Source organism: Hordeum vulgare, chromosome 3H (genome assembly GCF_904849725.1).
Source record: "Hordeum vulgare subsp. vulgare chromosome 3H, MorexV3_pseudomolecules_assembly, whole genome shotgun sequence".
In the NCBI taxonomy this organism is placed as follows: domain Eukaryota; kingdom Viridiplantae; phylum Streptophyta; class Magnoliopsida; order Poales; family Poaceae; genus Hordeum; species Hordeum vulgare.
The window spans coordinates 249112217-249184305 of record NC_058520.1 but is presented as its reverse complement, the minus strand read 5'-3'; the positions used below and the strand labels follow the sequence as shown (position 1 = coordinate 249184305).

At 46.7% G+C, this 72089-nt stretch overlaps 1 protein-coding gene across 1 annotated transcript; it reads right to left on the bottom strand.

Annotated features, from left to right (window-relative positions):
• Window positions 1-14499: 14499 nt before the first annotated feature.
• LOC123443612 (nodal modulator 1) lies at window positions 14500-43061 on the bottom strand. Its single transcript, XM_045120076.1, has 27 exons — window positions 42913-43061; window positions 42761-42826; window positions 40888-40974; window positions 40623-40679; window positions 40443-40507; window positions 40188-40354; window positions 36757-36818; window positions 36582-36665; window positions 36286-36442; window positions 35429-35544; window positions 33172-33300; window positions 25915-25986; window positions 25720-25815; window positions 25563-25640; window positions 25013-25141; window positions 24719-24895; window positions 24434-24634; window positions 24235-24348; window positions 23886-24136; window positions 23698-23740; window positions 23377-23625; window positions 22738-22965; window positions 16813-16904; window positions 16065-16293; window positions 15622-15978; window positions 15270-15343; window positions 14500-15015 (listed from the first exon to the last, which is right to left on the bottom strand). The coding sequence occupies exons 1-27, from the start codon at window positions 43003-43005 to the stop codon at window positions 14910-14912; spliced, it is 3579 nt and encodes a 1192-aa protein (XP_044976011.1). The 5' UTR covers window positions 43006-43061; the 3' UTR covers window positions 14500-14909.
• Window positions 43062-72089: the final 29028 nt, after the last annotated feature.

Genomic DNA, 72089 nt, shown 5'->3' with positions numbered 1-72089 from the left:
CGCCTGCGACAACGGCGATCACCGTGCGCTCACTGATGCGTACTACATTCCTCGCCTCCGCAGCAACATCGTGAGCCTGGGACAGCTCGACGAGAATGGCTGCCACGTCGACATCCGCAACGGCACCCTGAAGCTGTTCGACCATCAGCAACGGCTCCTCGCAAGGGTGCCGCGGGCGCGCAATCGCCTGTACGTCATCGCCCTCGACATCGCCAAGCCAGTGTGCCTCGCAGCGGTGCACACTAACGACTCCTGGAGGTGGCACGCACGATACGGCCACCTGAACTTCGACGCGCTCAGGAAGCTTGCGCGTCTCGGCATGGTACGAGGGCTGCCCCGGATCGAGCACGTCGAGCAACTTTGCGACGGTTGTCTGGTCGGGAAGCAGCGCCGTGCATCGTTCCCGTTGCAAGCGAAGCGGCGGGCGGAGGGACTGCTCGACCTGGTACACGGCGACCTGTGCGGCCCCATATCGCCGGCGACACCCGCCGGGAAGCGTTAGTTCTTGCTGTTGGTCGACGACAAGAGCCGGTACATGTAGCTCACTCTGCTTCATTCCAAGGATCAGGCAGCGGAGGCGATCAAGAGGTTCAAGGCAGGAGCAGAAGTGGAGACCGGGCGCAAGTTGCGCCTGCTCCGGACGGACCGCGGTGGGGAGTTCACCGTGGCCACCTTCGCCGCGTATTGCGCCGATGAGGGGATCGGGCGCCAACTGACGGCACCATATTCGCCACAACAGAAGGGCGTTGTGGAACGGAGAAATGAGACAATTGTCTCCACCGCGCGCAGCTTGATGAAGGCGATGGCGGTGCCTGCAAAATTCTGGGGAGAAGCAGTGTCCACCGCGGTGTACTTGCTGAACCGATCGCCCACGAAAAGTGTTGACGGGCAGACCCCTTTCGAGGTATGGCACGGCTACAAGCCTGACGTGAATCACCTGCGTGTGTTTGGTTGTGTAGCTCATGTCAAGATCACAAAGCCAAACCTGGCAAAGCTAGAGGATCGCAGCATACCCATGGTACTCTTCGGGTACGAGCCGGGCTCGGCGGCGTACCGCGTCTACGACCCTGTCAAGAACCGCGTGCATGTCTCGCGGGACGTCGTGTTCGACGAATGCGCCCGGTGGGACTGGGACAAGACCAGGGAGACGGTAGAAGCTGTGTCGTTCCACGTCGAGGTCTTCACGCACCCGGCAGCCACGGCAGCTGATCTCTCCGTCGGGCAGAGTACGCCAGCCCAAATCTCTGTCGGGTGGGAAACCGCGGCACGAAGCAGCTGCACGCCGCCACCAAGTCCTGCCGCGGACTGGACTACGCCATGGAACGGAACTGCATCCTCGTCAGCATCTGCTGAAACGGGGACGAGGGTGGCTTCACCGACCCCACCAAGGCCGCAGCACCCGATGATCACGAGAGCACGTGACGGCATCCTCAAGCCCAACCCCATCTACAACGACTACGTCATGAAAGTCGATGCTGAGGAATTCGACCTCGACTTGTGCCTGGTCGCCGCGGAGGAGCCTGCATCTGTGGATGTGGCTCTGAACGAGGCAAGCTGGAAGGAGGCCATGGACGCGGAGCTCTCTTCCATCCACAGCAATGAAACATGGGAGCTCGCCACGCTCCCTTCCGGCCACAAGGCCATTGGGCTGAAGTGGGTGTTCAAGATAAAAAAGGATCCTGCAGGTCATGTGCTCAAGCACAAGGCGCGACTTGTCGCCAAAGGCTAGGCGCAACGCCAAGGAGTGGACTTCAACGAGGTCTTTGCGCCGGTGGCGCGCATGGAAACTGTGTGTTTGCTGCTCGCGCTCGCCGCTCACTGCAGGTGGCAAGTGCACCACATGGATGTCAAATCGGCGTTTCTCAGCGGCGATCTCAAGGAGGAGGTCTACCTGCACCAACCGCCCGGCTACATCGTCCCCGGCGAGGAGCACGAAGTGCTCCGACTACGCAAGGCCCTGTACGGACTCCATCAAGCTCCATGGGCCTGGTACGCCAAGCTGGATGCCTCCCTGGCATCGCTCAGGTTCGAGCAAAGCCCCCTGGAGCATGCCGTGTTCAGGAGGACCACGGGCAACTCGACGCTGCTTGTCGGCGTCTATGTAAACGACTTGATCATCACGGGCAAGGACGACAACGACATCACCACGTTTAAGCAACAGATGCACAGTCTGTTTGCGATGAGAGATCTCGACCTCCTGAGCTACTACCTGGGCGTCGAAGTCAAGCAAGAGGCGGGCACGATCTCCATCTGCCAGAGCGCATATGCTCGCAAGATTCTGGAAGCGACAGGAATGACGGACTGCAACTCCTGCCACACGCCGATGGAGAACCGGCTCAAGCTGTGCAAGGGAGGAGACGGAGACGCAGTGAACGCAATAGACTACCGGAGCATCGTGGGCAGTCTGCGTTACTTGTGCAATACCCGTCCTGACATCACTCATGCTGTCAGGATGGTGAGCAGGTACATGCAGGCACCCACGACATCGCACTGGGCAGCGGTGAAACAGATCCTGCGCTACGTCAAAGGCACAATTGGGTATGGCTGCAGGTACAAGGAGAGCTCCGGTGACAAACCCAAACTAGTGGCATTCAGTGATAGCGATCTCGCTGCGGATGTCGACGACAGGAAGAGCACAACTGGGGTGGTTTTCTTCCTCGACTCCAGCATCATCACATGGACTTGTGCTGCGTTAAGGTATGCAGCGTTTTCTCTCGTTCGTTGCTTAATAATCAAAACTGAAGAATAACAGAAAGAGGATCATGGCCGAGCTATGCGGCCACGCCATCCCACGCCCAGCTCGCCAGGCCCTTGATGCCGCCATGCACGCCTGATTCGCACCATCCCACGAAACGTGCAAGGCTACCTAGTCTACCTAGCTGCTAAGGATTCGGTCAAGACACGAACAGCCTCGTGCTCTCGCCGTTTTATTCTCTGAACCTGAACAGAAACGATAACGAACAGAAGCGATAACAGCGAGAGGATTATAATGTCAACAATTCTCCTCTTAATCCTGGCGCCGAGAAGAAACCTCCATGACACCGAGCTTCAGCCGCATCTCCAGGAACTTGACGCGGCCTAGTGCCTTGGTTAGAATGTCAGCAAGTTGTCCATCCGTGCTGACGTGCTCGATGTCCACCTTGCCTTCCTCAATGCATTCACGAATGAAGTGAAATCGAAGATCAATATGCTTGCTTCGTTCGTGGTGCACTGGGTTCTTTGCCAGTTCAATCGCAGACCTGTTGTCTACCAACAGTTTCACTGTCTCAGGTGGCTGTCCAAGCAGCTTGCCCAGAAGCCTGCTCAGCCAAACAGCCTGACATGCCGCTTTGGAAGCTGCAATGTACTCAGCTTCGCAAGATGAGAGGGCAACCACAGCTTGTTTCTGAGAAGTCCATGTGATGATGCTGGAATCGAGGAAGAAAACCACCCCAGTTGTGCTCTTCCTGTCGTTGACATCCCCAGCGAGATCGCTATCACTGAATGCCACCAGTTTGGGTTTGTCACCAGAGCTCTCCTTGTACCTGCAGCCATACCCAATTGTGCCTTTGACGTAGCGCAGGATCTGTTTCACCGCTGCCCAGTGCGACGCCGTGGGTGCCTACATGTACCTGCTCACCATCCCGACGGCATGAGTGATATCAGGACGGGTATTGCACAAGTAACGCAGACTGCCCACGATGCTCCAGTAGTCTGTTGTGTTCACTGCGTCTCCGTCTCCTCCCTTGCACAGCTTGAGCCGATTCTCCATCGGCGTGTGGTAGGAGTTGCAGTCCGTCATTCCTGTCGCTTCCAGAATCTTGCGAGCATATGCGCTATGGCAGATGGAGATTGTGCCCGCCTCTTGCTTGACTTCGACGCCCAGGTAGTAGCTCAGGAGGCCGAGATCGCTCATCGCAAACAGACTGTGCATCTATTGCTTAAACGTGGTGATGTCGTTGTCGTCCGTGCCCGTGATGATCAGGTCGTCTACATAGACGCCGACAAGCAGCGTCGACTTTCCCGTGGTCCTCCTGAACACGGCATGCTCCAGGGGGCTTTGCTCGAACCTGAGCGATGCCAGGGAGGCATCCAGCTTGGCGTACCAGGCCCGTGGAGCTTGATGGAGTCCGTACAGGGCCTTGCGTAGTCGGAGCACCTTGTGCTCCTCGCCGGGGACGATGTAGCCGGGCGGTTGGTTCACGTAGACCTCCTCCTTGAGATCGCCGCTGAGAAACGCCGATTTGACGTCCATGTGGTGCACTTGCCACCTGCAGTGAGCGGCGAGCGCGAGCAGCAAACGCACAGTTTCCATGTGTGCCACCGGCGCAAAGACCTCGTCGAAGTCCACTCCTTGGCCTTGCGCGTAGCCTTTGGCGACAAGTCGCGCCTTGTGCTTGAGCACATGACCTGCAGGATCCTTTTTTACCTTGAACACCCACTTCAGCCCAATGGCCTTGTGGCCAGAAGGGAGCGTGGCGAGCTCCCATGTTTCATTGTTGTGGATGGAAGAGAGCTCCGCGTTCATGGCCTCCTTCCAGCTTGCCTCATTCAAAGCCACATCCACAAATGCAGGCTCCTCCGCGGCGACCAGGCACAACTCGAGGTCGAATTCCTCTGCATCAGCTTTCTTGACGTAGTCATTGTAGATGGGGTTGGGCTTGAGGATGCCGTCACGCGCTCTCGTGATCATCGGGTGTTGCGGCCTTGGTGGGGTCGGTGAAGCCGCCCTCGTCCCCGTTTCAGCAGATGCTGACGAGGATGCAGTTCCGTTCCATGGCGTAGTCCAGTCAGCGGCAGGACCTTGTGGCGGCGCGCAGCTACTTCGTGCCATGGTTTCCCGCCCGACGGAGATTTGGGTTGGCGTACTCTGCCCGGCGGAGAGATCAGTTGCCGTAGTTGTCGTGGCTGCCGTGGGCCCCGGGTGAGTGAAGACCTCGACGTGGAACGGCACAGCTTCTACCGTCTCCCCGGTCTTGTCCCAGTCCCACCGGGCGCCTTCGTCGAACACGACGTCCCGCGAGACATGCACGCGGTTCTTGACAGGGTCGTAGACGCGGTACGCCGCCGAGCCCGGCTCGTACCCGAAGAGTACCATGGGTATGCTGCGATCCTCCAGCTTAGCCAGGTTTGGCTTTGTGATCTTGACATGAGCTACACAGCCAAACACACACAAATGATTCACATCAGGCTTGTAGCCGTGCCATACCTCGAAAGGGGTCTGCCCGTGAACACTTTTCGTGGGAGATCGGTTCAGCAAGTACACCGCGGTGGACACTACTTCTCCCCAGAATTTTGCAGGCACCGCCATCGCCTTCATCAAGCTGCGCGTGGTGGAGACAATCGTCTGATTTCGCCATTCCACAACGCCGTTCTGTTGTGGCGAATATGGTGCCATCAGTTGGCGCCCGATCCCCTCATCGGCGTAGTACGCGGCGAAGGTGGCCACGGTGAACTCCCCACCGCGGTCCGTCCGGAGCAGGCGCAACTTGCGCCCGGTCTCCACTTCTGCTCCTACCTTGAACCTCCTGATCGCCTCCGCTGCCTGATCCTTGGACTGAAGCACAGTGAGCCACTTGTACTGGCTCTTGTCGTCGACCAGCAGCAAGAAGTAACGCTTCCCTGTGGGTGTCGCCGGCGATATGGGGCCGCACGGGTCGCCGTGTACTAGGTCGAGCAGTCCCTCCGCCCGTCGCTTTGCTTGCAATGGGAAGGATGCGCGGCGCTGCTTCCCGACCAGACAGTCGTCGCAAAGTTGCTCGACATGCTCGATCCGGGGCATCCCCCGTACCATGCCGAGACGCGCAAGCTTCCTGAGGACCCTTGCGAGGAGCCGTTGTTGTTGGTCGAACAGCTTCAGGGTGCCGTTGCAGATGTCGACGTGGCAGCCGTTCTCGTCGAGTTGTCCCAGGCTCACGATGTTGCTGCGGAGGCGAGGAATGTAGTACGCATCAGTGAGCACACGGTGGTCGCCGTTCTCGCAGGCGAACAGGATCATTCCTCTCCCCTTGATCTCGATGACCGACCCGTCGCCAAACTTCACCGTGCCGCCAATCCTGGTGTCCAGATCGGCGAAGACGTCGCGCCGCCCGGTCATATGGTTGCTGGCGCCGGAGTCAAGGTACCAGATGTCGTCGTTGTGGTCTGCAGCGTTGAGGAGGACGTGTTCCTCCACAAGAACTACGCGCGTGCCCACGTACTCGCCAGGGCCGGCGATGGTGGCCATCATGAGTGTCGGCCCGTCGTCGTCGCTGAGATTGCACGCACGCGCCAGGTGAAGTGCGGGCTTGTCTTCCTCCGCCGCGGCCAGGTGTGCCTGTGGCTGCTATTGCTTTCCTTCGCGACGAGGCTCCGGACAGTCCCGAGATATGTGTCCTGCAAATTTGTTGCAGTTGTAAAACTTAATCCCGGACATGTCTCGCTTGCCGTTTTCGCCATTGGAGCCGCGTCGCTCGTTGGCACGATTCTCCTGCTTGCCGCGGCCACTTCCCTTTCCGCTGCCACCGTTTTATTCCCTGTCCCTGCTCCTTCTTTTTCCCACGCGCCAACCACTGCTCCTCAGTGAGCAGTAGCTGGGAACCCGTTGTGTCCGCAGTGCCGATCGAGCACCTCTCAGCCGACGAGCGGAGCCGGCCGATCAACTCCTCGATGGACATGTCGTTGAGATCGAGGAGAGTTTCGATCGAACAGGCGATCTGCGCATACTGAGCAGGAACTTCACACAGAAACTTCTAAACGAGTTTTACCTCTTCCACCGCGTCCCCGAGAGATCGCAGGTTGTTGGCGAGGTTGCTGATGCGCATCCCGAATGCGTCCAGCGTCTCGCCCTCCTTGAAGGCGATCTGCTCGAACTCCTTTCGTAGCCGTTGCGCCGTGGCTTCCCGTGCACGGCGCACGCCCATGCGCATCATCTTGATCGCCTCCCACGCGTCCGCCGCCGTCTCCTTCACCGCGAGGACCGGTACCATCTCCGGAGGCACCGCACGTAGCAGCGCTGAGAGCGCCACCATGTCCTCGCGGTCGCCCAGCTCTCCCATGCCGGACACCGCCTCCCACAGGCCTAGGGCGCGCAGGTTGATTTTCATCACCAATGCCCACTCAATGTAGTTCGTGGCCGTGAGGGTGGGGTAGACTATGTTGCTGCCGAAGTTGGTGTGTTCCTGCACGACGCGCTCGTGGACGACGACCTCGTTGGCGCCCCGCCGGATGACGCTCCGCCCACGGCTGCGCTCCCATGGCGGTGACCTCCTCGTCGCTGCTTCCCCTCTTGCGCCGCCTCCCGCCGTCTCGAGGGGTGTCGCCGGCGTACGTCTGTCGTCGCCGTTGGACATGGCCGGCAGGATCGAAGGAAGGCTCTGATGCCACTGTTAGACAGAGAGCGACAGAGAGCGACACAAGACTGTTAGACAGAGAGCGACGGGAATGACGGATTGCAACTCCTGCCACACGCTGATGGAGAACCGGCTCAAGCTGTGCAAGGGAGGAGACGGAGACGCAGTGAATGCAACAGACTACTGGAGCATCGTGGGCAGTCTACGTTACTTGTGCAATACACGTCCTGACATCACTCATGTCGTCGGGATGGTGAGAAGGTACATGCAGGCACCCACGGCGTCGCACTGGGCAGCAGTGAAACAGATCATGCGCTACGTCAAAGGCACAATTGGGTATGGCTGCAGGTACAAGGAGAGCTCCGGTGACAAACCCAAACTGGTGGCATTCAGTGATAGCGATCTCACTGGGGATGTCGACGACAGGAAGAGCACAACTGGGGTGGTTTTCTTCCTCGACTCCAGCATCATCACATGGACTTCTCAGAAACAAGCTGTGGTTGCCCTCTCATCTTGCGAAGCTGAGTACATTGCAGCTTCCAAAGCGGCATGTCAGGCTGTTTGGCTGAGCAGGCTTCTGGGCAAGCTGCTTGGACAGCCACCAGAGACAGTGAAACTGTTAGTAGACAACAGGTCTGCGATTGAACTGGCAAAGAACCCAGTGCACCACGGACGAAGCAAGCATATTGATCTTCGATTTCACTTCATTCGTGAATGCATTGAGGAAGGCAAGGTGGACATCGAGCACGTCAGCACGGATGGACAACTTGCTGACATTCTAACCAAGGCACTAGGCCGCGTCAAGTTCCTGGAGATGCGGCTGAAGCTCGGTGTCATGGAGGTTTCTTCTGGGCGCCAGGATTAAGGGGAGAATTGTTGACATTATAATCCTGTCGCTGTTATCGCTTATGTTAGTTATCGTTTCTGTTCAGGTTCAGAGAATAAAACGGCGAGAGCACGAGGCTGTTCGTGTCTTGACCGAATCCTTAGCAGCTAGGTAGACTAGGTAGCCTTGCACGTTTCGTGGGATGGCGCGAATCAGGCGTGCATGGCGGCATCAAGGGCGTGGCGAGCTGGAAGTGGGATGGCGCGGCCGCATAGCTCGGGCATGACCCTCTTTCTGTTATTCTTCAGTTTTGATTATTAAGCAACGAACGAGAGAAAACGCTGCATAGCTTAACGCAGCACAAAATACTTGTGTCCCTCTCTGTCGCTCTCTGTCTAACATTGTGCCTCACCCCGGCCATCCCCGGCGGCAAGACCACCTCCCATGGGCGCGGGATGCAGCCGCAGACCCGTCCCCGTTGCTGCCCGAGGTCGTCGGACCTCCATTCGCCGGCATCGAGCCCAGCCGGGCGCCCCTGCTTCTCCTCTGTTCGACGTCGGGAGGAAGGAGATGAGTGACCGGGAGGAGAGGGAGGATAAGGCGGGGCCCGCATGTCTGTTAGAGAGAGAGAAGTCAACCGGTCCCGCGATCAGGTTTTGTGGAAATGTATTTTCGACAATACGTTTTCCTATTTTGAAAGCGTACTCTGCTTCGGCCTCGAGCCCTAATATGTTTTCTTTAAAGTGAAAACGTACTTCAGGAAATGCGCTTTCAGTTTTAACCAGCCGGCCGAATCTGCTATAGTATAAACGTTCGCTGGTTAAGAGCTGAAATGGATAAGTTTTTATTCGATTTCTGCCTAACAAACGAACGGCCATAACTTTGCGACCGTAACTCCGATTGAGGTAAAACCATCGCCCACGCTTGCGTCTCGTCGAGCCCGTTTCGATCGTACCATTTTCACTATGCATCCTCATAGTATGAATGACTATTTTGCCCTTGCCCTTTGATCGAGCCCTTCGAGAGAGAACGCTTCCGGTAAACCCTTCCGTGAGATGGTCGCGCTTCTTCCCGGTGTATTCATCGACCCTAGGCAAGCCAACCTCTTATCATTAGCTCCAGACTTGCGTGATGACTTTGCTTGCAGCCTGTGTGTTTATCTGTATCACCTGTTAGCCTGCAGTTGCATACACATGTGATGATATCAGTAGTAACTACTAGCATCACTTTCCATCTAATACCATGACTTGTTTGCATATTAACATACTAATAATTATGTTGACATGCAGTACTAGGGTGTGATATCATACCATGCTTATGCGCACTATTGTGTTTCTATGCTTGTCGAGATAATGATACGGTGATGGATAGGTTGAGTTGAGTTAACAAATGCAACCTAGTTGGTTGACCTTGAGTCACATGTCCGGGCTTACCCGTGCAACCACATTTGTCGGATGGGACGGCCTTGACTTGGTCTGATCGCATGCTCTTTCACTGGTACCTCCAAATAGGGAGGGTTATGCACGCACGCTACCCTGATCAGGTAGGCGGTGATAACCCTGTGAGCCAGTTTGTTGTTTTGTGACGACGTCCCCGTTTGGGACAGTTTAGTTTGGCCACGACGGTGGCAGGTGTCATGAGGACACAGGGCCACCCAGGGCAGGACTCCGGGGGAGGATGAATGCTGGTGGTACAATGGAAGAGTCACGGGTCAGGCAAGTTTCGTTGGAGCAACACTGGTCCACCCGAATGGGATTACGAAGTCAGTGCTCCATGGTGTGGCTAAAGTGTGCAACCTCTGCACTCCATGGTGTGTGTGAAGTGTGCAACCTCTGCACTCCATGGTGTGTGTGAAGTGTGCAACCTCTGCAGAGTGTAAGAATCTATTCGAATAGCCGAGTCCGCGGTATTGGACAGCTCGTCCAGACCTCACTAGGTGGTGAACCATAACAATGATAACACCGATGGAAGAACTCATCTTGTGTGGACATCAGAGGATGTCGGGAACATGATATGTTAGCCAAGAGATGGCTATATGATTAGTGGCCGGATGACCATATGATTTGGATGAGGTTTGGAACCGTTCAGGTTGGATTATGAGTATATCGAAGGTTGTGGGACAACCCAGAAGAGAGTAAGTTGGCATGCGATAATAGTAAGTAATTTAAGCACTTGTTGTGATCTTTGCCATGCTAGTTATGTAGATTACATGCTTGATCTATGTTATGCTACGCTTGATCCCTATTTTCCTGTTAATTTCATAGCAATTTCATGCTATGCTTAGAATAAACATTATATAATTATAGAGCTAGCTTTATCATCTGCTTGTTTGGATGCTATGTATTTGGTTGTCTTGCGAGTACATTCAAAGTACTCACCTGGCCTTGCACGTGGCCAGTTGCAGGAGAAGATTCGTCGTGCTAGATCGTAACCCTGCCAGTCCTGCAAGTTATGGAGCCCAGCCAGAGACAACGTTGTCGCTGAATCAAGACCTCTACTGTCATTTAGTTAACCTTGGAGTTATGTAATATTGTTGTAAGCAACAGTATTGTAATAATCCATTATATTAATAAAGCCATTTTTTCCTAGAATTGTTGTATCATGTCTTTGGCGTGCGCCCGGTCTTATCCTGGGAACTGGCGTGCGTCGGCCCTCTATCGGGGTGCCACACTCGTGGGTCGCGGGGACCGCGTGTCGCGGCAATACGGCCCAAAGGGGCGACATAGTGGCAACACAAGAGTCAGTGCAGCTGTGAGGAGAACCATGCAGCGGCGACATTGTGGCTCGACAGGGCGACACATCAGTACCCTGATTATCGACCGGTGGAGGGCGTGTTGTACTCAGGACAGTCTTCACAGGACCTGCAGTGTCGTGCGCAACAGGCTGGCCAGGTCGGTCTCACGGCACAAATGGGATGGATCGCGAGCGGGCGGGTGATCAAATCGATCACACGCAAGAACATTGCTGCTTGACAGACGATGAAGTTGGCGTAGCTAGCATGGCCGGGTGTAGTAGGGCGACACGACGTGCTAATGGAGAAACGTGCGAGCAAAGAAGCGCCAAGGCCAACGGAGCAGTCACGTACATGTGACACGAAAGTTCCATGCACCCAACGCATGCACGTACATGACCTCGGGCGGTCGGGCCATATTCTCACAGCGTGGATGAGCTAGCGACGCCCACGCCCGAGCGTCAGCCGACACACGAGCACACCATTTGTGATGCGTGCAACCTGGGATCCATGAGGCAGCTGATCCGAATGGAGATGGGAGTGTTGGTTCACGATCCCGATTGAAGCAAGGCATCGACGGCCAGCGCACAGCGAATGACGGACGAATGCACGGGCGGCGGCCATTCGAGGTAGCTATGTAGCGCATGAGGCCGCCAACTCGAATAAGGCGCAGGTGTAGGCAATGCCGAAGTCGGAGTAGAGACACATGAAAGTCGACGACGGCGGCGCGTGACTCAAACTGATCTTATATTTTTGAAAATTTGAAAAGAAAACGCTAATCAAAAAGACCGACGGAAGAGAGAAAAAATCAGATAAAACTCTCTAGGACAGTCGATCAACACGGTCGATGGATGAACCCTAGGTACGGACGACGTGACGCCCGACGACGATCATGGAGGCTGACCACTCCAAGGACGGCACGAAGCACAAGCTGCACGCGACGGTTAGGGTTGGATCAATTGCTCTAATACCATGTTAGAGCATCTTCAATAGATGGTCTAAATTTTAATAACGGTCCAAACCGGTGATGGTCCAAATTTGGAGCACCAAAAAGTGTTTTTTACATCTCCGAAAAAGGCTCAACTCCAACAGATGGTCCAAAACGGAGATGTAAAAAAAGCATCTCCAACACATGGTCCAAAACGAAGATGCAAAACGAGTCGGCGCCCGCACGGGTGCTATTCAGCCACTGTACAGTCGCACATATTGCAAAGAACATCTAAAAACAACATAAAAAATTATACATGTCCACAATATCAACTTATTACATAGTTGTTCAAAACCACGAGATCAAATGCAACACAAATACAACGTAGTTTTGCACAATACAACATAGTTTTTCACAAACAAATAATGAATCTATGCAGCTCTTTCGCCATGCCATTTCCAATGCTCTTCCATCAAATCTTTCTGGAGTTGATCTTGCACATCGGTGTCTCTAGTCTCGTTGTACACCTTCATGAAACGTCTGATGCGTTGTTCTTTTCGCATGGGGTTAACGTGAATGCCCATCAAGTGATAGAAGTTGTAATCTAAATATTTTCCACGCTCGTTCTCAATGATCATATTATGCATAATCACGCAAGCAGTCATGATGTACCAAAGGATCTTTTGATCCCAGAATCTAGATGGTCCTCGCACAATAGCAAATTGAGATTGCAAAATCCCGAAAGCACTCTCAACATCTTTTCTAGCGGTCGCTTGTGCATTGTGAAAGATGAGTTCTTTCTTACCTTTAGGTTTTGCAACCAGCTTGGCAAATGTACTCCATCTTGGGTAGATCCCATCTGCAAGATAGTACCCATAGTGTTGTATGTGCGGCCATTTGCTTCGACGGTCACTGGTAGTGCTTCTTCATTTGCTAACTTGGCAAATAGAGGTGACCGGTCGAGCACATTGATGTCATTGCAAGATCCAGGCATCCCAAAATATGCATGCCAAATCCATTTTTAATGATCAGCAACTGCCTCAAGAATGATAGTGGCATCCTTCCCACGACCCTTGAATTGTCCATGCCATGCTTTTGGGCAGTTCTTCCATTTCTAATGCATGCAATCCACGGACCTGAGCATACCTGAAAACCCTCGAGCTTTGTTCATCTCCAAAAGCCTGTGAGTGTCCTGAGCATTGGGTGCTCTCAAGTACTATGGACCAAACACTTCTACAGTAGTCATTGCAAATTGCTTGACATAGAAGATAGCAGTGCTCTCTGCCATCGCCAAGTTGTCATCAATGTAATCTGCCGGAACACCATATGCCATCATGCGCAAAGCGGCAGTGACTTTGTGTTCAATGCTATGGCCAAGCAACCCAGCACAGTTCCTTCTCTGCTCGAAGGCTGGATTGTGCTGCTTCACGGAATTGCAAATGTGGATGAACGCACGACCATAGACGGAACCATCGTGCTTTGCCTTCTTCTCCTTGTGCATGGCCACAAGCATAGCAATGTCCTCTTCTTCATGCAAATCAAATTCCTCATCCCATGATGAATGCTCCATGAATGAGGAGTCAACTGAGGTCATCTACGATGTAGACAACCACCGTCAAACATACTATCCAATCCCAATTAAAACCATCAAGTTTCGTCGTTTTTTCCCTTGGGAAATTTCGTCGAACAACTTTTACTTGGGGTGGAAGAAGATGGTCGGCGGTTTGATTGGTTGTTGCCGTGGACGAAGGCGCAGAGCAGAACTGTTGTGGACGGCGACGCACAGGGGAAGGGAGCACAGCGGCGCAGAGGAGAAGGGAGCACGGCGGACCGCCAGAGTTGACGAATCCAGCTACTTCCCGAAACTGCGGCACTGGGGCGTTGCTTGACGCCCTCCGACGGGGCAATCGATGAGGGCTAGGGCGGCGAAGGGCGACGGCGGCGCAGAGGAGAAGGGAGCACGGCAGACCGCCAGAGTCGACGAATCCAGCTGCGACTGCTTCCCAAAACGGCGGCGCCAGGGCGGCTGCGAGACGCCCTCCGACGAGGGAGGCGAGGAGGGCTAGGGCGACGGCGGCGATGTCAGGCGGTGACAGCGACGACGAGGGCGACTATGCCGCACGTTATATGTTGGGATACGCGCATGTGTGTGTGCATGTGAGAGAGAGAACCTTATCTATAAGAAAGTGCAAATTTCAATGCAAACAAATAGCAACCACCCCAGCTAGTGTTGATAGCAAATCCATGCCCTATATATATACACGCAAACTTAGGAGACAAAGAGCCTCTCCTAGAAATAAGGTAGAAAACAAATTATAAATCTTAGACTATCAAATACATGTACAACAAATATATCTCTGATGCACTATTACTATTATGTTGCCTTTCCCGGTAGTAGGGTATTTTGTACGGTAAGCACAATTTATATTTGATATGATAGCAAATCATACATTAGCACAAATTATATTTGATATGATAGCAAATCATACATTAGCACAATTTATATATGATATGATATTAATTGCGTGTTATACATTTGAAGCGCACATCATTGAAGCAATCTGTGTCATTAGATTGACATAGATTTAATGGCTAAGATCAATTGGATCTGGCTCTTTGAGTCTTTTTATATTGAGGTATAGACGGACAAGACATATATCAAACATAGGCCAAATACAGTCTAACACAAGGGGCTCACGAAAAATAGACTGAAAAAAGTTCAATCAATTGTAGCAAACGCGAGTTGCTTTAATACAGCCAGTAGTACATATTTATGTTCTCTGATGCCCACGAAACGAAACGAAACAAACAGCCGCTGGTATCGAAGTATTTCTAGAACTGTCAACAATGACACTACAGTCCCTCTGGATACCAGAAATCAAACGCCAGGCTCTCAAAATTATAGTACAATACTCCCATCATACGACATGCTCAATGAACAATGCGACCAAATTTGTACTCAATTGGTACAAAATATTAGTCAACAATGGTACAAAATATTAACTGTTAGCTTCGTCATCTGCAAAATTACATTGGGAAGTAACAGCTACTTTCTAATACTGACGTACTCAACCTGTAAGTTCAATTTTCCACGCCTAATCAGGATCATATGTTTCAGGCTCTCTTTCTCAATATTGTCTTCCGTGGTTCCTTTCTGCTCGGTGTGTTTCCTGAACTTAGGGAAGTCATTCCTACAGCGCTCTGGTACAAGTCCTTCAACCTATAGCATCATGATATCATATAAAAGCAGTTCCTACAACCATGATTACTTAAGTTTACACAAAGAGGTTTGTAATGATATACTCCCTCCGTTCCTAAATATAAGTCTTTTTAGAGATTTCACAAGGAGACCACATACGAAGTAAAATGAGTGAATCTATACTCTAAAATACGTCTATATGCATCCGTATATAGTTACCTAGTGAAAACTCTAAAAAGACTTATATTTAGTAAACGGAGGGAGTAGCAACCAACCTTGGCATACTGATCACGACTGTAACAACAGAAACTCCAACAATAAGAGGTAAAACTGGGGCTGGGGTCAGTTCCTGCAAGAGATAGCAATTAGATGACACCTTAAACACAAAATTTATGAACATGTGAACAATTTCCAACAACAAAACATATAAATGCATGAAGTACAAAGATATCTGTTCTGGTTAAATAAAGCCTCAAAATTTTCTATCATTCATTTACAGACAGGCATCTCTTAAGGAATGGTTTCAAAAAGCTAATTTCTTCTCAAATTTCCCAGTTTGAGAAGACAAACAAGTAAAGTATACATCATTGTAATGCAACGCTAACGCAAGTGCATGAAAAATGTTACCTGTTTGTGATGCCGCTCTTCAGTTTTATATTTAAGAGGACCAACATGAATCTGAGGTTGCTCTTCTAGGTCAACTTCAACCAACTCCGATTCAAATATATTGGTATGTGATGGAAGGCCAGACCGAAGCTGAACAAAATGCTTTCCTTCGGGTAAATTTCTTACTTCAACGTGGTAGGAAGGAGGAACAGGAACCACAGATTCTATTCTAGAAGGGTCAACAGCTGATCTAATTTCAACAGATAAATGTGGCTGCAACATATCAATGCCATCTCCTTCCACGTGACAGCCCAAAATTGTTGCTTCTGGGCGTTCAAAAACCACAAAACCAATACCAGAGATGTCCTCCTCATCTACCTAATTAAAAAAAAAGCAGTGCCTCTGTCATTAGTGACAAGATTGCAGTACGCAAATGCGTGCAAAGGATATCAAGAGTGACTTACATCAACTGATACAGATTCTGGCGAAGCACGCTCAACTGCTGCCAACCTGGGATTATCTTTTGCAACTACTCTTATTGAGTAAGATGAGCCAGGGATAAGTCCTCTCAAACGGAACCTACCAAGAGAATCTGTAGTAGCTTCCTCGTAATAACCTCTTGATTCAGATCTAGCTTCAACAAAAACACCTTCCTTTGGTTGGCCAGTTAACAGTGTTACAGAACCCATGGCACTACATGGAAAAGCAGGTTTAGTTAGTAGCACAAAATTGGTTCAGTCAAAAAGCGTATTGCCAGAACTGCTATATTGACTAATTTAGAACCTCATGAGCACATTAGCGTCATGTGGGAATCATGCAGGAAACATAATTTCGAAAACACTAGTGGTAGGTCCACTGCTGCACTTCAGCACTCATAGAGTATAACAGTTACATTTCCCAGAATAACACTAGCAATATTAACATATTACTCCTATTGTGCGCATACAGCTAAATATGAGGGCGTTGATTATTTGAGTGGCCTCTTTAGAACTGAAAAATTTCTCAATGGTCATCTCGTGAGCATTACATAGCTAGAATTGATCATTGTACGTACTCAAATGATTGGGCTCCAAAATGGAAATCTATGCAAACAGAGATATGTGCATGAATTATCTGCAAACTGTAAGGTGATTTCTTTCGATAGATGGGAAAAGATGGGAACAAATTAGAACATGCATGCAAATCAAATTACATGTGAAAAATCAAACAAACCTGAAGGCAACACGGGTTGCACGGAACTCAACCGCTCTAGACTCCCCAGAATTGAGATCAATAGCAACTGTTGATGGAGTAAATTTAAATTCCTGCAAGAAAACCACCAAACCATCAAGGGCTCTCCAACCAATAAACTTGAATATGATGCCCAATTACAGTCTGTATGGCATATCTGGTGGCTAGTGCATCACCATAACCCTTAGCATTATATGCCCACCCTGCTTTAAAAAAAACTCAGAAAGTAGTGGAAGCCGGGATTCAGCTCAGGCTTTCAAGGAGAGGGTCATTAAGGAGGGCCCTTGGGAGGAAGGATGTGATGCAAAAAATATGTGGATGATAATGGCGCCTTGTGTTTTAAAGGTGGCTTCAGAAGTGTTTGGGGTGACCAGGGGAAGTAGAAGCGAAGCTAAAGATGCCCGGTGGTGGAACGATGATGTCCAAAAGGCTATTAAGGAGAAGACAGTTTTAAACTACACCTGAATAGGAGTGCAAACAACATAGAGAAGTTCAAGGTGGTAAAGACTGCAAAACGAGTTGTGAGTGAAGCAAGGGGTCGAGCATATGAGGACCTCTACCAGTGTTTAAACACGAAGGAAGGCGAACGGGACATCTATAAGATGGCCAAGATCCGAGAGAGGAAAACAAGGGATATCAACCAAATCAAACGCATGAAGGATAGAGCATAGGTAGCGAGAGCACTTCAACAAGTTGTTCAATAGAGAGAATGAGAGCCCTACCATTGAGCTGGACGACTCCTTTGATGATACATATAGAGGTTTTGTGCGATGAATCCAGGAGTCTGAGGTTAGGTTCAAAGGATGAAAGGAGACAAGGAGATGGGCCCTCATTGTATCCCAATTGAGGTGTGGAGAAGCCATGGATACATAGCGTTAGTATGGCTAACTAAGCATTTCAACCTCATTTTTTGGTCAAACAAGATGCTCGAAGAATGAGGGCGGAGTAGTTTAGTACTGATCTTCAAGGACAAGGGGGGTGTTCAAAGTCGTACTAATTACCGTGGAATTAAGCTGATGAGCCACACTATACGGGTAGGGATATCTAGGTAGCACCAATACTAGATCTAACTCTCCGATGGCGATTAGAAGTGTCGATTACAGGAATGGATCAGAGTTCTTGCAAGAGGGGAAAGAGCTAGAGGTAGGAGAAGGTAGCCACCGTGCCTTGCCAGTTGATCCACTAGATACCGGTCATGCCTTGCCAGTTGATCCACCGGATACCCAGCTCTTCTTACAACGAGGTTTATGTAGTTGTGCACCTGGCCTAGGCCTTCACTTACGGAATTGCGTTGGGTGCCAGCATGTCGAGAGACGGGCAGATTCACCGACACGTGGGGTCGCCATGGCAAGGGCGCTAACACACACAACGAAGCTATGGGAGAGTCATTGAGCACCACTTACAAAGAATGACAAGGGTGACCAAAAATCAGTTGGTTTCATGCATAGGAGGTCGACCATGGAAGCCATTTTCTTGATAGGACAACTTATGAAGAGATAAGAAATAGGACTTCCGAATGGTGTTCATTGACTTGGAGAAGGCCTACGATAAGATACCACGGAATGTCATGTGGTGGGCCTTTGGAAAAATACAAAGTCCCAACAAAAGTACATTACCCTTATCAAGGATCGTATGATAATGTTGTGGCAAGTGTTCGAACAAGTGATGGCGACACAGATGACTTTTTAAACATGATGACTTTCCAAGTGAAATAGAATTGCACCAAGGGTCAGCTTTGAGCCCTTATCTTTTTTGCTCTCGTGATGGATGAGGTCATAAGGGTACCAGGATATACCCCATGGTGTATGCTCTTTGCGGATGATGTGGTGATAGTCGACAATAGTCAGACAGGGGTTAATAGAAAGAGTTGTGGAGACAAACCCTGAACTCGTAAGGCTTAGTAGAACTAAAACCGGGGACATGAGGTGCGGTTTACTACTAGGCACGAGGAAGAGGTTAGCCTTGATGGGTAGGTGGTACCTCAGAAGGGCGCCTGTCGATATTCGGGGTAAACGCTGCAGAAGGATGGTGATATCAATGAAGATGTGAGTCATCGACTCAAAGCTGGATGGATGAAGGGGCGACGTGCTTCTAGCCCTCTGTGACAAGAGTGTACCAAAAGCTAAAAGGCATAATCTATAGGATGGCAATTCGACCTATGATGTTGTATGGTGCCGAATGTTGGCCACAACTAAAACGCGACATGCAACAGTTAGGTGTAGCAGAGATGCTCATGTTGAGATGGATATGTGACCACATTTTTTAAATAGGCTAAAGTAAAGGAGCGGAGAGGAGCTGGGGCTGAACACAAGATAGTTTTGATTTCTTAAAGGTGTTGCTTGTATTGCTGCACTCAGCTCAATTTTAGCCCACATGTTTGATCCTGATTGCCAGACTTTGTTAGGACGTGAAACCTGAATGAACATATAAATGCAAATTTTACGTCCACAACTGGACGTGGACAAGCCACCCCTCATAGGTAGCAAAGTGTGAGGAGAAGACAAACGGACTCGAGGCATGCGATGGGGGCGAAGACTTCATCGAAGTGGATCCCGGGCTGTTGCGTGTAACCTTTGGCGACGAGTCGTGCGTTCTGTTTGACGACGGTGCCGGCCTCCTTCTTCTTCAATTTTAAGACCCAATGCAGGCCAATTGGGTGATGGACGCATGGTAGGTCTACAAGCTCCCGGGTGAGCGTCCATCTCTTCCTTCACGGATGCACGCCATAATACATGTAGAGTGTGTCATCGACGAGCTCGCGTGATGCATGTCCAAGAACAGGGTGCTGAAGATCACATTGGCAATGCCACAGTAGTGCAATGGTGTGTCATCATGAGCGCGTCCAGCCGCTCATTTCCATTGGGCGATGGTAACACAAACTCAGGTTGAGTTGGCCGTGGAGATTGGCTTGGTGAGATGGCTGTGCAGCAGGAGATGGTGCAGAAACAAGGGAAGGTGCTCCCCCTACACCTGCACTTGGTATGGAAGGGGCAACTTGTTGGATCTTCGTGATGATGAAATCACTGCGTGGTGGATCTGAGCTGACAGCCGCCCAATCCCAGCCGGCCTCTTCATCAAGGATGACATCACGGGTGATATGGACACACTTGTTGCCATGGAGCTACGATCATTGAGCTTGTGAAGCTGCATGCGCACCTCCTTGAGGTACACAAGGCTTCCTCCGTGTCATGCCTCCAATGGCGTCACACCAGCCAGACTTTCGGTGGGGGCTCGGTTCAGCAGGAAAACTACAATTGTGACCACCTCCCCTCAAAATTCTCCTAGCAACTTCCTTTGTTTCAGCCGGGCACGAGCAATGGCGACCACCTCCTGATCCAAGCGTTCTACTACCCCATTCTACTGTGGGGAGTAGGGCGCCGTGAACTGACGTTGCACTGTTTGCTCCTCGCATTGGTGTGCAAACTCCACGAGGTGAATTTGCCGCCGTTGTAGGGCGGAAGACACGAGTGGCCCTCCACACTCTGCTTCACCCACCACTTGGACTTGCTGAATCAAAGCTATGGCATCCCCTTTTCCTGCTAGGAGGATCACCCGCATGTAGTGGGTGCAGTCATCAACCATCAACAAGAAATAGCGATGACCGCCTTGGGTTGTGGGGCTGGTAGGCCCGCACACGTCGCCATGGACGGGATCCGGGGCGTCCTTCAGCCCTGAAGTTGCCTTCTGGGGTTAGGGAGCGTGCCGATGCTTTGTGGTGATGTCATCGCGAAGCTGGTCCACATGCTCGAGCTCCAGCAGCCCACGCACCATCCTATTGTGAGACATACGTCTCAACACGTCAAAGAAGATGTGGCCAAACCAATCATGTCATTGCCAGGCATTAATGTTGTGGCGTGTGGCCAGGGGGAGTGAAGTTGAAATGCACCACATATAGCCAGTTGCATCTGCGTGGCACCGTGGCAAGAAGACGCTCCTGCCATCCCAGATGTGAAGGATTCCTTGCTTGATGTGGATGGCAGCGCCGTTCTCGTCTAGCTACGGTTCACGATGTTGTTGCGGAGCCTGGGAATGTAATAGACGCTGCCAGAACCATGTGTGTGCCAACTTGTCACTAGAAACGACCAAGCCGCAGCCCCGGATGCTCTCACCACCAAGCCATCGCCGAACATGACGAAGCCGACCACGGACCGATAAACCCCGAAGAAGACCTCCACACTATGTGTCATGTGGTTGGTGGCCCCTTTGAGGTATTACCCCCCCCCCCCCCCCCCCCCAAATGCTCGACGCAGTCATCTGCAGTTCTGAGTAACACCTTTGCCCGTGGCTCTTCTAGCTGCACGCCCGCAGACATGGGCTCGGGCGCGACTATGAGCGCACCTATCTCATGAGGAGTGTGGGCTCCTCGTCCTCGCCGGCTTGGGTGAGGTCCGTTTGCGCCTTCTTGGGCTTGTGGCAGTCCTTTGCCCAATGTCCAAGGAGGCCATAGCTACAACATTTGTCATGGTCATCATCTTGGGCGCCTTCTTTCACATCAAAGTGGGGTGTTGATCCAAGACCATGTCAGCTTCAGTGGATGGCCACACAGGTTGCAGCCACAGCGGGGTCTATCGTCGTTGTTCCCCTTCCTCCACGCAGCCAAGGCACGGTACCATGACGGTCCAGCGCGTGGTGAAGGAAGTGGGGTGCGCCGTTCCCGCAACTGACTCGGAGCAACTATGAGGATTAGAGCCTCCTTGTGGCGTTGATGATGGAGGCCCGTGGTCTTTTTGTTGAATTCGGCGACGCAGAGCACCAGGCAGATCGCATACGAAATGTTAGAAATATATCGAAGTAGATCGCATACACGGGATAGTTTTGATTTCTTGAAGTTGTTGCTTGTATTGCTGCCCTCAGCTCTATATAGGCATGGGGAAGTCCGATCCTATCCTAAACACGACCATGCAGCTCTAGCACTTGGTACCAACAAAAACCAAATTGACTACTGCTGTGTAGATGCATACACTACCTTACTAAGGAACCTCGACCTGACCTACTAGTACTCCCTAGCTAAGTAAATATGTATAACACAAGGATTAGTACTAACACACACAAGAAAGGGTCAGGTCCTAAATGATGATATACGTGATAGTGTTGGGGTATTACCGATTGAAGAGAAGCTTGTCCAACATCTTTTGAGATGGTTTGGGCATATACAACACAGGCCTTTGGAAGCGCCAGTGCATAGCGAACGATTAGAGTGTGTGTTGATAATGTCAAGAGAGGTCGGGGTAGACCAAACTTGACATGGAAGGAGTCCATAAAGAGAGATTGGAATGACAAGAATATCACCAAAGAATCTGCCATTAGCTATGGACAGGGGTGCCTAGAAGTTAGCTATCCACGTGCCAAAACCATGACTTGGTTCCAGATCTTATGGGTTTCAACTCTAGCCTACCCCAACTTGTTTGGCACTAAAAGACTTTGTTGTTGTGGCAAGTCTACCTGGTGACGAAGTCAACATAGATCAGGAGGACTAAAAAATCGAAGTCACTGATAATTAGAAAATAGGATCTTCTTAGCCAAGTGACCTTTTGTATCCTTGCCGCATTAAGCTTGAACTTTAAATATAGCTCTCCCTATTCTTTGATATCCGTATGTCAGAAATTTTGAGAAGTTAGTTCAGTTGAGGCCTAGACGGAATCGGATATTATTTCAGATGAAGGCTATCAAAACTCAAAGCTAATAAACAGGATGCACAAGTCATTCAAATGTAGACGGCAGTTCATGTTTCGAGCAAATAAAACTACAATTAGGAATGAATATTTTATGATGTCACATTAACATATGAACAACCCACTGTTTAGACTCATCCTTGAAAAGTAGTAATATCTGGTGTGAAGATTTCAGATTATTTAGAACTGTGGTACAATACAAACTAGAGCCGAGAGTGTGAATAATAACAAGTACCTTAAGAAGAGCGCGGAGATAATAACTCCTAGGAAATAAGTTATCAAAGCTGAAAGTTCCACCAGAACCACTGACTGAGTTTTTTCTGTAACCTCCTTCACCACTCAAGGATAATAATACTGTCGGCAATATCTCTGTATCCTTTTCGCCATAAATATGAACTAATATCTGACCAAGTTTCTGACAAGCAAAGCTGTATGGCCCAGTTTGCTTGAGATGATAGCCAGCCTAAAGGAAGGAATGATATCAGATAAGAAAATACACGTTCTTGGTTGCTGATTCTAAAAGCTCCCTTCACAGTTGTGGTTAAATGTAACTAGGGTATACTGTATTGAGCTTGAATGAACAAGACTGGAACCACTTCTGACTAAGCAGTTTACGAGATATCATAGATATATAGTCTGGTGCAAAGGTAAATAAAATAAAGTGGTTCTCCATACATAACCTCACTTGCCACGTCTTTCTTATTTAAAAAAAAAAGAGTGACTGGAAAACAGTTTGTATCAACAGCAAAAACAAAATAAGAAAACTGAGAAATCATGCCAATACACTGTAGTATGGTACACAGTTGCAGCATATGACCACGAAGTCAACACCCTAGCAAGAACACATAATGCGTGTGCAGAAAAAAGTATAGACCTTTGAGGCTTCAACTTCATATCCTATATCCTCATACAAGGGCCCTGCAAAGAATGACCCATCGGAATTTGTCTTTGTCTCTGTTGCTATATCACCTTTCTTCAGCATCGCATACTTGCTATTTCCAGCTGCCAGAATCGTGATGTGAACATCAGGAGTTGCAGGTGACACTGATCCTTCAAGGTATAGACCCATTTTAGCAGTGATTGAAGGAACAGCATCTTGGCATCCGTTTGTAGACACTGAGAACTGCAGTTTAAATATTAATGGTGGTTTCACCATTCAAGTACATCAGTTTTCTTTTAATAAATCATCACTCACCTGATGCCGTGATGGATAAAATAGGATCTTTTTCCTTCTATTGCTGTATTACAGAAAAGTATAATAAAGATAAATAATAGAGGAAGGGAAACATACAAAACAAGAGTTAGAGGTAGAAGGAATTTGCAACTATTGAGAAATTCTGACTGTGGATGCAAAACCAAAAGGACTACGAGTAAACATTATACCTGGAATCACGAGGGACAAAAATGAAGTCTTCCCCAAGATCAGTCCAAGTAGAGTACTCAAAGACAGTAATACCATTTTGATAACTCTTTGCAAAAACAGGCATGGTAGATATTTTGTCGATTGAGCTCCCATTACTCTTGAAGGTATCAACAACGATATCTTCTAATAAATCAATCTCTTCCAGAGGGGAGCTTATGTCCACATGGATTTCACCTCTTACAAGATACTTCTTTGCACTGATGTGAACCAACTGGGGGGGGAGGGGGGGAGGAGTAACTTTTTGCGTTAGGGTGCCAAACCGAACTGTACATGGATAAAGATAAAAACCAAAGTACATGAGCAGCTCACCACTGGGTTCTGTGTATCAAACACAATAGGCGAGGTCCCAAAGGAAATGCAAGAATTAACTAAATAAAGCTCATGTTGCCCAGGAGTTTCGATGCAAATCTTTTGTGACCCTTCCTGTGTAGGATAAAAAGTGGACGGATTAGCAAAAGGTTGTATTAATTCAAATATATTGTAGATTTAATAAGTCCAAAGTATGGACCTTTATCAACAATTCAAGTTTAGAAGAGTCTGGTTGACGAATGTATGCTGCAGTGTCATGGCTTGAGACTAGCTCTATCCAATAACCCTTTTGTACAAATACAATATCTGTCACATCATCATTCCCGACATCTACATCCAAGGTATTTTCGTCCCAGCACCAATCATCGTTTGCAGCAGCCTTGGATGAAGAATGTTTAACCTAGAAGGTATTTTCACAAAATAGCCAAGCGTTTACACAGAATAGTGAAAATTCAATATTAGTGATCAAATTACAAGATTTTACCTCCAGATGATATTTTCCAGGAAATACTTTTGTGAAAAAAAAGTGAGCATTATCTTGCTCCAAACTGGTTGTCTTTGTTTCATGCTCAACACCCCCAGCTAATCTAACAAGCAAGAGCAGAATATCTTGGTCGCATTTCTCTTTGCAGAGGATCTTACCATGAACATTGACTTGTGACTGTTTACAAAGAGGTAATACTCAGATACAATCGCAGTCTACAGAGTATCCATCAATTTCATGAAAGTTAAATAATGTTGAAAAATCACCAGAATGGGTAAAGAAATACTCATTTACCTGAGAGAACTGTACATCAAGCAACGGGCGCTTGACATAGACATCGATATATCCTGGAGAAAACAAAAGACTGGAAGAACCTTCGGAATCTACAGGTAAAGCAGATAATCGGTATTCACCAGTAGAAACCTGCATATTGCAAGAAAGGAAGAAAAATAATTTCGTCATATAACTTCAAATTGAGTACTTGGATGAATAAAACAATGCTGGAGGTCGCATCCCAATCTGGTTCGTGTAAGATCAGACCAAATTTCACAATGATATAAATAACCAATCCAGGTAGGTCTATGCAAAATTCCTATTCCTACTCACACATAGAACACAGCTAGTAGTAAAAAAAGGCTTGGTACGACATCCCAATTTTCCTTACATTTGTTCAAACCGTAAACATTGAAGATAATATTGCATCTAATAATTCTGAAGTGAGAGGTGTTCAAATTGCAACATATGGTGCACGATACTATGTTCATACAAAAAAGTAGCAAAAAGGAATGACACATCATTAGCTCATAGTTTATTTCCCGCAACAAAACAAGAAATAACCACGTACCTCAAAGCAGAATCTTCCATTTTCGCTGACCATTTTCCTCTGCGGCTTTACATTTTCAGGCCCATGTGTTAAAGTTACCTAACACCCCCAGAAAAACTGTAAGGATAAAATTTCCGTGGTATATCAATGAATACAAAAGACCACATCAAGATATTACCATGGCTTTGGAGTTTGGAGTTACTGTTTGAACAACACCACATACATCATATCGAACTGATTTGATATCATCAATGCTTTCCATATTTGGCAAAATCTAATGAAAAGGACAGTATTTAGCCGCAAAAGGGAAGCTAAGGCATTTGATCTGGAGATTTAATAATTTAAGATATTCCCTCAATCAGGCACTTTTTACCATGAAATTCTCCAAACGGTTGAACTTATAATGATCCTTCTCAGCAACTATATCATATTTCTTGGATGTAACCTACACACACGCGAAATGATGAAAATGGCAAGTTTACACTTGAAAATATGAGGTAGCGTAAGTATCCTTGTTTCTTTCTTTACATGAGAATTGGAAGGATTAAGTGCTTGCAAAGACAGAATTATGTACCTTCTATTTCAGTAATCTATGTATCCTAGATCCTGTCATTTTATGACAAGAACTAACAGTAAGAATATACAGTTTTCTTAGTGCCTGTTGATCAGATTGTGTTTTAAAGCGGTCTAGTTTGAAGATCTAATAACCAGATGAAGGGAATTTATCAAATTGATGTTGGCTAGTGTCATAGTCATGTTGAGAAAACTTCCAACTAAATTGTGCAAGACTTGAGTTCTATTTGGAGTATAGACATAAAATTAAAAACCAGAGGGCATGATAAAGCAGTAAATGGTGCGAGGCATTGTTCTAAAGTCTAAACGTCCAAATTTTCCACCCATGCCAAGTTAATACAATACAAAGTTTATTGCTTCAAAGGTAGTGAATTGATTGCTCTTAGGAGTTTTAGTTTCCAGCAGTACATTTGTCCATTCCTTTAAGGCGGCTGCTACAAATCAACCAACCGGCTGATTTCCTAGAGAAATCAGCCGGGTCACCAGCAGTCCGATCTGTTCATCTCAGCCTTTGAAAAATGTCAACGCACGCACACCATCCTCCTCCCAACACCGCATCAGCCACCCCCTGCTTCAATCTTTGTCGAGCCGTAGCAAGGCAGGAATGCGCCGCCGTTGCAAAAGCACCACGTTGCCGCCAGCACACAGTGTTGCAAGACCGGAGCCGCCGTTGGCTGCTACTCCCTCCGTTCCTAAATATAAGTCTTTTAAGATATCTCACTAGCAGTCCACATACGAAGCAAAATGAGTGAATCTACACTCTAAAGTATGTCTATATGCATTCGTATGTAGTCCACTAATGAAACCTCTTTAAAGACTTATATTTAGGAACGGAGGGAGTACATCACAGCTCCGAGAGCTGTCGCCGAGGGCTGTAACGCGATAACGGGAGCCAACAATGAGAGCTCCATTGGAGCACCGAGTGCTGCACTGCAGCTTCAAGCCCGCCGGCGAGCGCTTCAACATAGCACATGGAGCCACCGGCAAGAGCTCCATTGGAGCACCGAGCGCTGCAATTCAGCTTTAAGAGCATCCGCGAGCTCCATTAGAGCATCGAGCGGTGGACTGCAGCTTCGACAGCCGTCGGCGAGCACTGGGACGTAGCACCGGGAGCCGTCGACGAGAGCTCCATTGCAGCCCCGACGGAGCTCCAACGCAGACTAGCACAAGTGCACAGACGCACCTAGCACATGCACGCACGATCTAACTGGCTAACTAACTCTCCCTATCCAGCTAAACAACTCATGCATGCTGTCCGGCTTTGTAGACCATGCGCACACATCGCATTAGCTAGCTACGGCCTCGACGCGGCCACAAACCTGTTATGTGTGGTTTATCCTAACATACTCCCCCGAAACCACGACATCACCGTCGTTGGAGTTGTTCTAGCTGATGTCGCCGTTGTATGAGTCGACACACACACTCGCACAAATGAAGGTGGAATGGAGCACACAATTTTCTTGGCGCACAAACGCCTCCGCCACAAGAACAGCCTCATTTTATTGGGCACATACCCGGTCTCGGCGACAAACCATGGCCTACCCAGAGGAGCTCTCTCTCCTGCCGACCGGGCGCACACCACGGTCCCGGCGGAGACTACGCTCATCTTTGGTTCTCCTAGGTTCGGTTCATATCTCCATGCCTTGATCAATACATAGGAAGGGGCATTTTATACCCGGACTAACACAAGTGCACAGACGCACCTAACTAACTCTCCTTATCCAGCTAAACAACTCATGCATACTGCCCGGCTTTGTAGCCCATGCGCACATGCACACATCGCATTAGCTAGCTACGGCCTCGACGTGGCCACAGACCGGCGCCTGGCTCGACCAACGAACGGCCGCGCGCACAACGCACATATGTGTGGTTTATGCTAACACGCACTACATCGTGGAATAAAGGGAGTACAAGCTTTACTCTCCCGTCATTATTTTCCCCCTAAAGTATTCATGCCCGCGATAACCCAAAGTCTTGCTCCACCTCCTGCAATAACCCGAAGTCTTGCTCCACCTCCAAACTGGCTGTCTTTTTGAACTCACAAAGGAAGGCACACAGTAGGTGATGCGGAGCACCATATGACCATCACCATGAACTCCAAGTTGAATTCAATCCTACTTGAGCTTCTTTTCGATTTGCATGAGACATGGGTTCTACCTCAATCCAAAAGGCTAAGCATGGTTAGGCACAAAGGCATGGACCAAGAAGAAGCAAGGAAGGAGCCCCAAGACTCGAGCAAAGAGTGGAGACAAGAAGAGGAACAAGAGTTGTGCAGAATTTGCACTACCAGTCTATCCAGCATAAATACTTCGGGCAAAACCTTTTGGAAGCAATGGGGTGTCCAGTCATAAGGACCGGACTGTCCAGTCTGAGCAACCGGACCGTCGATCGACGATGCGTGCGGCCTAACTCTCTGGACTCCATGGATTATCCGGCCCCGAAGACCGAACTACCCCATCGCAATGTTTACATTACCATAGAGTCGGATTCGTCCGACCGGACAACCGAATCAGCCGGTTTTCAGCGCTTTCGTTGCAACAAAGGAAAACACTTCCTACCACCCAACAGATCCCACGCAAGCGTCGACCGCCTTCATGGCCGTCGGATCTATTTTTGATCAGATGGCTCGATAGCAACCCTCTTCCCTAGTGTAAGTTTGCAATGGGATAGTTGTTGCAATCCTTTTCACTTCAACCATTCAACCATTGTTACGTTGCAGAGCAACCGGTTTGGATCCGGGACTCGGTGGATTCAGTGACAGTGCGCCTCGACGGCTCCCTCGCCCGATGGCCAGATCTGGATGCGGCGGCAACGGCTCGCTGGATCTAGCCATAGCAAGGTGGCGGACCAGACGTGCTAGTGCTGGTCGGCGTGGGCAAGCATACTTAAGGCAGCCGATGGAGGAGGTGGCTTGGCTGCGACGGCTTGCCGGATCTAGGCACAGCGAGGTGGCGGTGGAGATGGAGGCGACAGAGGGCGGTGTCGACCCCTAAGAAGATGATCCGAACAGCAAACACAGACGGACATTTATTTTTGCAACAAAGGGCATGTTGCAATTGCAACAAAGCTCTTGTTGCAAAAGGGCCCTATTGCAGCCTCGCAAATTGCAACATGCCCTTTGTTGCAAAAGGGCCCTACTGCAGCCTCGGAAAAAAAATCTACAACAAGACCTTTGTTGCAAAAAATTCTGCAACTATACCTCTATTGCGGAACTTTTCTGCAATAAGACCTCTGTTGCAGAAAATAGTGCAACGGCACATTTGTTGCAAAGATGGCTGGTCATGTGGGTAGATCGGGGACTGGGGCTCATTTGCCCAAAACAAAATTATGCTCCAGACTGGGGTTCAATGTTGTTCCACCTCGCCGGGACAATGTAGTCCCTTTTCGCTTTGTAATTTTCTTTTTCTTTCTTCTATATCTTCTCCCCTTGTATTTCTGGTGTCCCTTGCTGTAACATCTTTCATGGTTGATAATAAAAGGTTCAGGCAGCGTAAGCCCGCCGTTGACGGGTCAAAAAAAATGGGTAGATCGGACGGACATCCGCAGCTCCATCCAATGGTGAGGGAACCGGTCAGTCTTTTCTCTTATCCGCCTGGCAACACGTAGCTTTGCCTTGCAACTAATGGATGTTCAATCGTTGCAATATTTTTGATTGATTTTGAAGGGTTCGTGAGAGAAAATGTTTTGCAATGTTTTTGTTGTATGTGCAGTTTTCATGTTGCAGCAGGAGGAATGAGTAGCAACAGCAGCAGCATGCTGAAAGTTAGGGCACGCGATGCTGCATGCTGGGACGAAGATGCTGCAATGTCGGGGCCAACGACGATGCAAGTGAGTACGAAGCTGCAAGGTAGTTCCACCATTGCTGCAAATGACGGAATCACGATGCTGCAAGTCCAGTCCGGCGACGCTGTGAGCTGGACACATAAGATGCTGCAAAGCCAGCTGGCGCAGATGCAAGCCTGACAACACTGCTGCAACAAGTGTCTTTGTCGGAGAGTGTAGCTCACGTTGGAGCAACACCAAGTACCAAACAATCTTTACCTAATAATAAAGTGAATAATGCTTCTGGCCATACGTCAAAAGTTGTTTCTGCCAAAATTGATTCTGCACGTCGTAAAAAAACATTTCGTTGACCGTTTCTGCCTGTGCGTAGAAAAAGAAAGATTCGTTCGATGGTAGGTCACTTCGACCGTGGCTGGGTGTGTCATCCGTATGGGCCTCAGCCCGAAAGGACCAGCCGAGCAGAGGGAAAAAAGAGTTTGAGCCAGGACTCTTCTTCATGACTCGGAGGAATCCTCCTCCACATATACGATGGCAACTCCTCCACCCCTCCTTCCTTAAGATCCTTCTTCTCGCACGAACCACCTTATTTGCTCCTGACAGGATCATCATAACATCTATGGCAAGTGTGGCATAGAGCTCGCTCGGGACCCATGCGCTCCGTGGTGGTGGCCCTCGAGGCGGACAGCCCGAGCTGGGTCGATCCGACCGCCGCCGCCAACCATTGTTCTTGATCTCGTGGAAGGATGGAATAGACGAGGACGAAAGTTGGCGAACGAAAGGTTAGACGACACCGAGTACAGGACCTCCAATAGTCGATCGATCTCACAACAACGACACCATGGTCGTCGTTGCCACCGCCGTGAGGTTACACGTCCGCTGACCCACCACCACGTTGTTGCAGTCTCACATTCTCCTCTGTCTCCTCGAATGCTTGTGGCGGTGTGTTACAGCAACTACCGATGTAGAACGAGCGGGCCAGCTACATCCCACCTGCCCACAAAAATCGACAGCCAACACACGTAAACCAGCAGCAACCAGGACACAAACTCCACCGCATGTAGTCTTCCCACAAAGCAAAAAAGAAACCAAACAAGCAGAGGTAGCGGCACGCGAGCGGGATTACGCTTTGAGCGTCGCCACCGGCGCCAAGCCTTCATCAAGAGGCACAAGGCGCCCGACACTCCAGCCCCGGTTTCCCCGACCACATCTCTAAGGAGCATGGGCAGCCCTCGCACAAGAGATGTCGGAGAGTGCACACCGTTGGAAGACTACAAGCGCCCGAGAGGTGTGGCCACGTCGGAGAACACCTGATCAGGCGAACCCACCGTGGCTTCCCTACGTGCGCACATTAGTTTCCTCTCATCTTGTTGTTCATGCATGCATACAGGGATCTATGGTTGAACATAGGTTGTGACTTTCAGTGTATGGTGATTAGGCATGCATATGCAATGGATTTGTGGCTACTTTTTTGCTGGACTGCATCACGAAAGCACAGCTTCGGCAACAGGGAAGCATCTTTCCTGTCCAACAAATGTGTTTAGCACATACAATTTTCACTAAAAATATAGCCTGATATATACACTGAAAAATGGAATGATTTGTGTCATCCCGTGGTGACTTAATGCATGTACGTGATTTCTGTGCTGGTGGGTTTTCCCATCGTGATAGACTCGTCATCATTAAGGTAACAATAACAAAGTGATAGTTTTTATTCTTCACAATATATTTTCTTTGCAATCAACATATTTGATATGTTTTGATTGACCTTACACACTCTTAAACGTACATAAAAAAAATCAGAAGCTTATCTTATAAGGTTTAGTAGTTCAATCATGTTCAAACACTTATAAGTTTCTATTGATTAGAAAAATCTTGGCTTCACGTCGTTGTCTTTAGCTGCAGGTTTTTTGCCATGATAAACTGAAATAACTAACGCACATCTCCAAACACAAGTTGTGGATCATGGAATCTGTGTTGATGACCAGATATGTCACAAAACCTTTAAGTAAATTTGCTCTTATCCATGAATTGTAATTGAGATCCATAGAGTGCAGATCAGATGCACCAAGAAAGTAAAGATTGTGTTGGCACATACTATGATCTGATGTAGTGATATTCTGTCGCTTTTTGGTGAATGTAAATTATATTACGTTTTCATGGAAGCCTTTTCTCGCACCCCCTCTCATCATACTACTGCTCTTATCCTTGGCTCCTTTTATATAAACAAAGGAATATGATGTGGCTGCCATAGTGATACTCTTCCTCAGCGACATCCGGATACATGATGTTCCATCAACAACTTCAGAATATGCTGGTGATGCCCAACCTGCAACTTTGCACCCACACTGCCTTTTTCATGTAAAAAATTGACAGATTTTTTATGTCTTTCAATATGAAGTTTATTAGAAAATATTCTTTGTGAATTCTGAGATTGGCCCTCCAACATGGTATAGTTAATGCACTTTTCAATACTTCTAATAATATTTTGCTACTTGCAAAGTTGTTTTGAGTTTTTATTTCAAATTCCTAAGAACAAGCTTATTTATTTTGTACCCGTTACAACGCACGGGCATTTGTGCCAGTAAGAAAAATGTTTGGAACTATATTGCATGCGCACGATAAAACATGAATAGTTTTGCATGCATGTGTTATGTTGCAAAATATTTACATAAAGACAAATAGGAGAAAAAATGTTGACGGTGTTGTGGCAGCAGCATAGGAACAGTACTGGGCCATTACCTAGCGTGGCTACTACACTTTTGAGTGGGCTACAGCTGTTTGTGGTCAGCAGTGCATGAGGTTGGATTAGAGGCTAGGGTAGGTAGACTACACAGAGTAGAAAGACGGGATAAGAAAGGTACACCACATTGGCTGAAAACTGGTCATGTATCTAACTGATCAAATGATTGATCCAACGGCAGTTGAGCTCGCTGATCCCGCGCATGTAAGTTATAACACACTATTTGCAGTTCCTATAGAAAACGTTCTAGCCTCTACTGGAGTTCGAACTTTCCTGTTTGTTTTTAGTAACTTTGTTATTTTATTGTATTTTCCTAAATCAAATATATAAGAGACAACTTAGCTAATTTGATCAACAACCAATCTACAAGCCCCTCAACCATCTTGAAAGACTAAGCGGACTAGCGGTGCCAGTGATCACTACACAAATAAACCATGCTACACCTTGAGATACAAGTAAAGATACAAATAAGATGAAAAGAAACACCCTAGATAAACAGATGCGCTAACTAAAATTCTGATCAGATAACAGTACCTGATCAAGTCTGTAATACCCGAGATTATCTGTTACAGCTCTCAACTGACCATCAATTATAACCTTGGCACCTTCAATGCCAGCATCATAGCCATCAACAACATGACCACCAACAGAAAACCCAGTAACCTAGCAAGATAAATGTGGAAAATTGTTAGTCAGTTAGTGGAGATCAGGTTTGCATACAAGGAGCAAGGAAAATAACTACTGAAGCTGAATGTGCACAAACATGTTCAAAATCACAGCAAAGAAAGAACATGTTCATGTTCAAATTGCTTAAGCAGCTGAAAAGTTCTCAAGTCTAGGTTAAGCTATCACATTATAGCATGGTACACGTGCATTGCTGCGAAAAAACATCTAGAAATGCAAATTAGACCATTGGCATGGGGATTGCCGAAAGAGCCTTGGTGTCCAACAACTGCTGTGTGGTTTAGGCAAGAAAATGAGGGTGAAAAGCCAGGGATATCAGAGCAACAAAAACAACCATTAGGTGGTATTACAAGGTTCAATGAGAGATAATTTTAAATTTTCAAACGAGGAACGTTGGGCAGTAATGAGATGTGGAAAGAGGACAGCGGTCAAGGAAGAAAGCCAGCACGAGAATAGAATCTTCCATTGTGCCAGAATAAATAAAATTGCTCGATGATGCATGCTATGATATAGACCAAGGAAAATTGGTTTAGTGGGGAGCTAAAAAATCTAGAGCAAGATTTTGCATTAGGAGTGGTATTTCACATTTATTTATTTGTGCGAATTACAGGAGTGTTGGTTCCTATGAGAGTAACAGCCCATTTGGTTGTAGACATTGGTGGCTGGAATTCGGAATTGGCATTGGGCTGACCCGAATGCAGCTGTTTGGATAGCCTAGACATTCATGCGTGGTATTCGAGCTCAATATTGAAGTGTTTTTCTTAACACACGCACGGCCCTCCGCAAATTCAGACCCCCAGCATTCGATATTCCCTGGAATCGCTCGCCTCGCTACCCCTTCATCATTCCCTGCACGCGAAGAAAAGAGATCGAGGTCAAGGCCAGCCCACCCCAGCCGCCGTCTCCAAGACCGGCGGCTTCTCCGCCGAATCAAGGCGGATACCGTCCCCTACTCCCTTTACCCATCCTATTACAAACCCCTCCACACGCCTACACCACGCACGCCAAAGATGCAGCAATAGCTAGTCACGCGCCTTTCTGTGTCCTGCTCCACATCCGGCGATGGAAGCAGCCCCTAGCTGGCCGCCTCCGTCAAGAACTTATCCGCCATGCTGGTGCTCTCCTCCGTGCTTCTCTACTCGATGGCCACATCCCCAGGGCGAGACAGCCCAGGCAGAGCGCAGTGACGGCACTCCTCCGGCCATCCCCACCTCGCCCACATGCTTCCCATGCTTCCCCCATGCACCCTACCTAGCTTTGGTGTGATTCGCCATGGCCCGGATCTGCCTTGGCTGGAAAGAGATGGGTGGCTAGTTCGGCTGGAGATGGGCGGCGACGGCGAGTCTGGCAATGGAGATAGAATGTCTGGCAATGTGCATGTGGCTCTGTGTGCAGTGTTGCTTGCCAGCACTGCTGCATGAACATTTGTTGCTCTGTTCATACTTCATATACATGTACATGGGCAATTCATCATCTGACGAAATATATGACTTATATGACCATTCAACATGTGTGAACCAAAGAAGAATTAGAATTGTGGCTTATGATGGATTCCAGATGCCAAATATATGACCATCCAAATACTAAAATTGATACTGAAGCTCGATATCAATGTCATGGATATTTGGCATGTAAGTCAATTCAATCATTCAATGCCAAGCCTTTGAATGTCTACATCCAAACAGAGCATAAGAGTACATTCATTTATTTTTTTGCCTTTTGCAAGAATACAGATCCCACGTGTGAACGTAATAGTGCATTTTTTATTGATTGTAAGATCTTTTTCATGAGTGGTGATCCCACGTGTGAGGATGTATATATTTGTTTATTTGATTCATTTGTAAGTTACTGGCCCCACATATACTATGCCTAAGTAAATGTGGAGGGAGGGTGAACTAACCGCCAACTCTAGACTTTATAAGTAGGAAAGATATTTTGTTTTATCCATTATTCAGAAAGTATACATGCTAATCAATTAGTGGTTAACTTCAAGTAACATTTACCCAGCTTTAAATGATAGGTAGTCCTCTTGTCAGCCATCCTCGGGCAAAAATAGCTTCATCCATAACTTTACAATCCAGAGATGTATAGTAGTTTCAAAAATTACCTGGAATTTTTGGGGGATTGTCATGTGACTGTGCTCAACAGAAACATGTAATGAAGAAGGTGAAACATCAAAAACAGTGTTTTCCCCTCTGTAGTATGGCAACAGATCATAGCTACCTGCAAAATTATACAAAATAATGAACCTCTCTATGCTTGGTGCTTACATAGAACAGGAAATGCTATGGCACAAAGATCACCCCACCTTCGCAAGCATTACACATGAAAAATGTTGATTAGCAACAGAATTGCAAATAACGCATCAAATAACAGCATTTGGAAAGGGATCACGTGAAGGAGTGTCTACAACTTGATGCACTAACCCCCAATGATACTTGCGCATTTACACCAAACAAATTTAATAAGGTAACCTGACAATTTACATGGCTGGAATACCGTGCAGTTCTCATGCAGGTTCCTTTATATGCAGATCTGGCAAAACAGAACAAGACTTCCTATGGGAAATAACCATAAAAATAATGTCTACAACTTGATGCACCAACAGCAAAGATAAATGCACATATACACATTGTAATAAAACAAATATATAGTAGCCTGAAGGTTTATATGAGTGAAATACAATGCAGGTTCCCATGTAGGTTCCTTGGCAAAACAAAAGAAGACTTGCAATGGAAAATAACCATAAACAACTAACATACATAATTTACAATCCATGCTGCATGAGGACAGGCAGTTCCTTATAGAGAAGAATAGTATCAGTTAATTAGATACACAAATTACATGTACAACTGTTGTTGTTTTTATCCTGGAAGACATGTCAAAAGGAAACTTCCACAGCATGTGTTAACTATAAAATTTTATGTACCAGTTGCGTGATGAACTATGGGCAAGTTAACTTACCACAGGGCATTGATCTAAATGAGAACTTCCCATCCGCACCAGATACTGCATGGCAAAGAGCACCTTCCCTGGGTGCATCGATCAAACCTTGCGAGCAAGGAACCTCCTTTACATCATTTGAATATAAATACAGGTGAACTCCCAAGATTGGATTTCCCTGGTACAAGAAATGCTTAGTATATGTTAATCTAAAAATCCAGCAAACAAGAAAATCACAACCCTAAAGCTGGGAATTTCAGTCATATGCTTACAGCACTGGTTATAACTTATAGCCAACATACAGATTCCTTTAGTACCTGCGCAACTACAGAGCCATGAATATTGTATCCAGATACGAAGAAAACATCATTTACTACAGCATTTCCAAAACGCAAGTCCACCTACATACAGAAAACAGACTCCACTATAACTATAAGCAATACATGTGTGTGATAACATATATTGGCAGATAAGCAACGATGAAATTCTAACCTCTGATGAACCTGTCATCTGAATTTCATAATCAGGATGAGATGCACGCAACTTGTAGAGTCCTGGAAAAGATCAAAGACACACATAAATGAACAAAGAAAGGTGCTGCGCAGAAGCAAACAAGCAAATGCATGTCAGGTACTAAGCTCAAATGAGGAGGAGAAACAAGATATACATGTCTAACATTTGTAAATGGGTGCAAGTAAGAATCTGACCAGACATAATACATTAATGGAGATCACTATAAAAAGCTAAGCTAGAAATGTGGTGTTTGCACCATAGTTACCAGATTCGCAATTCGCTTGATTCACAATTTGATTTCACGGTCGCGAATTGGGTTCACTAGGGGGTATACATTTCCAAATCGCAAATTGGGATTCAGATCCATGCATTCGTTATTTCCATTTCGAAATTGCTGTACACAACATATTTTTATCAAGAACTAAAGTACCACATATTTCTATTCACTCAAAGATCCAGAATTATTAAAAGGAAAAAGGGCCCAAAACTTCTAAGCGCTTAAAGCATAAGGCAAGGCATCAAATAAATTATGCTCCCTCCGTCCGGAATTACTTGTCGCACAAATGCATAAAAATGGGTGTCTCTAGAACTAAAATAAATCTAGATACATCCATTCCTATGACAAGTATTTCCGGACGGAGGGAGTATAACATATGGCAGCCAATTAGGAGATTTAACAGCTAGCATTAACATAAATGTAATACAAGTAGCACAACATGATAACTGTCAGCAAAGCATAGGCCTCAAATCATCTTGTGTAGATGACAGAACAGCAGCTGAGGCACCTCTTTTCCTCTTCTCCTTCATCGACGAGGCCGGCAAGAGTGAGGACAGGATAAGAGTGTGGATCCTCATTATATATAGTATAGTAGGTCTAGGTCTAGGTTACGGCAGCCTTCGTGGTGTTTGGCGTCATGCCGGACTGGAGCTTCTTACAGCGTTCGTGCTGTGTCGGCTGGTTGCCTCTCACCTCTTCCAGTTGTCTTCCATGGGGGAGGACAGCTGCTGGAGGTGGATCCAACGGGAGCTCCACAAACTGTGGTAGTCCAATCTGGTAGAGTATGGAGTTCTTTCCCTCTTCGTCACTGAGGTGCTGGCCTTTGCTTCAGTCCATGCAAATCTAGTGTACCAACAGGAAAGGAAACTGCTTTGGTGATTCGTTTTCCAAGATGCACGGCCACGACCTATTTGACTGCCGCAGTCATGGATGTTCCGGCCAAGCTTTGGTCGTTCAGATATCTCCAGTTTGCTCCAACAAGAGCTAGGGTTGATCAACGGCTTCGGCCTGTAAGCGATCCCCTGCGCGCTCCTTTTTAACTTCCATGCTGGGAGGCCCTCTTTTCCTTGCATGCGATAACGCCTTATCCATCGCATTAACTGGACCAGCGGATTAATCGGCTGTCAGGCCGATTAATTGAATAGAGGAAGAGAGAACTTTGGGCTCCAAAATTTTGGCCCATTCCCTCATTTACCCCAAAATTTTAGCCTGTTCCCTCACTTGTCACTCTCTCCTCCCCCTATATAGTAATCCTCATTGGAGGAGGCTAGGAGCAGCCGCAGCCGCCCCCCTCTCCGAGCAGCTGCCGGCGCCATCCGCCTGCACTCCTCAAGGATCCAGGTACCGAGCCTCTTCCTCCTGCTCTAGCTTACCGCCCCCTCCCCCCTCCCCCTCCCTGAGACCAACACCAGTAGCATGGCAGACGAACTCGCCTCCCCCACCCCGAGCTCGCATCCCTTCTTCCTGCTCCAGGTCACTGCTCCCTCCCCAAGCAGTCTGTGTTATATGCCTATCTGCTTCGTGTTATGCTATATGCTACTCCTGCTCTGTGCTATATGTTGCTGCTTCTGCTGATGCTGCTGCTTATTGCCTCTCCTTTATCGCTGCTGCTGCTGCTGCATTATTGCTATATTTAGCTAAGATATATAATTGTCCCTGGTTAACCTAACGATAAATGGGTTACCGATAAATTCAGTTAATAGGCCGATTCGCCGATTAATCCCTACTCCTCACCTGACTGAGCAGCTACAGTTACTGATATCCTGAACATTGGCAAAAAGGATGTGTCTGTAATCTTCTTTCTTTGGTGCCCTTCTGTAAGCTGTGTTGTAAATTCTGCTCTTTTAATGCCAATTTCGGAACCTCGGGTCCCTTCCCGCTGTTCAAAAAAAAATCCAAATCCCTCCCAGATTCACTAAGCTTTACTTCTTCATGATCCCAACTTTCAAGGCCAAAGTGCTGGAGGTGTCTGTACATACATCCACACAGCACCAGCCGCCGCCAACACTTCACCATCATCACGACCTCTCATGTGTCACGCTACTGGCCAGGATCTCGGGCAAGCTGCTCCAGCACCTTCCTCCGTCGACCATGCTGGAGGAGAGCCTGTCCACCACTAAGCTAGGTGCTGATGCTTGTGATTTGGTGCATGGAGATCAGCGACTCGGTAGCGAACTGGACCGGAACTATGGTTGAAGAAACAGTTTGCTGCAAGCCTGCAATAGGTTTCCCCCAGATGTCTGGGTCATATTTGGAAAGGATGGAGAGGGGGTGCGTGAGACATTTGGGACAAAGCTACTGCCATGTCTCTGCTGATGTATTGTGGGGTGGGAGTGGGTCTCATGGAATGCCTCCGGTGGAATACCAAAGGAGGGAAATGATCTCTTGGCTCTAGGGTTCAACATAACGACTTTTTAGAAACACACTAGATTCTACAGACTTTTTAGCCACTTAAGCAGAAAGATCAAGAAGTTATTCCAATCAAAAACACACGCCAACATAACGACCCAATTGCACATCTTTTACAGAGGATTTGATCCGTACAAATGGAATAATAAAAAACAGACTGAACAACCTATACAAATATAAATATGGACTCTAGGGTTCGTGGAATCGTGGTACACATGCCTCCGGTGGAAAACCAAAGGAGGGAAATGATTTCTGGGCTCTAGGGTTCAACACAACCATGAGTCCATGACAGAGGGAGCAGGTACGGTTTGCCATTACACTAGATTCTACACGAATTTTCAGCACTTAAGCAGACTGGTCAAGAAGTTATTCGAATCAGAAACACATGCCAACATAACGACCCAATTGCATATCTTTTCCAGAGGACTTGATCCATACAAATGCAATAATAAAAAACAGATTGAAGAACCTATAAAGATATAAATATAGTGGCATGTCATTAACAAGAGTAAATTAAGCATCGAATATAGTTAAATGAAACAAAAAAGAAAGACACGTTGACAAATTTTAATTAAAGTCACATCATACAAGTCCTTAATAGGGTACTCCGGCGCTGCTGATAACATGAGTAAGAGATGGACTCACAGGAAATGACCAACACTTCCCACATCAGACTATATACATGCATATGATGTGGTTTTCTAATGATGAATGTGAGGCTAACCAGGAATTATGTTCACAAACGCATATCCTCCAGTTGATGATGTCAAAGCAGATGCAACTAACTCATCCAAATCTGATAACAGCTCAACTTTCACACCAGAAGGTCCTCCATCTTTTGAACAGCTCTTACCACCAACAGCTCCCACTATTTTACCAGATACTGTAAATCTGCATGAGGAAATCAACAGTTGAAACTTGAATCAGATAATTATCCACACCAAAAAGAGGTACTAAATAAATGGTCAAAGCAACAGACCCAGTGAATTGAAAGTTTATATCTGCATTTCCATTGCATCCATTTTGATCAATGACAGCAGGAACCTGAAAATGTTAATTGATGACTTATTTCACAAAATAGAAGAAAGTCGGAGCCAAGCACATAACTAAGACAGAAAAAAGGGAAGAACAAAAAGATTCAGTCGACACATCAACTTACAGTTTCAGGCTTCCATGACCATCCCTTAGGCCCCTTAACTCTGACGACAAATGAACCCTGTAGAGAGACAACAAACCAGAATCAAACAGATAAGGGTCCAAAATTGTTTTAATGGGAATGCAGCGCTCACTATTGAAATACCATATACATCACAAAATTAGCTATCACTGTTATATCTGTGTCCCTACTTGTAAAAATTATACATGAAAAGGTGAGATGACTCATAATGATGAAAACCTACACTGAAGATCATCCACAAGTATACCTTGTCATAGACTGGAATGAAATAGTAGCCATTAGGAGCACATTGGGTGCTTTCTTTCACCAAACCGTCGACAGTACACAGCTCAACCTGATTCAAAAAGTTTAGGAGGTAATGAATTTGTGCATACCAGATACCACAAATACAAAAGCATAAAGTAGAATATGTGGCCACCAAAAGCAATCTGAATTGATAATTATACTGCAGATGTAGAATCATAGTTAAAAAGGCGCGCCTAAGCAAGCGCTTAAGTGCGCCTAGGCTCTACGCGATAGCAAAACGCCTAGTGCATAATTGCACTTAATTTGCGCACAGTTGCGCATAAGCATGTGCTTTGGTCAGAAAAGCGCAAGGCGGTGGCAAAACGCACAATTAACGCGCACTTTTTTGAACTATGTGTAGAATCGGGTACGGAATGACGATATACGAGAGAGACTTGGGGTAGCACCGATTGAAGAGAAGCTGGTCCAGCATCGTCTCAGATGGTTTGGACATATTCAACGGAGGCCACCGGAAGCGCCGGTGCATAGCGGACGGATAAAGCGTGCTGAGAATGTTAAGAGGGGTCGTGGTAGACCAAACTTGACATGGGAGGAGTCCGTTAAGAGAGACCTGAAGGTTTGGAATATCGACAAAGACTTAGCCATGGACAGGGGTGCGTGGAAGTTAGCTATCCACGTTCCAGAGCCATGACTTGGCTTCGAGATCTTATGGGTTTCAACTCTAGCCTACCCCAACTTGTTTGGAACTGAAAGGCTTGGTTGTTGTTGTTGTTGTTGTTGTGTAGAATTACTCTCTATGACTTTGATATGCATAAGCAACTATAGGGAAGATATGAGATTTTCTCACTGATGTAGTATGATAACATGACACTGGGTACGTTAGTGTTAGAAAATTCCTTGGGGAAACAGATTAAATTAGCTCAAAAATAATGAATGACAGAGAATATAAAGAATATAAACCCACTATTATGATTACAACTGAACCCGTCAATCATGAGTACAACTATTGTTGACAGAGTTTCTAACACCTCCAACATTTTCTACTTGTGCGCTTTGCAAATGCATGGAACTCAGTAGCAGCAACAAAATACAACATACATATAGTCGCAGGCATTGAAATATTAGCGTTATAATTCTCCGGGACCCAGTTTTAATTTCACCATGGGAAGAAAGAAATAGTAGTTTAATCCAATTGATAGCAACCAGTAGCAGGTAGCCCCATTGCACAAAGCAACAGCAATTTGGAATTATAAATAATTGGCCCAAACTAGCAAAGCACTGGAAGTCTGGAACCAGTGGCATCCAGCAACTAGAAAAATCCACAAGTTATCAGTTCGAGTGAACTATCTCAAACAACAAAACGTATCCCTGTTGAAGCACTCATGAACAACTAGCAGAGGCTTGATCAAGTGCAGCAACGTAAATCGCATACCGTTATGCCAGAGAGAGGGGGGTGCAGCAACTCCCTCACATTAGAGTGAGGCAACTTGATAGACAACAAGTACTCCCTCGGTTCCTAAGTATAAGTCTTTTAAGAGATTTCACTACGAACTACTCCCTCCGTACCTAAATATAAGTCTTTTAAGATATTTCACTAGATGTCTACATACGGAGCAAAATGAATGAATCTATACTCTAAAGTATGTCTATATACATCCGTATGTAGTCCATTAGTTGAACCTCTAGAAAGACTTATACTCCTATTTAGGAACGGAGGGAGTAGACATATATTAGAGTGTAGATTCATTTATTTTGTTCCGTGTGTAGTCTTTAGTGAAATTTCTTAAAAGACTTATACTCCGTATTTAGGAACGGAGAGAGTAGAACGCAACGATAATTTACGAAATAATTAGAGTGCAGCATGTATCAAATACCGTTATGTCAGAGTAGTCGAACTTGGACTCTGACGCCCTCCTCGATTTGGCCAGGCCCGAGCTCGCCTGCACCAAGAGCCCAACCGGAAAATGCATTAGAATCAAGCCAAGCCAAGCCGAGACTGAAGCTTAGCGAGTAACACGAGGAATACTTCGACGAAGCCGCCGCATCCGTCGATCTCGTCGGAGGCAGCGGAGAAAGCGGCGAGGGAAAGGAGGAGGAGGACGGGGAGGACGGGGTCCATAGATCGGATCTAGTAAGAGCAGAGCATGACAGGGAGATGACGAGTTTGAGATGTGCGGGGGGCGTGGGGTGGGTGTAGTAATAGCATTGGAGTTGCGACTTGATCCTGGAGTAAAATTCATCAACCGTCCCTGAATTTGCTGACAAGGACCAAAACGGTCCCTAAAATCTGAAACTAATCCAATACGGTCCCTGAAGTTGATAATACCAACACAATACAGTCCTGGAACTCTCTTTTTTTAACATAGTACAGACGCAGGCGATCACATACACGTGCATACACTCACCCTATGCATACACTCACCCTATGAACGTACGCTCACATACACGCGTATACACTCACTCCTATGAACGCACACACACCCTACCCCTACAAGCACATCTGATAGACACAGTCGCCATATCATCTTGAGATTTTAGAAGTCAACGTAGGCGTCTCGTCGTCGACGGAAATGTCTCCTCCCACTAAAAGCTTACCGCCGGGAATCCTGAAATAAATTCAGGAATAATGCAAGCACCAGGACTTGAATCTTGATGGGCTCGGGATACCACTGTCCCTCTAACCATCAAACCACAAGTTTGTTTGCACAACCCTCAAACTCGTGCTAGCAGTCTTAGCCTAGGTACGCACGTACGGCTTGCATACGCCTCAGGATTATTCTCTATCCAATTTTTTAATAATAATAATAACTGGGCTGCTACGCATCCACCGGCGTATGTTTAGTAAACATCCGTCACCTGGACGACCGTCCGATCTACGCGCATAGCCGTCCGATCCTCGCACGCGGGGCTCCGGTCGGGCACCCAATAATTCCTGAAACGACGGTCGAGTTGCAGAAAGAATCGCTTTTGTTGCAAAAAATAAACTTTGGACCCATTAATTTGTGAAACAATGCTCGAGTTTCAGTTTCAGAAACAATCGCTTTATTGCAGAAAAAAAATATTCGTCTTTCTGCAACATAGGTATTGTCGCAGGAGAAATTTTTGCAACAAAGGCATGTTTCAGAAACTCAGTTGCGAATTCTATTGGAGACGAACCCCTTCCATTTCTCCACGGGCAGGCCGGCGACGGAGGGCGACGGGGCCGCGAGCGGGCTGGGATGTAGTGGCGCTCCAGCGGCACAGGGCGGCGGGCGGCTAGCCCCCTAGCCGTGGGAGGCGAGGCGATCTGACTAGCACGCGGTGAAGGGCCGTGGCGGGCGATGTGGCCCATTCGGCTAGAGGGCGCGATGCGGGAGGAGCTCCTCCTTCTACTAGCTCGTGTAGGAGGCCATGGCGGCTGCGGGAACTCGCCGGCGGGGCCGGGAGGAGGCCAGGGAAGGAGGTCGGACGACGGCGCGGACAAGACCGTGCGACGGCTACCGGATCCCGTCGGATCTGGGCGGCGGCGGGGCCTCAGGGCGGCGACGAGGTGGAGCAGATCGGGGTGGCCATGGCAACAGCTACACCTCCGACAAGGGCTACACGGCACCAGGCAGACAGTGGGCGAGGTCGTCAGGACCGAGACGGAGGCGCGACGTGGACAAGTGAGGAGCCCCAGCTTCAGGACTGTTTTCCTGAAACAATTATCCAGTTTCAGGAAATGGTTCGCGACTAGGTCGTTGCTCCGTTGGGCGCGGACAAGGTCTCGTCCGTCAAATCGAGGCAAGATCAAGATGAGCGGGCGGCGGATAGATCGCGCGGATCAGTCGGTGGGAGGTAAGAGTTTTCCTAATAATAAAGCGGGGATAACTTTTGGTCGTCCATCGACGCGACACTTTTGCAAAAACATCCTTCAATTTTATGGTAATTGAACCCGAAGTCTTTAACTTAAGTGGAAAACATCGTTTCGCCTTCGTATAAAACAAAAACTGGGCAACTTCGCTCCGACGCATTTCGCGCATCTTGTCGCCTGCGCGGCAGCCGCCCCTCCTGCTACTCCCCCCTTTCCTCCCCCTCCCCCTCCTCCTCCCCTCGCCGCGCGGATCCATCGGCCGCCCCTCATCCTCCTCCCCTCCCCTCCCCCTCCTCCTCCTTCCCTCGTTGTGCGGATCCGTCGGCGGTGGGTCTTTGGCACGCTGGTGTGACATCCTCAGCTTTTGCTACAGTGATGATTGTAATTAAGCTACAGTGATCACACGCTAACGATGCCACATCATCGTGATTCCCTATCGTTGATCTCGCGTTAGTTCAAAAACGATTCAAATTCGAAATTTAAAAATGAAATCAAGCGGGGAAAGTTTTATGATGTTAAAATGGAAATGTCGGGAGAGATATAAAAACAATCCCTAATGATTTATAAAACTGAATCGGGCATTTTTAGAATTTGTTGAAACCCTATATACTTAAAACAGAAATAATAAGAGAATATAAACAATTTGAAAAGAAAGAAAGAAAGAAAAAACACCCCTGGCCGAACTGGGCCAAATGGCCGAGCCGGCTAGCTACCGGCCCAACCGCGCCGAGGGCTAACCCTAGCCTCCTCCCCACTCGCTCCCCCTGCCGCCGCCACTCTCCCCCCTCGTCAAACCCCCGTGCCACCAACCCACGAGGGGTTCCTCTGCCTCGCCCCTCACCTACCGCACCGACGCCTAAGACCCCACCAACCCCCCTCACCCACCGCACTCCCCACGCGCTCCCACCTCTCCCTGCACTCGCCTCCCACCTCGATCTCCCCCACTCCCCCCTCGCGACCGACATTCCCTCGCCAAGAACCCCCTCCCCTCCAGTGACTCATCCACCCACGCCCCAGATCCCGGCAGCCTCCCTCCTCTACCGCGCCAGGAAACCCTCCCCGTCGCCATGCCTCTACTCCCGTTGCCCTCCCCTCCATCCCAGATCCCAGCGCTGCCCGGAGCTCCCCTCCCCCCACCGGCCTCCTACATCGCCAGCCAGCCCGGGGCCCTTCACCGGCGCCCTCGGTCGGGGCCCCTCCGGCCACGGCGGCCCTCTGCCGCGCCGCCCCGTCACCGGAGCTCCACCACCGGCGCCATCTCCACCACCTCATCGCCACCGCCACCTCGACCTCCTCCTCGCCGGATTCGACAGCCACCGGTCTCCTCCGCCCCTCCCCGAGAACTCCGGCTACACCGGGCCTTCCCGTCAACGCCGGTGAGCCCTTTTTCGGGCTCCTCCCACCATCTTCTTCCTTTCACCGTCCCGGTTCCGTTCCGGCAATCACCGTCTCATTCCGGCGCCGTTGTGTTCGTGTAGGAGGAGATGGAGATATATCCTTTCTCTGTGTTGAGAGAGGTGAGAGAGATGAACAGAGAGGAAAATGTGAGAGATGTTAGTGAGAAAAGAGAGAAAATAAAAATAAAAATGTGTATGTATAGATGTGCATGTGTGTATGTATTAGATATGTATGTATGTATTATTATGTATGTATGCAGATATATAAAATAATGCATTATGTATAGATATATGTGGTTGTGTGTGTGTTTTGTGTGTGTGTGGCCATTGTGCCACTTATCGGTGGGGCCAGCCCCACCCCACTGTCTATGACAGGGACGCCCCACGCGCTGTTAAATAAAAATGATAATAAAAATAAAATATAAAAATAAAAATATTTTTTAATAAATAAATAAACACATATATTAGTTAATTAATTAAATGGAAAATTAAGTAATTAGGATAATTAGAGTATGACGCGTGTGCCCCCACCAAATTAATATGATTAATTAATAATTAAACCTAATTAAAAACTAAGTCTATGACGCACGGAACCCATTGGTCAGTTGACGAGTCAACTGCTCATGTCAGCATGACATCATGTTGATGTCATAATTGCATTTAATCAATTTAATTAAATATGTTTTTAATTCCTAAATATTGAATAAAACTTTAAAAACTAATATAAAATAATTCATAAGTCAGATCAAAAAAAATTTAAGATGAAAGTTGATCAGCAGAACGAGAAGAACCCGCATACACGGTCCATTCGTTTGTCACGCGTCCCTAGCATAGCAAACGTGGAACTTTTCCATCGTTTTCAGTCTCACCGGTAGTAGCCCGAGACCCGGAAAATATCGTCAGATATTCTTCCGACCTCTCTATGACGGATGTTGATGCGTTAGCTCATGCCTAGTCTGCATACTGCCATGTCATGCTTAGTGTTGCACGTGTTGCTATTATTTATTGTTTCTTCCCCCTCTTCTTATTGGTAGACCCCGAGACTGACACTGCTGCCGGGTACATCTACGACCCTGCCGACCAGCCTTTTGCCGCACAGCAGCAAGGCAAGCAAACCCCCCTTGATCATCCCTATATCGCCTATTCTTTCTTCCTCATGCTTGCATCAGAATTTTGCTACTGTTGTAGTTAGCTCCTATATCTGATGCATAGCCTATTTTTGATGAACTGCTATTTTCTTTAATGTACCTTCAAATCTGCTTAGTATAGGTGGAGCAGTCATCCCTTCTGACCCCGTAGTCCAGTTGCCCCGCTTTGTTTTCAAATCTCGATCCCTGATCGACGAGCCAGTCCCGCCAGAGCACATACACCCCCTTAGTTGCACGATGCTACAGAGATACTATCGGGTACCGAGGGTGACACCTCGCTAAGTACTCCTCATTATATCTCTGTAGTACAGCTAGTCGGTCGTGGTTATCGAAGGTGATTCCTCTTTCACCATTCCCAACGATGACTCTGTCGTGCAACCCCTCAAGTGTGGGACCCCCGAGGGTGATTCCTCTAAGCCCACCTTGACGGATACATCGTTCGGAATCCAACGAGGGTGATACCTCGGATTCCCCCTGATGTTACAACCACACAGTTACTCGACCATGTTACTGGGATCATTGGTGTTTAGATGTTAGGCGGGTGGATTCCCGTGTGTTTGTGTCGATGGCCTAATTAAAATGATGATGGATTTGGGTATTTGATCTGGGTTGGTCGGAAGGCCTTATTACGCACTAACGGTGTGCGTGGGAAGAATTATGGGTACTCGACGTCGCGGTATCAGCCGAAGCTTTTCAGATGTCAGCAATGTAGCGGCGCGCGCCCGAGTGGTCCCGAGATGCATCGCTCTTGTATTAAGGGGTGCTAGGACTGACCTCGGCCGCACATGCATCGTGCAGGTGCGTGGAGGGCAAGTGGGCCCATGAACCCTTTGTGCTTAGGAGTTAGACCGGTGGGCTGGCCTCTGTGTTGAGTCTTAGGTGAGGCTGCAACGTGTCGATATTCCGAGGCCGGGCATGACCCAGAAAAGTGTGTCCGGCCAGAGTGCTATCGAGCGTGTCGGAGAATATGTTGTGCACCCCTGTAGGGAAGAACTTATCTATTCGAATAGCCGTGTCCAAAGTTACAGGACAACTTGGAGTTCTGCCCTGATCTTATACAACTACAACTATTACTTATCTGGTTTTAGTTGCCCCGTGATTGCTTCCTCGTAGGGAGTCGAGGGAGGATCTCTAGGCGTGACCTCATATTAATATTGCTGCAACAATATGACTAATTAATTGTGTTACACCTGTTCTACTCTCGTCTATTGCTGCAAGACCCTGAAGATGCTAGTCTTCGATAGGACTAGGCCTTCTCTCTCTATTCTCGCATTGCTGCAGTCCGTCAACATATAACCCCCCTTCTTTGATACTGATGCATTTTTTAGAATAGTTCTAATGTAAGACTAGCGAGTACTTTGGATGAGTACTCACCGTTGCTTTGCTCCCCCCGTTGTCCCCTTGATCCGTTGCTGCGACCAGATGATGGAGCCGAGGAGATGGAGGAGCCCGCCGCCGACGACTGCTACCCCGACGGTGCCTACTGCTACATGGAGGCCGCTGAAGACCAGGAGTAGTTAGGAGGCTCCCACGGAGTAGGCCTCGCCTCGTTCGATCGTTGTATCTTTTGTGCTAGCCTTCTCTAAGGCACCCCATGTTTTATGTTTGTACTCAGATATTGTTGCTTCCGCTCACTCGTCTGTTTGTCGAGCTTTCGTATTCTAGCCCTCGAGGCCCCTGGCTTGTAATATGAAGCTGATATTGTTTTATTTGTGTCTTGAGTTGTGTTGTGATATCTTCCCGTGAGTCCTTGAGTTTGATCGTACGCATTTACGTGTATGATTAGTGTACGATTAAACCGAGGGCGTCACAGCTGGCGGCTCGGCTTCGAACGGCCTCTGCTTTGAGCAGGGTAGACGGCGAGGGATAGCGCCGCGGACAGGTCGACCGACGAGGATAGCATGGCGGACAGGTCGACCGCGAGGGATAGCGTGGTGGACAAAACGTCGACGAAGGTGGCGGCACTTGCTGGATGCGAGAATGGGGCGGCACGAGGGCGAGCTCGCGGGCGTGCTTGGGCTCTCCTTTGAGCGGGGTCAGCGACACGTGAGAGCGCGGCGGACAAGTCACCGGCCGGAGAGAGCGCGGTGGACACAACGACTCGCGACACACGAGAAGATGGTGGGACGAGTGCGGCTCGCGGGCGTCCCTACGGTAAGTCTGTTTCCAATTCAAAATACAAAATGTGTACATGTCAAACTCTAATCGATGGAGTCCCACACTGGATTTTTGTTGGCTACTATAAGAAGGACACCACCTTGACCGAAATCTTCATCAGCACAATTATCAATGAAACTAATGTCGCCGCCGAGTTTGCCGATGAAACTGATGAAGCCGCCAATTTCTTCGGAGAAAGAAGTGCAGACTTGGCGGAGGTAGAAGATCATCCATCCAACGCTCCAATGCCTATGACTTTGCCATAGGTATGTATCCCACCCCTGTTTGATTTTTCTGTTAGAAGTACATCTCTGAATTAGAAGGGCCCGAAGTATGATAGCTCTATGAATGTTTGGCGTCTTTGTTGTGCTCCCTACAGATGTTTTTGCTTGTATGACGTGGGTGTGTGCCACTCGATGTGCATGTGTGTTCATGTGTGTAGAGATTTACAGGGAGGAAGTGAGTGGTTCCATGCGCAATAGGATGCTGGTTGTTGGCAGACTACTATTAGGATTATGAAATCTCCTTTCATTATTTAGTCAGAAAATTGATAGTTCCTCAAGGCGCAGTAGGCTGTTGGTTGGGCGACATCGCGAGGGAGGAGGCGGCGTGTGATTGTTTGCCGAGGAGAGGAGGCAGTGAGTAGATCAGGCGGGGCCTCACGCCAGCGGAGGGGACGAACGGAAGGGGTGGCATGATGAGGTGCATCGAGAGCTGAGCTCCACAAGGAACGGTAGGGAGGGGCGCCCACCATTGGAATGGGGGAGCGGTGATAATAGAGTGAAGAGATGAGGAGAACCTTTTTTAGAAGAAGATGAGGAGAACTTATTTAAGGGGTAAAGCAACTCTTTATTCATCAAAAACCACACAAAATGGGATTACATTTGAGTCGTGGGGTTGCAAAAGCCACATATGATGATCCGGACCTACAAAAAAGGAAAATCTAGCTAACTTATGAGCATCCTCATTGGCTAAATGACTTTCAAAAAAATACAATAGAAGTTACTTGCTTTGCTTTTAATCTCCTTGATAATGACTGCATGACGACCTCGACTTCCTTTAGATATGTCACTAATCACCTGTTGTGCATATAATGCTACGACGAAGTTTTGGAGGCCAAGGTCTTCTTCCAATGCGAAGGCTTCGCGACAGGCTATTGTCTCAACTATACTGGCATCTTGCAGACAAGGAATGATCGGAGATCAGCTCCCCATATAGTTGCCATGGTGATCTCCACATACCGCCACTTTTGCTCCTCTCGATCTTGAAACATCGGCATCAACGTGTGTCTCTTTTGTTCCTTCATGTTGTTTCCAGAGATTAAATAAGTAAAACTGTGATGATGGTCTTGTGGTAACTATATGACCAATCTGTGTGAAGTTTCACTCCATTTGTATGAAAGTTCATATGTTTGCATCTCTACTTGCACTTCGATGGCGGTGCGGAGCTGAAGTAGACATCGATAAAGAGTGGGGTCTGGACTTTTCAAATACAAATTCATGATCCAAGTATCAACAATCTAACCCGGTGCAACGCACGAACGCTTTTACTATTTTATACTAAATGACCCCACTACTGGAATCAAGGAATTTGCCATCAGCCAGTTCTTTGTCGTATGTTGGCTGATGGCAAAGAGCCTCTTTGCCGTCAGCTTCCATAAAACAGACGACAACGATATGGCTGATGGCAAATGGCTTTTTTGCCACCAGCCAAATCTTTGTCGTCCGCCAGCAGACGACATAGAAGGTGCAGGCACACGGCAAAGGGCCCAGGCCCCCCCACACTTTGTCGTCTGCCAGCGGACGACAAAGAAGGGACAGGCATACGGCAAAGGCAATGCCCTAATGGCCGATGCCACCCCACCCCCACCCCCCTCTTTGACGTCTACCGTGGACGACAAAGAGGATCCTACTCTAATGGTCGTTCCCCCCGACCCCACACCCCTCTCTCTCCCCTCGTCTCCCCCCCTCTCTCTCTTTGTATGTGTCCATGTAACGCCCAAGATGTGACCCTATCCTTATTTTGGCACGAGGGCCTCGACAGGGATATAAGCGCATCTTGTCGTTTCACAAGAATCACTACTCGAATTCAGTTTTTTGCCGTCTGCCAAATCTTTGTCGTCTGTTGGCTGATGGGAAAGAGTGTCTTTGCCGTCAGCTGCCACAAAGCAGACGGCAAAGAACTCGCTGATGGCATAGAATGTCTTTGCCATCAGCCGCGGACGGCAAAGATTAGGACAACAGATGGTAAAGCTACAGGTGGGCCCACCTGGCCGAGGGGATGTTAGGTCAAACTACAGTCCCTTCTTTGTCGTCTGCTAGCGGACGACAAAGAGTGGTGGAGGCAGACGGCAAAGCGTCTAGACCCTTTGCCGTCCGCCAGCAGACGACAAAGCTTTGGACTTCTGTAACGGCCGACCCGCCCCACCCCGGCCCTCTCTCTCTCTCTCACTACTATGTAATGTCCACTCTCTTCCACTCCTCTCCCCGACGCCCACCGCTGCCACCACCGTCGTGCCGCCGCCCCGGTGCCCAGAGCCCCGCCGTCGCCGCCCCACCGCCCCCGGCGTTGCCCCGGTGCCCCACAGACCCCCGACGCCGCCGCTCCACCGCCCCGCAGCCCCAACACCCCGGCATCGCCCCGCCGCCCACGACGCCACACCCGCCCCTGCCGGTGAGCCCCCACACCCCCACCCCCATGGGAAAATTAACTTGTTGTTATTTAGTTTTTTGGAATTAGATTATAACTACAAAGTTGATTTTTTATTGTTGTTGTAGTACTAGTTGTTGTTATTGTAGTTGTTGTAGTAGTTGTTCTTATTGTAGTTGTTGTAGTAGTGGTTGATGTTATTGGAGTTGTTATTTAGTTCTTAGCTTTTCATATAAAGACCATCTGCCACTAGTTAGTTATCTTAATAGAAAGAAGAGGAAGAAGAAGAAGAAGAGGAGGGGAGGAGAAGAGGAGAAGAAGAGGAGGAGGAGGAGGAGGAGCAGAATAAGAAGAAGAGGATAAGAAAAAAAATAAGAAGGAGAAGAATAATAATAAGAAGAAGAATAAGAATAAGAAGAAGAAGAAGAAGAAGAAGAAGAGGAGGAGGAGGAGAAGAAAAAAATAAGAAGGAGAAGAAGAAAAGAAGAAGAGAGGAATAAGAGAATAAGAGAAGAAGAGAAGAAGAAAAAAATAAGGAGAAGAAGAGAAAAAAGAAGAAAAGAAGAATAAGTAGAAGAAGAGGATAAAGAAAAATAGAAATAGAAATAAGAGCAAGAATAAGAAGAAGAGGAGGAAGAATAGGAGAAGAGGAGGAGGAGGAGGAGAAGAAGAAGAAGAAGAAGAAGAAGAAGAAGAGGAGAAGAAAGAGGAAAAACGAAAAGAAGAAGAGAAGAAGAAGGAGGAGGAGGAGGAGAAGGAGCCCTCCTTCTTCTCCTTCTTCTCTCCTCATTCTTCTCCTTCTTCTTCTCCCTCCTTCTCCTCCTTCTTCTCCTTCTTCTTCTCCTTCTTCTTCTCTTCTTCTTCTCCTCCTCCTCCTTCTCATTCTCCTCCTCCTCCTTCTCCTTCTCCTCCCTCTCCTTCTCCTTCTCTTCTTGCTTCTTCTCTTTCTTCTTCTACGTAGCTTATTTCCCCCCAACAAAGACATACTTAGCTAATTATCCTCCAAAATGACATAATTAGCTTAGTTAGGGTAAAAACATCATAAGAACCTTGGTTAGCTCACAACTTAACTAATTATCCTCCAAAATGACATAATAAGCTCAAAATGGCATAAAACCTTGGTTAGCTCATGAATATTACATTCTTAGCTTGTTTTCCTCTAAAATGACATAATTAGCCCATATAGCTCCAAAAAGACATAATTAGCATATTTGTGTTCATCGGGTGGATTTACAGGTGATAGTTGTCTCGCCGCTCTGAAGTCTGTTGTGCGAAGACCTCCCCGCGCGTTGTACGAGCTCCTCCCCTGCATTCGTGGGTCAGTACAAATGTCATCTCCTCCTCGCCCCTTCATTTATTGTGGGTCGGTATTCAGATGAAACTTGCTAGATTTAGGTAATTAAATTAATTTATCACTATGCGTGACCAGTAGGCGTCTCCCGTTCGAAAGGGTTACAATTATAAATATGCATGCATTTCCTTATATTTATAACAGTGATTCTTTCGAATTGTCCAACATTATCCATGGACAACCCGAGTATGTGTAGATTGGGTTCATTTTCCCATATGCTTTGTTCCGGATCCGATGCATAATTTCGTCAGTGCCTCCCTGTTGTTCTCCGGATACACATCCTCTGTGTTTATTGCGGAGACGTGTATCAGGAGAACAGCGGGGAGGTGCTGCCGAAATTTTGCATTGGATGCAGAGCAGAGCATGGGAAAATGAACCCAATCTATACATACTCGGGTGGGATTAGGACCTATCTTTACCTATTAGCATGTAGGTTGCATGGACGTAATAAAAATGGCGAACTTGATTAACTCATGAATATATATGCTAAATTATATATAAATATATTTCTTGTGTTTTTAGTAGCTAGGCAAGATGAGTGATCATGCGTGGATGTATACCGGTCACCCTAATCAGAAAGAGATGACGAAAGAATGGTTTGGAAAAACCAAGGAATTTGTGAAAGCCGCATTTGCAAATGGCCACGAAAGAAACTATTGCCCCTGTCCTGGATGCGACAACTATAAAAAGATGATAGAGGCTATAATGCTTAAACACCTGCAAAGGAGGGGTTTTAAGCCTAATTATAAGGTGTGGACATTTCATGGTGAGTCTATACAAGGCACCAGAACTGAGGTGGTCCGTCGTCGCACCGACGAGCATGGTACCGGGATCGAATACATGGTGCAAGACTTTGATGATGCTCGGGATTCGGAAGATGAGATGGAGGAATCCACAAAGGCCTTCTATGAAATGTTGGAGTCTTCAAAACGTCCTCTCCATGAGCACACTGAGCTTTGTCAGCTGGATGCAATTGCACAAGTAATGGCTCTGAAGGCTCAGTTCAGCTTGGGAATAGAATGCTACGACGCGATGATGACACTATTTGGACGCTTCCTACCCAAAGGCCATGTCATGCGTGCAAACTTGTACTAGTCGGACAAAATACTTCGTGTACTTAAGATGCCCTGTGAGAAGATAGATGCATGTGAGAAAGGAAGTATCTTATTTAGGAAGGAGTATGCACACTTGGACTATTGTCCCAATTGCGAGTCTTGCAGGTATCTTGTGGTAGACAATGGTATGGGTGAGAAGAGGCAGACCAAAATTACAGTTAGTGTTCTTCGATATATGCCAATCGTACCAAGGCTTCAACGTCTTTTCATGGTTGAAGAGACAACCAAACAGATGACATGGCATAAATTGGGCAAAAGAACCGAACTAGATGCGGATGGGAATAAGATGGCGGTACACACATCGGATGGGGAAGCGTGGAAATATTTCGATGGATTGCATCAGGATAAAGCAGCAGATCCAAGGAATCCTCGAGTCTGCGTTGCCACGGATGGTTTTAATCCCTTCGGCATGACGACAACCCAATATAGTTGTTGGCATGTATTTGTCATTCCACTCAATCCCCCCGGCAGATTATGCAAAGAAAGAACATATTTCTAACGTTGATACTTCGAGGGCCCAATTATCCGGGGAAGAATATTAATGTGTACCTGTAGCCGCTTAAGGATGAATTGGAAGAAGCTTGGGGTAATGGGGTCAAGACATACGATGTCGCTAGAAAACAAAACTTCAAAATGCATGTGTGGTACATGTACTCTATGCATGACTTGCCGGCGTATGCGCTATTCTCTAGATCGTGTGTGCATGAAAGGTTCCCGTGCCCCCAATGCAAGGAAACTCTTCAGTTTCATTGGTTGCAGGAGGGTCGGAAGTATTCTTTCTTTGACTTGCATAGACAGTTCCTGGATCCTGACCATCAGTTCAAAAAAGACAAGAAGAACTTTCCTAAAGGTAAAGTTGTCAAAAACTTGGCACCTCCTGCGTTGACACGCCAACAAATCTTGGATCAGTTAAATGCCCTCGAGCCTGATCCAGAGTGTCGAGGGTATTTCAAGGGGTATAATTCAAAACATGACTGGACTCACAAGCCATGCTTCTGGGATCTGCCTTACTTCAAATGATAAGACACTTGCCACTTGATAGGGGCGAGGATGTCCTGATCGTTCGGTGAGAAGGTGACTATCGATTTGGTGGATATGACTTTGACGATCCGACTACAAACGTGCACGTCGTTGCTCCTTAGCAATCGCTAAACCAACTCCAAGAGGTTATTGACCATGTCGGAGCACGATCAACCTGCCCACGAAGGTCTCTTCCTGCAAGCAATCGAAGAACAAGCAAGAATATGATAAAAGCAATCTAATTATTGCAAATATATATGAAGTATTGATAATGGTGGGGATCCGAAAGCGGTCTTAGTCTGGTCGTTGGACACATACGAAGTACACGAAGTTGCAATGGCTAACTTTTAACTAAACAAATCCCAACCAAAAAGCTACTAGGTTGATCTACTTATATAGGAACAAGGGGTGGCGGTCAAGGAGGTGGGTGGACATGCAAAGGCAGCCTAAAACTAACCCTAGGTCGTACAAGGCCTATGGGTCCAAGTGGAGGTGGTGCAACACCTTTGGATTTGTTGTTTGACTCGGATTCTGGTGCAACGTCATTTTGTTTGGTCTATATCTCCATGCTACGCACGAATTTGAAGGTGATTCCAATTGGGTCTGAAAGCCATTAAAATCTACTTTGCAGCCCAAAAAGAATCACGCAATTCAAAGTCCGGATGGAAAAGTTGAAGGCGTTTTGGTACAGGTATGTCTGTGCAGTCCGAATCTAACTCCAGAACGTGAAAGACTTGGATTCTATCTTCTCTTGGGTTAAAAGTGACATGAGAAAACTTCTTGAACAACAACTAATTATTTCCTTTGACATGAGAGGACCTCTAGAATAGCATCCAACCATTTCCTCTTCCCTTGTCATCACATGTGATTCATACAAGTGTTCGGCCATTCTGCATTTAGTCATAAAATAAAAACAGGTGAAGTATTTTTGTTCCGCATAACATAAATAAATTATTGCATGAGTTTATCAGAAATCACCTCCAATAAATACGCATATGCAATGATTGTGATAATATCAAAGGTAGTCATGTCCTCATCATTCTCCCCTTTTTGAAAATAAAGCCGTCCTCGGCGCTGCTTAATCTGAATTTTGACTAACAAAAGCGACAAGATGTACATGTTGTATATGTATATGTCATCCATTTTCACTTCCCTTGGTTTTTGCACATATGACACATGTATACATGAGTAACTTTCATATGTTATGAAATATAAAGCCAAAATATTATCACAAGAAGTAGAAAGCATGAAAATGTTGCAACTCGGTTTGCACATATAAGTGAAGCTCTTATTTATATCAAAAGGTTGACAATGCTCATCACTATACCATCCCAACATTGGTGAAGAAAATTGAATTGTTTCAAATGTACATGCTACAACAGGCTGAACTAAGCAAACATGCAACATGTCATTTGACATAGCATCATCATGAAGATTGGAGGTCATATCAAAATGATTAAACATTGGCACAATTATTTTCAAACATATTTGATCCAAATTTGATTTATTCTCTTTTTCACATGGTTCTTTCCCAACAATTGATAATTCAATGGGTGCACTCAAATTTTTTGATATTGTAGTTGTTTGAGCACACGACAAAGTCAAATCATCAACGTAGTCCTCTAAATTAGGTGGTGTGATCAAAGTAATAGGTGGCTCATCACAGGGTACATTGCAATTGACAAGGCATTCACCATACTCATGTGGAGATGGAAGATAGGTACCTTTTTCATTACCTCTTATGATAAACTCAGATGATGTAGGCACTCTCGATAGTAACATGTCACATGGTGAAGGTGATGTATCCCTCACAACAATTGATGTGGTTGTCATCGTACACCCAGTAGTTGAAGGAACAACCATATCAACTCTTGGAATAAGCACCTTGCGCTTGTTCTCCTTGTGGGCAATACATCATTTTATTTCTCGATCAGCTTTGCAAGCAAGACGAAACAAACGATCCATATGATAACACTTTTCATGAATTAGTATCTCCTGAATATCATGGTTTAACCCTCCCCAAAATCTATCCATAAAATCTTCTTCACTTTCTTCTAATGAGGAATGCAACAAGGTTGTTTGTAAATCATCATAATATTTTGTTACAGTGTCACTACCTTGTTTTAAATGTTGTAGCTTTTTAATCATGCCACGAGTATAATAAGTAGGAACGAATGCGTGTCTCATGGCAAGTTTCAAATCATACCAAGTTGTAGGTCTATAATCACGGTGTAACCGACAATATTCGCTCCACCAAACTAAAGCATAACCGGTGAAAGAACCAACCGCGACCTTAACTTTCTTATGTCCAGCAAAATTATGGGAAGCAAATATATCATTTATTTCAAATTCCCATTCAATATATAAAGCAGGTCTAAAACGACCATTAAATGGTGGTATAGAAATATTAACCTCATGATGTGCATTTGTATCTCTCTGCACCTCTCGTAACAGTTGTTGTGGTGGCACATCTCCCACGATCGAAGAAGCCCATGAACTAACAACTCTGGATCCTGTCATGACTAGTAGACACAAGAAACAAAAATCCAAGAATATTGTTCCTATGAACTACGAGGATGTGGTTATAAAACGCTCACGGTAAAGCAAATATCAATGTCTTACAAATTCTTACCATGCAGCAGGCGGTGACCGACAACCGACGATGTCAATATCTCCGAAGATTGAGTAAAGCAATTACCAGGTAAACTTATGTATACACGATGTAGAAATATGTGGAGCTAGGAAGGCTTAATGTATGGTAGCAAAAGATTACCAATAATCAATTCAGATATGCAATGCTGAATAAACGCTCAACGACGAGGATGTCACTTGATACCACTTGATAGGACACTTGCCACTTGATAGGGGCGAGGATATCCCGATCTTTCGGTGAGAAGGTGACTATCGATTTGGTGGATATGACTTTGATGATCCGACTACAAACGTGCACGTCGTTGCGCCTTAGCAATCGCTAAACCAACTCCAAGAGGTTATTGACCACGCCGGAGCACGATCAACCTGACCACGAAGGTCTCTTTCTGCAAGCAATCGAAGAACAAGCAAGAATATGATAAAAGCAATCTAATTATTGCGAATATATATGAAGTATTGATAATGGTGGGGATCCATAGGAAGTGAGCCTAGCTCACCTGGCTAGTGGAGTGGATGTACAACCCAGCCACCCATGTTCAAGTCCCCACGGGCACGAATTTGGGTTCTTATTATTCTTAAAAAACTCGATGTGGGGGTTTTCCTTAAAGTTTTGCTTCAAAAAATGGTGGGGATCCGACAGCGGTCTTAGACCGGTCGTTGGACACAAACGAAGTACACGAAGTTGCAATGGCTAACTTTTCACTAAATAAATTCCAACCAAAAAGATACTAGGTTGATCTACTTATATAGGAACAAGGGGTGGCGGCCAAGGAGGTCGGAGGACAACCCAAGGCAGCCTAAAACTAACCCTAGGTCGTACAAGGCCTATGTGCCCAAGTGGAGGTGGTGCAACACCTTTGGACTTGTTGTTTGACTCGGATTCTGGTGCAACGTCATTTTGGTTGGTCGATATATTCACGCTCCAGATGAATTTGAAGGTGATTCCAATTGGGCTTGGAAGCTAGTAAAATCTACTTTGCAGCCCAAAAAGAATCACGCAATTTGGAGTCGAGATGAAAAAGTTGAAGGCGTTTTGGTACAGGTATGTCTGTGCAGTCCGAATCTAAGTCCAGAACGTGAAAGACTTGGACTCTATATTCTCTTGGGTTAAAAGTGACGTGAGAAAACTTCTTAAAAAACAACTAATTATTTCCTTTGACATGAGATGACCTCTTCAATAGCATCCAACTATTTCCTCTTCCCTTGTCATCACACGTGATTCATACAAGTGTTTGGCCATTCTGTATTTAGGCATAAAATAAAAACTGGTGAAGTATTTTTGTTCCGGATAACATAAATAAATTATTGCATGAGTTTTATGAGAAATCACCTCCAATAAATATGCATATGCAATGATTGTGATAATATCAAAGGTAGTCATGTCCTCATCATCAAAGACCTCCTTCTTCCACACAATATCGACATGATGCACACTGAAATGAATATCGGACACGCTATTTTTGGTACATTGTTCGACATAGATGGGAAGACAAAGGATAATACTAAGGCTAGAGTCGATCAAGAGACACTATGTCATAGACCGTTACAAAACATGCGAGAAGGCAAAAGAAAGTAGAAGTGGTCGAAGCCAAAGGCCTGGTTCAATCTTGGAAGGCCAGCTATGAGGGAAATTATCTTGTGGGTCAAAATGCACTTGATGTTCCCCGATGGGTGTGCAACGAATCTAAAGAGGGGAGCAAGTCTTGAAAAAATAAAAATCTTTGGTCTGAAGAGTCATGACTGGCACATATGGCTAGAGCAGGGCAATGTCGGTGATGTTACGTGGCTTTATTCCTCAGGATGAATGGCTAGTACTGGCCGAGCTGAGCTATTTCTTCCGTGTTCTTTGTGCGAAAGAATTTTCACCTGGCGTGGTAGATGACATGGAGGAGTTTGCACCGGAGTTGTTGTGCAAGTTAGAGAAGATCTTTCCGTCGGGCTTCTTTAATCCAATGCAACATTTGATTTTACGTCTACCGACCAAGGCAAGATTGGGTGGGCCCGTGCAAAATCGTTGGTGCTATGCAACTGAGAGGATGCAGAAAATGCTCGAGCTAAATGTAAAAAATAAGCGTAGAATTGATAGCAAAGCATAAAAATGATGGAGGTGCTCTCTAACTGGTGCTTTTTAATAAGAAGAGGATGACTCAGCAGAAACATAAATAGATAGGCCCTTCGCAGAGGGAAGCATTGATTTGCAGAGATGCCAGAGCTCAAGCTTTTAAAACAGAGATAAATAATTTTGAGTGGTATGTTCTCATTGTCAATGCGATGACCAAGAGTTTTCACCATCTTCCATGCTACACATATTATAGGCGGTTCCCAAACAGAAAAGTAAAGTTTTGACTCCCCCACCACCGATCAATCACACTCCATGGCTAGCCGAATCCTCGGGTGCCGTCCATACCAACAACAATCCAGGGGGAGTTTTGTTTGCAATTATATCGATTTGAGCATGGAACTGGGCATTCCGATTATCGTCCCCTTTCTCGTGAGTGATAGTGAATAAACACATATCGAGGATAACACGCCTAGCATAGAAGATTCTGACCGCCCCTTGTCACCACATGAGCGGTTCGGGCATACAAAACAGATCATTACTTGAAGATTTAGAGAGTGGCACATGCAAATTTACTTGGAACGGCAGGTAGATACTGCATATAGGCAGGTATGGTGGACTCATATGGAACAACTTTGGGTTTATGGAAGTGGATGCACAAGCAGTATTACCGCTTAGTACAAGTGAAGGCTAGCAAAAGACTGGGAAGCGACCAACTAGAGAGCGACAACAGTCATCAATATGCATTGAAATTAACCAACATTGCGCGCAAGCATGAGTAGGATATAAATCACCATAAACATGAATATCATAGAGGCTATGTTGACTTTGTTTCAACTACATGCGTGAACATGTGCCAAGTCAAGCCACTTGAATCATTCAAAGGAGGATACTATCCTATCACACTACATCATAATCGTCTTGAAATTCATGTTGGCATCTAAGACAAACCATTATAAGCTCCTAGCTAATTAAGCATGGCATCAGAAACTATGATCTCTAAGTTGTCATTGCAAACAAGTTTCTCTCATAACAATGCTGAATTAGGAACGAAGAGCTAGTCATATTTACAAAAACAAAATAGGTCGAGTTCATACCAGCTTTTCTAGGCTCAGTCACTTCATCATATATCGTCATTATTGCCTTTCACTTGCACGACCGAATGATGTTAATAATGAGAGTGTACGTGCGTTGGACTAAGCTGGAATATGCAAGCAAACTCAGAGGAGAAGACAAAGTAATATGGCTCTTTGACGGATAAACAATCATGCATGTGAGAGCCACTAAACATTTTAATCATGGTCTTCTACTTTGACCCAAAGAAAAAGGAAACTATTTACACTAGAAAGCTCCCAACAAGCAAAAGAAGAACGGGAAATCTTTTTGGGTTTTCTTTTTAATTACCACAAAGCAAGCTAGAAAGTAAACTTACAACTAAATTATTTTTTCTCAATTTAAACAAACACACGAGAAGAAAGCGAGAAAAAGAAATAAACCAGCATGGATGATACAATGACAAGGTGTGAACACCGACTATCAAAGTGAATGTGTGAAGAAGAACGGGAAATCTTTTTGGGTTTTCTTTTTAATTACCACAAAGCAAGCTAGAAAGTAAACTTACAACTAAATTATTTTTTTCTCAATTTAAACAAACACACGAGAAGAAAGCGATAAAAAGAAATAAACTAGCATGGATGATACAATGGCAAGGTGTGAACACCGACTATCAAAGTGAATGTGTGATCAAGAATATAAAGTAGGTGAGAAACACGTACTCCCCCAAGCTTAGGCTTTTGGCCTAAGTTGGTCTACTCCCACGGCTGGTCCGTGCGATATCCAAAATCATAATGGGGGTTGTACGGGAATGCGGCAGCTACCGCCTGAATAGCTGCCTCACAGAGGCGAGCAACCTTTGCCTCCCTCTCATACTCCCTTACCTCTCCTCTGGTTATGTAATATCTCCGTTTTACGTGAAAGTCAAAGAAGGCACGAGCACGAAGGGTAATATGGAAAACACGTTGTCGGTTAAATATTAACCGGTATAGGAGGGATTCATTATCCCTCTCAAGGAACTGATAACGTATCATAGCTGCGCGACCAAGGAAAGTTGTATGGAGCGGGGGATCTCCTGTGCAGATCGGTATTCCAAGGAAATTTGCTGTGCGAGTGGCATAGATCCCACCAAAGAAATCCCCTTCATTAGCATTATTATTTAGCCTCCTCGCGATTATAGCTCCCATGTTCAAACTTCTATCACCCGTTACTGCGCTCTTAAGAATACTAAGGTCAGGTGCACAGAGGTGACAATGCTCAATCTTGCCATTAATGCATCTACCTATGAAGAGGGCAAAATAATGTAAGGCAGGTGAAAGGATCGATATGGTTGACTAGAGGGGGGGGGTGAATAGGCAACGAGCACTTTTTAATTAATCTTAGCAAGTTAGGGTAAGCAACATACGGGTTCACTAAAGTAGCAACAACGAGGTGAACCTATATTAAGCTAACAACAAGAACAACTAAGACAAGTAAGAGATAGACAACAACATAAGCATACACGAAGTAAAGGTTAGAGATAATCACAAGTGGAACTAATGAAGACGAGGATGTGTTACGAAGTTCCTTCCCTTTGACAGGAAGTACGTCTCCGTTGGAGCGGTGTGGAGGCACAATGCTCCCCAATAAGCCACTAGGGCCACTGTATTCTCCTCACGCCCTCACACGATGCAAGGTACCGTGATTCCACTATAGGTGCCCTTGAAGGCGGCGACCGAACCTTTACAAACAAGGTTGGGGCAAACTCCACACAAAGCTTGGAGGCTCCCAACAAGACCGCGGAGCTTCACCACAATGGAATGTGGCTCCGAGGTGACCTCAACCGTCTAGGATGCTCAAACACCCAAGAGTAACAAGATCCGCAAGGGATTGGTGGGGGAATCAACTTTTCTCTTGGTGGAAGTGTAGATATAGGCCTTCTCAACCAATCGCTAAAGAATCAACAAGTTTGATTGGCTAGGGAGAGAGATCGGGCACTTTGAGCTTAGGGAGCAACAATGGAGCTTGGGAGGGTTAAAGGTAGGGTTCCACAGCAAGAAGAACCCCTTATAGTGTGGGTGGGGGGAGGAATCCAACCGTTTTCCCACTCACAGCCCGAGCCTAGCGGTACTACCGCTGGCTACAGCGGTACTACCTCTAGCACTCCAACGGTACTACCACTGGCTGCAGCGGTACTACCGCTCGCACTCCAGCGGTACTACCGCTGGCAGCAGCGGTACTACCGCTGGGCCCATGATAGTGCAAAAGCACCACCGGGCCAACCACCGCCAAGAAAGTCTTCGCAAAAAGGTCCAACGAAGTACAGCCGCTAGGAAGGCGGTACTAAGCTCCTTGAGTGGTACTACCACTGACCATGGGCGGTACTACCGCCAGCACTAGCGGTACTACCGCCAGCACTAGCGGTACTACCGCTAGGCCGAGCGGTACTACCGCTAGGCCCAGCGGTACTACCGCTGAGAGACCTTTTGCTTAGATGAGATAAAAACAGAGGCGGGAGCCACTCCAAAGTTGGAGGTAAGGGGAAAGGAGATAAAGTGTGTGCGTGCAAAATTGATTCCACCCAAACCTTTCCACTACGGGTCCCCTCTTAATAGTACGACGTTCCTATGACTCAAAGAAGGAGAATCGTAGAGTACACCATGCTTCTGTTCCATGGAAAGAGGGGGCGAGTCGTCTTGTGCCATTGACATGTGTTATCTGAAATCTTAACACACACGATTAGTCCTTTGCGGTACTGTCATCAATCACCAAAATTACTTAGGCATAAAATATGCCCTAACAATCTCCCCCTTTTTGGTGGATTGATGCCAATACCAGATTTGCACAGTGAATAGCATGTGAACATAAAGATAGTGGTATAGAAAATTAAGGAGCATATGACTCACATCATATGATAGAAATAAATCTCACACTACTTAAAGTCTCACATCACACAAAGAAAAGATAGCAAATAAAAGCAAACCAAGTTCAAAGCAAACACGATAAGATAAGCAAAGCTCAAATCTCAAATCCAGCTCCTAGACTCTCTCCCCCTTTAGCACAAGACACCAAAAAGGGGCACACCTAATGACACAGGTGGTCACTCCTCATCCTCATCAGCCCCAAACTCGTCCATGGCATCCGGATCGTCCTGCTCCTCCTCATTGTCCTCCTCAGACGCCTCCTCCTCTGCATCAGACCACTCATAACCTTGAGCCCGCATCCAAGCAGACTCTGGAGTGATGTCGTCCTCTGAGCCGCTGGAGATATCAACATCAAGTGTCCTCAGGACACGCTTGTGCCTGTGAAGGTTCTCCTTCTGGGCCACATGAGTCTGATACTGTCCCTTGGCCTGCATACAGAAGAGAGTCTTCATTTTATCCTTCAGTTTCACTGCCCAAGATGGCATAGCAGAAGAGTGGGACTGAGAAGCGGGGCCTCTTTTAGTAGCAGTCTCTGTGTCAGTGTCCATGTGCTGAGACGAAGTGGATGGGTTGGCCCATTTGTCCTTGATGCGGAGCCTGATAGGATCGTGCAGAAAGTAATCAGCCTGAAGGTGGAACTCCTCAATCAAATAGACATCGTGCCACCTCTGGCGAATATAGGCAAACAAGTAGGGCCCGTAGATGGGAACCTTGCGGTTCATGATGCAGTTCCAGAGCTCATTGAACATCACGTCAGAAATATCGAGAGGGGAAGATTCCTTAGTCATAGCCTCCTCACAAAGCAGAAGCATCTCAGCTAGATAACCATGCACCTCGTCAAAGTTGCCAATGCAAGGAAAGAGAGTGTCGCGGAAGATCCTATGCATGATATCCAGATGCTTGGGGAGCACACCTTTCTTCACATAAAGTTGTTGCAGCCTGTCCTTGGCGGGGCCCTAGTAGATGAAGCTGGAGCATGCGGACGCGACCCAAGAGGATTGTCAGCTCCCTGAAAGTCGACCTTGAGAAACTTCATGAATTCTGACCAGGAACCTGTCATCTTCTGAGTACCAGTCATCTAAGTCATGGTGCGCTCTTCATCAGGAGAGAAGTGAACAGTGACATAGAATTGGGCGACAACATCTAGATCAAAGTCGCGCTTAAAGGTGATGATCTCCTTAATGCCAAGCTTGTTAATCAAAGAGAGAGCCTCACCAAAGTAATCCGGGTTCCGTTGAAGGTGAGCCAAGTAAATCCATTGAACGGGAACAAACATCTTCTTGAAGTGCTTGATGATGTCGCGATAGATCCCGTAGTGATCCCGTGACCAAACATGCTCGACATCCTTGACCTGAGCCTTCTCTTCTAGATAGTGATTTTTGGTGCGGAACCGCAGAAAATCCTTAGGGATCCCCTTGTCCTTGTGAGCTGTCTTCTTGAAAGACTTCTTTTTGGGTTGCAGACCGGAAGCGGCGGAGCCCTCTGGAGCATCTGTAGTGTGGTACTACTTCGGTTGGGTGTCCCGTGGGGGATTCGAGCGGCGAGTACCACCTGTGACACACAAGACACACACCGAAAAAGAGCGACAGAAGGAGTCAAGGCAATGAACAAAAAGAGGCATAAAAGTAAACTCACATTGCCAAGAAAATGGAAAAGAAGAAAATATCCTCCTAGTGGTAGTACCGCTACACCTGGCGGTCGTACCGCTGGGGTCCTAGCGGTAGTACCGCTAGGGGGTTGACTTTCAGATCTGAATAGAAAAGGACCCATAGGAATGGTAGATTGGATTTACGAGGGCCATGGGTACCGCATATAATCACTACAAAAACCACCATAGCCCTAAACACATGAGGATCTCAAGAATCATCTAGAAAAAGACATGCCTAGTCAAGAGGATCCAAGTTTTAGATCTAATCCAAGATAAGAGACAAAGTGCTTGATCTAAAGCATGAAGAACCTTGAGCATGTCAATATAAACGCAATGAATCATAGGACCTACACTCCCCTAGAATATCTCCTTCGTTCAATCCAAGAATGAAGCACAAAACCATGGTCATGGATCCAAATCACCATTGCTCCTACCCCTAGAACAAGAAAACACCAATCAAGAGAATAAAGGGAGGAGCTTTACCGGAGTCCATGGCACTTGGTGGAGGAAGGAGGAGTGGAGAAAACCCTCCAATTCAACGGAGAGAAGGGGCTCCATAGAAAGACATCCAAATCGGGGGAGTTCGGGGTTGGGGAAGAGAGAGCCACGAGGAAGAAGAAAGAGGGCACGAAAAACGGGCCCCCCCTCCTTTATATAGTCCAAGGGGTACGGGCCAGCGGTAGTACCACTGGGGTCTTGGCGGTAGTACCGCTACCCCTGGCGGTAGTACCGCTAAAAATGACACAACAAGACATAGGATTGCATGATAAAGACGTGGGCAAACGACAAGTCAGTGTATATAAGAAGATAGCACCAGCAAGATATACTGACTCGTCATTTTGTATCATTTCTTCCATATGAGAGAAGGTGGGGGCGGTGGCCGAGGCCACCTATGTTTGAGACAAAGGTATGACACCACGAAGAATTATCCTTGGGTTCATGACCAACGCTCGTCTTTGAAGCACAAGTGCCATTTGGTAATGGCTTAAGTGAAAGACTTGATCAATTTATGCATAATGGGGGAGGAAAAGTTCATTGAGAGAACAACACTTCCCCTATGTCCATGCCTACATCTAGAACAAGATCGAATGCATAGTGAGGTGCAAAGTGCCTAGCTTCAATCCACATTACTTGAATCAATGATATTTAGCTCATGCCTTAACTCCCGGAACCTTGCTTCATCTAGGGGCTTAGTGAAAATATCTGCAAGTTGCTCTTCAGTGTGGATGAAGTGAACCTCAATATCACCAAGCTTGATATGTTCACGAATGAAGTGATGGCGAATATCAATATGCTTGGTCTTGCTATGTTGCACTGGGTTGAGGGAAATCTTGATAGCACTTTGATTGTCACATAGAAGAGGCACTTTGTCACAAGTGACACCGTAATCCTTTAAAGTTTGCCTCATCCATAGCAATTGTGCACAACAACTTGCAACTGCCACATGCTCAGCTTCGGTGGATGATAGTGAGACACAATTCTGCTTCTTTGAAGACCAACTTACCAGTGAGCGACCAAGGAATTGGCATCCTCCAGAAGTTGACTTCCTCTCCACACAATCTCCTGCCCAATCTGAGTCAGAATAACCCACTAGGTTGAAGTTTGCTCCTTTGGGATACCATAGACCAAAGTTTGGGGTATGAGCCAAATATCGAAAGATTCGCTTAACACCCATATAATGACTTTCTTTTGGTGCGGATTGAAACCGTGCACATATCCCTACACTCAACATAATATCTGGTCTAGATGCACAAAGGTAAAGGAGGGATCCAATCATGGAGCGATATACCTTTTGATCCACTGCTTTACCATTGGGATCACTGTCAAGCTTGCATCTTGTTGGCATGGGGAACTTGACCGGCTTGACATCTTCAAGCTCGAACCGTTTGAGCATGTATTGAGTGTACTTGGTTTGTTTGATGAAGGTCCCTTCTAGGCCTTGTTTAGTCTCGAATCCGAGGAAGAACTTCAACTCTCCCATCATGGACATCTTAAATTTCTCGGTCATTAGTGCAGCAAATTCTTCATTGAAGGAAATGTCAGGAGAACCAAAAATGATATCATCAACATATAGTTGGCATATGAACAAATCCCCTTTAACCCTCTTAGTAAAAAGAGTGGGATCTATCTTCCCAATTTCAAACCCACGATCTTGTAACAACTCAGTAAGATACTCATACCACACACGTGGGGCTTGTTTAAGGCCATAGAGTGCCTTATTAAGTTTGTACACATGATTGGGGAGCTTGGGATGTTCGAATCCCGGGGGTTGTTTGACATAGACCAACTCATTTAAAGGACCATTAAGAAAGGCACTTTTCACATCCATTTGCTGTAATTTGAAGTTATGATGAGAAGCAAATGCAAGCAACATGCGAATAGATTCTAGACGAGCAACAGGGGCAAAGGTTTCATCGTAGTCGATACCCTCGACTTGGAAGTAGCCTTGAGCCACCAATCTTGCCTTGTTTTGAATCAAAATCCCATTGGCATCTTGCTTGTTTTTGAAAATCCATTTGGTCCCGATGACATTATGTTCCTCCTTTGGTCTTGGCACTAAATCCCAGACTTGGTTACGCTCGAAGTTGTTAAGTTCTTCATGCATGGCCATAAGCCGATCCTCATCATCGAGCGCTTCCTGTACCTGTTGAGGTTCACAATACGAAACAAACGCGTGATGCTCACAATAATTCCAAATCTGTTGACGGGTGGATACTCCCTTTTTTAAACTGCCAAGTACATTGTTCATAAGATGTGACTTGACTCTCAGCTTGTTCGCAATCTTGGCTGCTCGACGCTCCAAGAGTTCTTCATTGGATAACTGGGGAGCATCGACTTGTTTACTTTGCTTGCCCTTGCGTCTTGAACCTCCCTTGGCACCGGCTGTTGGTGCTGCAGAAGGGAATTGCGAGACAGTATCCTGATCATCTTGACTTTCAACTTGAGAAGGTTCACTTGTTTGTCCTTGTACTTGTGGTTGCTCTTGATCTTGATCTTGTGCTTCTACTTGGTCTGGATCTTGTGGTTGCACTTGATCTTGATCATGAGAAGGTTCGGAACCTTGGGTAAGTGCTTGAATATCATGGGACACATCACCATTGTTGGGCAATTGATTTTGACCTTGAGCTTGTTCATCTTGTTGAGAGTCTTCTCTTTGTTCATCGGAAGCGTGCAGGGCTTGTGGGGGTGATGGCTCCACTTGACTAGAGCATTGTCCTTCTCCTTCGGCCACAAGGGGTTCCTCAATCGGGAGTATTTGACCAATCCCCATTCTTCTTATGGCTTGCGGAGGAATTTCATCACCTACATCACAAAGACCACTTTGCTCCACTTGGGAGCCATTATTTTCATCAAACTCCACGTTACACGTCTCCTCAATGAGTCTGGTGGACTTGTTGAGGACACGGTAAGCATGAGAGTTTGTAGCATAACCAACAAAGATGCCCTCATGTGCTCTAGAATCAAATTTAGCTAAACGTGCACCTTTCTTGAGAATGAAACACTTACAACCGAATATCCAGAAGTACTTGAGATTGGGTTTGTTTCCAGTGAGAATCTCATATGGAGTCTTGTTCAAGTCTTTGCGGATATAGAGCCGATTGGACGCATGACATGCTGTGTTGATGGCCTCAGCCCAAAAGTTATATGGAGATTTGAATTCCGCCATCATTGTTCTTGCAGCATCCATCAAGGTCCGGTTCTTCCTTTCTGCCATGCCATTTTGTTGAGGGGTATATGGTGCTGAATATTGATGTTTTATTCCCTCATCACCTAGAAACTCATCCAAGGTGTAGTTCTTGAACTCGGTGCCGTTGTCACTTCTAATCATCAAGATCTTTGCTTCATGTTGACGTTGAGCTCCATTAGCAAAGTTGATGACAGTTTGTTGAGTCTCACTCTTCCTTTTGAAGAAATATACCCAGGTGTATCTTGAGTAGTCATCAACAATCACCAAGCAGTACTTTCTGCCTCCAAGACTATCAAATGATGGAGGACTGAAAAGATCCATATGGAGGAGCTCCATTGACCTCTTAGTGTAAATGAGAGTCGTTGGACGATGAGCAGTTTCATGAATCTTTCCTTCAATGTAGGCACTGCAAGCACGATCTCTAGCAAAACTCACATTTGTTAGTCCACGAATATGGTCCCCTTTTAAAAGACTTTGCAAAGATCTCATATTGACATGAGCTAGTCGGCGATGCCAAAGCCAGCCCACATCAACTTTAGCCATTAGACACGTCACAGTCTTAGTGGGTCGCTTTGAGAAGTTCACCACATAAAGACCATTTTCGACATATCCAACATAGGCTACTTTAAGAGTCTTGCTCCACAGGAGGACCACAATATCAAGATTAAAGAAAGTGGAAAAACCCATAATTGCAAGTTGACGAACCGAAAGTAAATTGTAGGCAAGAGACTCAACAAGCATGACCTTCTCAATAGATAACTCTTGAGAGATGACCACCTTACCAAATCCCAATACCTTTGATGAGGATGCATCGACGAATTGGACATGGGTGGGCATAGATGGAGAAGGATGCACATCCACCACTAAGTCCTTGATTCCGGTCATATGATTTGTTGCTCCACTATCGAGCAACCATGACACCCCACCGGAAGCAAACTCCTGCAATAGATCAAGGCTTGGTTTTAGGTACCCATTTTTTAATGGTTTCTTTAATGTTAGAGACAAGGGTCTTAGGAACCCAGATAGCCCATTCAATGGACTCATAGTAAGAACCAACAAATCTGGCATAAACATGCCCATCACTAGCACGACATAAGACATAGGAAGGGTTGAGTTTGCCGGCTATGTTAGTAGGAATGGTTTTGCCCTTCTTGACATTACCATCGTCCACCTTGTTCCTGTTCACCTCCTGAGTCCCTTCGCCCTCTTTGACAAAGATGTCCATGAGGGTAGGGGATCGTTTGTTCCTGTTCCTCCTTTTTCCTTTTGACTTGGAGGTAAGTCCAAGTACCTCCTTTCCTACAACACCCTTTTGATTGCTCGAGAGGTCGTTCAGGCTCTTCTCACCTTGTATGCATGCCACAAGGCCCTTCTCAAGTTTCTCCTTTAACTTGGCATTTTCCTCCACAAGATGTACATGCTCACAACAAGGATTAGTTGTACAAGCATTATCAATTAACACAAAGGGAGGACAAGTAGAGATCTCCTTGGTAAGCTTTGCTTGGAGTTGATCATGAGACTCTTTTAGAGAGAAATGAACACCTTTCAAGACCTTGTGAGCCTTGTCAATTGTGTCAAACTCCACTTTGAGTCTGTCATGGCCAACCCCAAGAGCATACTTCTCAGACTTAAGCATACGAGTAAGAACAGTATCATGATCTAGTTTCTTTTGCATTTTAGCGCAGTGATCGTTGTATGACTCCTCAAGAGCCAAACGAAGAGTGCACTCCTTTTCTAGAGCAATAGATAATTCAGCAATTTCATCGGCATAGTCACGACTGTGTCCCTGAAGCTCGGAGATGGTCTCCTCATGAGACTCGATGAGGTCATTGGCCTCACCCAGTTGTTCCAAGAGAGCAACAAAGTGCTTCTTGGATTCTCCCTTAATAGTGCACAGAAACTTGTCAAGATCATACTCATTAAGTTCCCCAACATCACTATCATCAACACAATTTAACAATGAAGGAGCAGTAGCGCTGTTGGTCTTAATGATGGGGGTTACCTGATTGATACCTTTTGCCATGAGGCACTTGGCGATGTGGTTCTCGTTGGGGGCGTTGAAGAGAGACACCTTCTTGGGAGAGGGGGTGGAAATAGCAATAGTTGCCGTTGCCATTGTATCATCATCATCATCATTATCGGAAGGGTACTCTTCAAGGGCCACCATGCCCTTTGGGTGAGGTTTCTTCACAAAGTTGTTCTTGATTGGGAATTACTTGGTTTTGTCTTTGCGAATGAGCTTGCCCCCGTTTTCTTCCCTTTTCTCATAGGGACATTCGGCCACGAAGTGACTCACGTTACCACAGTTATAGCATGTCCTCACTCGTTGCTTGGGTTTGAACCCACTCGAGTTGTTCTTGGTGAAGGTGGGTCTTGAGTCCCTCTTGTTGCCCCAGAATTGCTTTGATGCAAGAGCCATGTGCTCATGATAAGCATACTTCGTGTCTTCAGGGAAGCTCTCCTCTTCCTCATCCTCTTCTTCTTCTTCTTTAAAAGTTGCTTTTGCCTTTAACGCAAGGTTGGGTGAAGCT

Coding starts and splice junctions, on each gene's coding strand:
- LOC123443612 (XM_045120076.1), bottom strand. CDS start 43,005: ATGGACCCCGTCCTCCCCGTCCTCCTCCTCCTTTCCCTCGCCGCTTTC. Junction 25,987..33,171: donor GGTATTACAGACTTGATCAG/GTACTGTTATCT, acceptor GCGTGTGTGTAG/GTTACATCCAAGAAATATGA. Junction 15,016..15,269: donor GTCGTGATCAGTATGCCAAG/GTTGGTTGCTAC, acceptor ATGATGCTATAG/GTTGAAGGACTTGTACCAGA.